Source organism: Callorhinus ursinus, unplaced genomic scaffold, assembly GCF_003265705.2.
Source record: "Callorhinus ursinus isolate GAN/ISIS: 27379988/994484 unplaced genomic scaffold, GSC_fseal_2.0 scaffold16, whole genome shotgun sequence".
NCBI classification, from domain to species: Eukaryota; Metazoa; Chordata; class Mammalia; order Carnivora; family Otariidae; genus Callorhinus; species Callorhinus ursinus.
Window position 1 is genome coordinate 8745826 of NW_027397078.1, and position 64763 is coordinate 8810588.

The window sequence follows — 64763 nt, forward strand, 5'->3', positions numbered from 1 at the left end:
GATGTGTCTAAAAGGGACATGCAAGGGGCGCCTGGGTAACTCAGTCAGTTAGGCATCAACTCTTGATTTTGGCTCAGGTCATGATCTCAGGGTCCTGAGATCGAGCCTTGAGTTGGGCTCCATGCTTAGTGCAGAGTCTGCTTGAGATTCTCTCTCCCTCTTCCCCTCCCCCTGCTTATGCTCTCTAAATAAATAAATAGGTAGATAGATAGATAGATAAATAAATAAAATCTTTTTTAAAAAAGGGGGACATACACAAGGATTTGGTGATGCTGGCCATTTCTTAATGACCTGAATGGTGGTTGTTACACTAGTGCTCATTTCATAATTATCCATATTCTGAACATTGATGTTGTATGTTCGTATGTTATATTTTACAATAAAAGGTTTTAAACATCTAGTTTGCTTTTTTGGATCTTGAGAAAGTGTATCTTCCTTTGACTTGATAAGAATCACTTATATGTGATTTCAATGTATGTTTGGAGATTCTTTTTTTTTTTTAAAGATTTTATTTATTTATTCATGAGAGACAGAGAGAGAGCGAGAGAGAGAGAGAGAGAGGCAGAGGGAGAAGCAGGCTCCCAAGGAGCAGGGAGCCTGATGCGGGACTCGATCCCGGGATCATGACTTGAGCCGAAGGCAGACGCTTAACCATCTGAGCCACCCAGGCGCCCCTGTTTGGAGAATCTTGTGTTTACAACACACGTCTCCAGTGAGTGTGGAAGTTTCCAAAGAAAGGCCAGAGTTAGGTTGGCCTGGTAATGACTGTCTTCCAAGACATTTTAGAGGTATTATCTATCATGGGAATTTACCACAGGACAGTATCTAGGCCTCGGCCTGCCAGCCTGAGAACTCCAGTTCCGTCAGTGTCTCAGAGTGAGTCTGACTGCATGACATTGACCTAAAACAATAAACTCAAAAGATCTTACTGTTGAAAATAGCATTTTGTTCACTCACAATGAGATAGAAGTATGTGGTAGTCTACATATTCATGTCAACCTGGTCAGTGTATTCTCTCCAAAAACGGAAGTGACACAGGAATTCTAGTTACTCAAAATCAACTTGGTGAGCATACAATCAGAGCAAATATTTAATGCATGGTGCTCTGTTGTACCCATCTCCACAGCCGGAATGTACTCCCTGGGCAGGCTGGATATTTGTGTCAGACTGACAGAACACTGTAATAAGCCACCTTTTTGGCATAACTGCACAGACCATACCTTTCCATTCGAGAGAGCTCCCCACCCCCTTCTTTGGTCCCTACCATGTTTGTTTTTCCTGATTAAACCTTGACTGAGACATGGCAATCTTATTTCCAAGCTTTCATGGGCACTTCCTCTCACTGAGCCACTGGACACTGACTACAGTGACTTTGGATAGTTCTCTTCAACTGCCCCTGAAAAACCTGATCAACAGCACTAGGTTCTCTGAATCTATGAGGATAGAAGTCAGAATATTCATTATCTCTGAGGGTGAGGGAGGTAGACCGAGAAAGGGCCCAGGGGAGCTTTCTGGGGTGATGGAAATGTTCTCTATCTTGATCTGGATGGTGGTTACATGGAGGATACACACAGATGAAAATACAACAAGCTGTTCACTTGAGATTCATGCATTTTACATGCAAATTACACCTAAAATATTTTTAGCATATTCTCAGTTTGCACCTAGTGGATGATCATATTTAAACCAACATGAATAGGAGCCATTGTTCGTTTAGTTTGTTCATTCACTCGCTCATTTATTCCTGTATCCAACGTTGTGCCTTTACAATGTGCTCTGTGACCTCTGGGCTCTGCTAACTTGGAGCTGAATCTTGGGGAAATAAGCTGAGAATTTGTATCCCATTTGAGGGGGGAAAGGGGAAAATGCTTCATTTCATATATTTCACCTCCATGTTACCAGGGACCCATGTTCACAGAGCACATTGTAAACATAACATTGGATATATGAATGAATGAATGAATGAATAAGTGAACAAATTAACAAATGATGGCTTCTATTTATCTATGAAGAATGAAATAGAGGGAATCTTCTGCTAATGAAGTGATCACAGTAAATTCAACTTCCAGGTAATTACAAAGGCAAAAACAGGGCAAGACTGGGGTGCCTGGTTGACTCAGTCAGTGGAGCTTGCGACTCTTGATCTCTAGGTAATGAGTTCAAGCCCCATCCATGTTGGGGGTAGAGATTACTTAAAAAACAAACAAACAAACAAACAAGAAACCAGGGCAAGACCATGCCTCAGCCACAAGTGTTTTCAAGACAATCTCTGGAGCTCACAGGAGCTGGTTGGGATGCTTGATCACCTGAACAGACCCTTGATCCTCTGTTTCTCCTATCACCTCCCCTTCTGTCTTTTCTGCCTTTCCCATCCCACTTTGGACCTATGGGCCACCCCTCCTCACTCTTTCTCCTTACCACACCCTGATTCCCTTTCCTCTCTGTCTTCTCTTCAACCTGTAGGACAAAGCCCTGGTCCTGGAACCATGTGGCTGCCTACCTTCTCTTCCCATCATGGGCTGCTGACTGCTGCTGTGGAAACTCCCCTACCCCTAGGACTGGCTCTCAGCTGAGCCCTCCAACCTGCCTGACCATCCTTTCCTCTGACCTAGTCGCCGCCTTCCACCCTTCCTCCCTCACCTCTACAGCTATTTAAGGCTTCCAGCAATGTCTTTAAGCCCCTATCCGCCCTCCAATCCCTTGGGAAACCACACTCCTAGCTCCAGCCAGCTGTTGGGCATCCATCGTCCTGACCATAAGGGGAAAGAGTCTAGACTGAGAAGCGTGAATTGGTCATTACCGATCCATTACTAGCATCAGGAAACCAACTGTGCTCTGTCTCCTCTCATCACCCCTGGCAGCTACTTCCCCTTCTTTATGAATGTGATGACTTATGAATGAAAAATCTCCAGTCTCCAGATACCGTCCTTCACCCTCGGGAGGACCCCACCAAGAACCCTGCACACAGCAGCCTGCGGGGTGCCTTGTACTGACCCAATCTCGGAGGTCATTAGTGAGATTAGTGAGAGTGGAGTGAGAAGCATCTGAGCTTGGCTCTGCACTGTTGTGTGCTCATGCCTGGCCCTGCCTGGCTCTTAGGTTTCCCGTGCTAGGTGCGGTGCCGAGTTTGGGGAGAGAAGTGTGGATCAGACTCAGCCTTATGTTTCTAACTCACTCCGTGTTCGGACATTTGGGTTGACTCTTTCATCCATTGTCAGACTGTCTCTCAGTCCCCGGTTCAGCTATCCAGTTGCAGTTTATTTGCTTCTTTAAGTACATTTTTAAAAAATTTTTAAAGGTTTTATTTGTAAGTACCCTCTATACCCAACATGGGGCTCGAACTCACAACCCCAAGATCAAGAGTCACACGTTCTACTGACTGAGCCAGCCAGGCGCCCCAGTATGTTTCCTATTTTAGAATAGTTTTAGGTTTACAGACCTAACCCTAACCCCCCATGTCCCATATCCAGTTTCCCGGTTGTTAACATCTTATTTTCCCGCGGTATATTTGTCACAACTGACGAACCAATATTAGTACATTATCATTCACTAAAGCCCATACTCCAGATCCCCTCACTTCTTACCTAATCCAGCTAGAACTTTGATTTCTTTCCTTCCATCCTCTTCCCCTGAATTTTTTTTTTTTAAGATTTTATCTATTTATTTGAGAGAGAAAGAGAGAGAGGGAGCATGAGCTGGGCGGAGGGTCAGAGGGAGAAGCAGACTCCTTGCAGAGCAGGGAGCCCAATGTGGGACTCGATCCCAGGACTCCGGGATTATGACCTGAGCCGAAGGCAGCCACTTAACCGGCTAAGTCACCCAGGTGCCCCTCTCTTCTCCTGAATTTGCCTTGACCTAGACCTGATGCTCTGCACCTGAGGCCCCTCTCCTCCCTCACCCCTGTACATCCACGGTTCTCTCCTCCTCAGCCCTACCCCCAGGATTGAGACCACCAGCAGGTGAACCTGAACCCTAGAAGCCCCAGTGACCTGCACTTCTGACTGGTGCTCGTCCCTGGAGCTATCTCAGTGTTTCCTGCAACCATTGTGTTCTTCCCTCTGGAACTCGTGCTAAGTCTAGCCATATCACATTCTACCAAATTGGAATGGTCCTGTACATACTCGGCTTATTCAGAAATCATTTGGTTTCAGGTGACTCATTTACTTACCTTAAGATCTGAACAAAAACGGGGGTCATTTATTGGCAGGTATATAACAGTGTTGGATAAAGAGCTCCTAAGAGCACAGACTCAGTTATTCAACAGCCTGTTGGGGCGTGGGGGGGGGGGTGCGGGGAGCCTGGCTGGCTCAGTCAGAAGAGCATGCAACTCTTGATGGTGGGGGTCGTGAGTTCAAGCCCCATGTTGGATGTAGAGATTACTAAAAAATAAATAAATAAACTTTTAAAAAAGGCATCGTTCAGGGCGCCTGGGTGGCTCAGTCGTTAAGCGTCTGCCTTCGACTTAGGTCATGATCCCAGGGTCCTGGGATCGAGCCCCACATCGGGCTCCCTGCTCAGCGGGAAGCCTGCTTCTCCCTCTTCCACTCCCTCTGCTTGTGTTCCCTCTCCTGCTGTCTCTCTCTCTCTAATAAATAAATAAAGTCTTTTTGAAAAAAAAAGGCATCGTTCAACTGTTTGTTGGACAAGTTAGTTTACCTTTCAGGGCTCAGTTTTCTCGTCTGTAAAATAAGGATAATAGTGGTGTCAACTCCATACATTGGGTGAGGATTAAAGCTAACACGCTGAGCACTTAGAACAGTGTTTGGCACAGTGAGCACTCAGTCGTCCTTAGCTATAATGAAGATGATGATGATGATGATAACGGTATCTCTAGGAAGAACCAAGAGGTAGGAAGAGTATTAGGAGCAGTACAGAAAAATAGGAAAGGAGGTTCTTCTCAAATTTTCTTTTAAGGCTATGGGATCTCCCTCTCTCTTGCTCTTCTCTGAGTGTCTGATTCCTTCTGCTGTCCTCTGCAGGCTGGGACATAAGGTAGAAAATGAAACTAGCGTCCCCAAGCTAGGAGACTTGGTGTCAGTGTTCACATTCCAAATTTCTGGAAGAGAGAAACAGAGAACCCCCATCAGGGTGGGGCGACCTCCAGGGGTCCCGCAACTGTGGGTATGTGTGGGTGCTCCTGTGGAACCAACAGATTCTAAGGTTTCCTCTCCCACGCTGAGCGAGTGGCAGGTTCTCTCAAAAGGGGGTGTAGTAGGGGGCGCCTGAGTGGCTCAGATGGTTAGGCGTCTGCCTTCGGCTCAGGTCATGAACCCAGGGTCCTGGGATGGAGCCCCACATCAGGCTCCCTGCTCAGTTGGAAGCCTGCTTCTCCCTCTCCCTCTGCCCCCTGCCCCACTCGTGCTTTCTCTCTCTCTCTCAAATAAATAAAATCTTTAAAAATAAAAAGGGGGTGTAGTAATCTATTACACCCCACAAGTAACCCCCAAACTCAGTGGCGTCAAACAACAATACTCATTTATTATCTCTCAGGGTTTCTGGGAGCATTTGGGAGCAGCTCAGCTAGGTGGTACTGGCTTAGGGTGTCTCATGCCATTGTAGTCAGATGCTGGCCAGAAGCGGTATCACGTCAAAGACTTCTACGTTCCCATGTCTGGCGCCTGGGCTGGGAAGACTCAAACAGCTGGGGCCTGGAACAGGGCATCTCTCTATTTCTACATGGTCTCCCCAACATGGCAGCTTCAGGGTAACCAGCTGTCCTATATGGGGACTCAGGACTCCAATGGCTCAAGTATGTGTCCCAAGAAGGAGAGAAAGCCAGATGGAAGCCCAATCACCTTCTAGGATCTAGCCTCAGAAGGTCACTGCACATCACTTCTTTGCTTACTTGTTTGGGCAAGGCAGGTAGAAAGATCTGTGCAGGTGTAAAGGGAGGGAACATAGACACGACCCCCTGCCCCCTGCCTGTCAGTGGAGGCCTGTTGAAGTCACATTGGACGAAGAGCCCGTGGGTTGGGATATTTATTGGCTGGCCATCTTTGGAAAATACAACCTGCCACATGGGGTTTGCACACAGATTAGGAGACAATGGTTGTCACATCTAATATAATACCACCTCATGTCTTCTACCCAAGAATATATTATAAACATTTCTCCACATAATTATTCTTCTACAATATCCTTTTAGAAGAAGTATGCATTTTTAAAATTCATGTAATCAACTACATACTCATTGTAAAAAAAAATCAAAATACAGAAATGCATAAAGAAAAAAGTAAATGGTTCCCTCTTCTCTTCCCTCTAATCATACTCCCTAGGGGTAACAATAGGTTTTATATCTTTCTACACTTTCCTCTCTCCCTTACTCTCTCTTTTTTAAAAGGTTTATTTTAGAGAGAGCAAAAGAGAGAGGGGAGCTGGGGCAGAGAGAGAGTGTCTCAAGCAGACTCAGTGCTAAGCGCAGAGCCCAACGTGGGGCTCGATCTCACAACCCTGAGATCATGACCTTAGCCGAATCCAAGAGTCAGTCGCTTAACTGACTGCACCACCCAGGGGCCCCGTATCTCTCTCTCTCTCCCTCTCCTTTAAAGATCTTATTGTTTTAAGTAATCTGTACACCCAACATGGGGCTCAAGCTGACAACATCGAGATCAAGAGTGTGTGCTCTACCAACTGAGCCAGCCAGGTGTCCCTGTAATATACTTTTTTTTTTTAAGATTTTATTTATTTTTTGACAGAGAGAGACACAGTGAGAGAGGGAACACAAGCAGGGGGAGTGGGAGAGGGAGAAGCAGGCTTCCCGCTGAGCAGGGAGCCTGATGCGGGGCTCTATCCCAGGACCCTGGGATCATGACCTGAGGCTAAGGCAGACGCTTAACGACTGAGCCGCCCAGGCACACCTATACTTTAAATATAGGCAGTGTGTTATGAATGTGTGTGTTGTTTAGTTTAAGCTCTGCTTTCCAAAATGGGCTCTTACTGTTGAATTAAGAAGTATTCAAGGTATATGGATCACCTGAACTATTTTAGAGACGCTCCTCATACTTGCACAAACAGGGTAGTTGAATCTAGGCAGGCATGTGGCCTGGGCTCAGTGGCACCTAAGGCTTGATCTCTAAAGGGGCCTTATCCAGCCGTGAATCTGGACATTCTGGTTGCTTGATGCTGCCTCCAAGGCTAATGGGATCCTGCTTCTAGAATACTACAGTCTTCGCCTCCAATGAACCTTGAATGCGAGGACCAAGCTGGGACTCGTTTGCATACACAGAAGAGGTTGGCTGTTATTGCTAGGCCTGGCTGGTTTGGGCCTGAGACCCATTCTCCTTAAAAGCTGGTGGCTGGTGGTAAGGGCCGCCTGAGCGGCTCAGGCGGTGAAGCGTCTGCCATCAGCTCAGGTCATGATCCCGGGGTCCTGGGATCTAGTCCCATGTTGGGCTCCCTGCTCAGTGGGGAACCTGCTTCTCCTTCTGCCTCTACCCCTCCCTCTCCCCTACCCTACACTTTCTCTCTCTCTCTCAATAAATAAATAAAATCTAAAAAAAAACAAACAAACCAAAAACCTGGTGGCAAGGTGAGGCATAAATAGGCCCCACCTGCCTCAGATTAATGGCTGGAGCAAGAGAGCCTCATGTGAGTGCCTTGACCGGATTGGCCTTGGTCAGTTCACAACATTATGGATGTATCATAATTTAATATTCCAAACCTGTCTCAACAGACATTTAAAATGTTTCCAATGTTTTGCCTTTACATGAAAGGCGGCAGGACCATCCCTTTAACAGCGTATCTCTGCACATCTTTTCAGTAATTGTATATTTCATTGTGTGGATGCCCCCTAATTCACTGATCAAATCCCCTATTTTTGTATCTCAGGTTTTGGCAGAATCTAGATCTGAATTCAGGTCTGGTTGATGGAGAGAAGCCCAAGTCTTTCCCAGTACTTCTCGACAGACTTTTCGAGAAGACTGAACCTGGGAGTGAAAGTGCCAGGAACTGATTGTGGATGTTGCTCTTCTCCCAGTTCCTATGTGGGCATTTCATCCCAGACCTCAGTTGACTTTTCACCTCTTGGGATCCGCTTGAAATGATTCTCCACCCTCATTACAGGTATGATTTTCTGAACAAACACAAGAAATCCTGTTGTTACAAATCTAATTCTCAAACCCAGGAAGGTGCAAAGCTCAGATTGTCAGTATATGGAGTTAAATATAACCTCATGCACTGAGCAATATATTTAACGTCCTAATTAATAATTCAGAGCATCAAGTGCAGTGTGGAATGATATTATGTCTGTCTGCACTGCCTGTTTGTGGGAAAATTTGCTACCTTAACTGCATTACAATCACCTTTCACCCATCAACCAAAAGGCAAACCAGAGACATTTGCCAAGAAGGGGCAAGCATATATTAATGACAAAGGGCAGGAATAACATTATTCTAATATACCAGTGATAACGCTACTGAATAGGGAGGGAACTTCTTTAAATTCCATTTTCTGAGACAATGGAGATTTTGATGTGGATTTTTGCCTTCATTATAGTGTTTTATAGTCTGTGTTCCTGAGAACTGGGTCAGATTTTGCATTATGTCTGTAATTTATTTTGGAATGCCTGATATTTACATTCTTAGGCAGTGTATATATAATGCCATGTGAATACTAGAGTTTTTAAGTTAGAGGAGGGTTTGTTGTTTTAATTGAAATAACAACTTGGCCCCTCCTTATCGGACATTCTATACATAGTTCAGTGTAACTTAATTTTTTTTTTCTCAATGAATTCCTCTGTGAATTCCCCTCCTGTAGATTCAATCTTCCTTGCCCCGCACAGCTCTTCTCCATGGTCCCCAGGCAGCTAAGAGTAAGTTCTATCTTCGTGATCCTCCAGAGTATTTTATCATTCTTTATCTTATACAGCAGGGTGCCTACTTAGTTAGAATTTTAATTTGTTTCGAGGCAAGAGAAGTTGCTTGCTAAAAGCTGTCTGGGTCCTGTTTATAAGTTTATTCAGTACGGTGGTATTTGTAATTGAAAAAGATGGCAAACAACCCGAGAACCTACCAAAGAAGGCTTTAGGTTAAACAACTCACAGTATGTTCACACTTTGGAAATCTCTGCAGCTGTAATAGGAACAGAAAGCCCCCCGGATTGATTATCAAGATTACACTGTAAAGTGAAAAAACAAAAATCAAGGAACCAAGCACTGTGTATTGTATGCTATCATTTCTGTAAAAACGAGGGGAATATATGGATATATATATATATATATATATATTGGCTGGTATAGACATAAACTATTTCTGGAGGAAGCACAAGAAGCTGATAAAACTGGTTGTTTTGGGGGAGGGTCTGGGTGACTGAGAGAGAGTTGGGGGTAGACTTTCTCTGCATATCCTTCGGTATCTTTTGAACGTTGAACCATGCAAATGTCTGACCTGTTCAAAACATAAATCCACAACATGGAAATTAAATAAACAAAAGGAAGACACAACGACACAGGGTATGGCCGAGACGGCAGGTCACCTTGGAATTGACTCGAGTCTTAACAGATCCTTAATCCACCTCTCTTAGTTATGTAAATGTGCGGTGACGGCTAGCCCAGGGGGAGGGGTCTAACAAGACCTTTCTTTGCGGCGGGAAGTGGCCCGCCTCTCCCAGCAGAGATCGTCTCAGGGCCGGTTGTGTGCCGCTCAAGGGGTTCCTGACGTTACAGGGAACTGGGTCTCAGTCCTTCACCTCTGAGACATCTCCCTTCTCTGACGGGTTGAAAGGGTCCTGCTGGGGGTCTGTTGGCCAGAGAGGGGACATGGGAACATTTGGGGAAATGTACCAAGAAGGAAGAAGCTTGACCAGGATCAATACCTTTGGTGTCGGCTGTTGTTGGGGAAGATGGTTTCTGGCTAGGGGTGGGGCTGGGCCTGCAAGCTCCAGGTGTGTTGCGGAAAGAGGGGCTGAGTGTTTCAGAGGAAAGTAAAGAGCCAGATACTTGAGATCCCCGCTCTGGGCACCTATCCCAAGGGCTCCGCAGAGGAAGAGGGTCAGCCTTCCTCCGAGAGCCACTGGGGCCCAGACAGGAGCTTGATTAGCAGTGAGGCAGGGTGGTTGGACCGACCAAGATCACTGGTTTCCATCAGCAAAACTCCTGGGTAGCCACGGCAGCAAGTAAAGAGGGTACCTGTTGGGGGATGGCTCAGATTCTCTAGTTCTTTCTCCTCCAGGTGTTTGGAAGCAGGACCACAATGGAATTGGACTGGCATCTTGGATAATTCACCAAAAGAGGAGCCGCAAGAAAGACACTGGGCTTTTTATTAATCTGGGTATGTGGACCCCCAAGCAGTCAATTTGAATGTGTAAGTGACTTGAAGGGGAGCAGAATCTGTCATCCCAAAATATGCTTTGGCAAAAGGGTTACATTAGGCTGATCATTTTTTTTTTTTTTTTAAGAAACAGCGGACAGAAGAAAAACTTTGAAAACCCAGTGAAAGTTACCCTTTTGTAAGAGAAAATTACATGTACAAGGGAACTCTCCATTCGTAAGGGTGTCTCCCTCTCTGTACCAGGATGACTCAATCTCTAGAAACTCTGATCAGTGGAGAAGGCAATGACCTAAAGCTGCACAACGACCATACTCTTGATTACTGTGCTTTGTCTGATAACTCCCCATAACTGACCGTCCCCTCTCCCGACTTTTTTTTTTAAAGATTTTATTTTTAAGTAATCTGTACACTGAAAGTGGAGCTCGAACTCACCACCACGAGGTCAAGAGTTGCATGCTCTACCAACTGAGACAGCCAGGCGCCCCCACCCCAACATCTTCTTTTGTCTTTAGCAGGAGATGGTATTTAAGGTCGTGATTTGGACCATTTTGGGAAGTTACTCAGTTTTCCTGGGTCTCTCCCATGCATATAGGAGGTATACACGTTATTAGACATGCTTATTTTTCTCCTGTTAATCTGTCTTTTATTATTATTTATTATCTGCCACGAACCAGAAGGGTAGAGGGAAAATTATTTTTCCTCCCCTACAGACTGAATGATTATTAAGGTGTCATTGTTAATTATGAGTGGGGGTGAGATATTGGTATTGCTGTTATGGTTACAAGGATTCCTTGTCTTTAAAAGATACATACTGATGTATTTGTGGATAAAAGAATAGGGTGGCTGAGATTTGCTTCAAAAAAATCCAGTAAGGGGGCGCCTGGCTGGCTCAGTTGGTAGAGCATGCAACTCTTGATCTCGGGGTTGTGAGTTTGAGCCCCATACTGAGTGTAGAGACTACTTAAAAAAATAAAAATCTTAAAAAAATTTTTTTAAATCCAGTAGGGAGGGGGTGGGGGAAGGAAAAAGTGGGTGGGGCATAGAGGAGCTGAGATTGGTGGTAAATTGGTAGTACTAGTTACGTTGGGTGGTTGGGTGATGGGTACATGGGGGTTCATTATACTGTTCTCTCTTCTTTTGTGTAATTTTGAACGTGTTAAATGTTAAAAAAAAAATATATATATATATATATATATATATATTTAAAGACAAAGGCCACATGAATTCATTTAACCCCAAACTGGTAAAAACCTGCCCTATCAAGTATGGTCCATGCTATTTGTTCCTTGGCTCGTTTGACCTCTTTGATTTCTTCACCCTTACAGTCGTCTCCCTGGAGTGAAGAACTTGTCTTCAACATCTCTCCATCTCAGCAACCAAGTTTTTTGCCGGGCACATGGAGGCAGCAGAGGACAGTGGTTAAAAGAAAGAGTACTGGACACACCCACTGCTCACACCCGGGTGCGGCCACTTAGTAACTGGGCAAGGTAGCTTCTCTCTGCCTCAGTAACCCCGTGTGTCCTCATCGGGGCAACAGCAATAAAAAAAACCCCAAAAACCATATACTTGAAAGGCTATTAAAAGGATCAGACAAGATGATACCTATAGTGTTACATAGTCTCTGATACATAAAAAGACTCACTGTTTGTTATTATTTATCTTGGGCACTCAGAGTATTTACTGAATATGAGTGCCTGAATGAATAAAGGTGAGTGAGAGCCAGTATTACTACGAAGTCTGTAATTTTGTAATTTGTCTTATTTTGAAAAATGTATTCAACATTTCCTAATGCCCTTAGTTTTAAAGAAAATTGTGAAATTAGTTAAAATGTACCATCTTTTAAAAAAATGATATATTTAATTTGGGGGGTCTCATTTGTAATAATTGTGGGTGTCCAGAAGAATTCATTCTGAAAACTTATTATTTAGCATATATATCTTGGTATTCTATAGTCTCAAACTTCAAGGATTTCTTCAAGAGAAATGTAAAGCTTATACTTTCAGCGAATTTATTTTTGAGATTAGATACTTGTTAAACATAACATAGGGATGTATTTTTGGCCTATGCTTTGTTAATTAAAAAAGAATTAATTCAAGTAAGAGGCAGCTTTGGAAGGAGGGGAAAATGGGGAGTTACTCATCAATGGGTATAAAGTTTCAGTTACACAAGATGAGGAAGTTCTAGAGATCTGCTCTACAACTACAACTCATAACTCTGTATTGTGCACTTAAAAAACTGTTAAAAGGGTAGATGTCATGTTAAGTGTTCTTAACACAATAATAATAATAATAAAGACTCAACTTTAAAGCTTCCAATAGAAGTCTGTCCATTCTTTTTTTTTTTTTTAAGTAGGCTCTACACCCAACGTGGGGCTTGAACTCATGACCCCAAGATCGAGAGTCCCGTGCTCTACCCACTGAGCCAGCCAGGTGTCCCAAAGTCTGTCCATTCTTAAGTTTTTCAGGAAGCACTAAGCACCAAAAAGTGTTGAGCTAATGAAAATACTTTCGCAAACATTAAGCTTTCTTAATCTTGGCCAAAATGTTGCAGCTAAAGAATGCACAACCTCATAGGGGCCACCCCTCTGGTGGAGTCACTGAAGTGGGTTGGGACTCAGCATTAGAGCCTCTAAATGTGATGTTCTCAGTTTACCCAGGGAGAATGTGGCTGTTGTGGATTGAATCATATTAGGTGAACTTGAAGGAGACTGATGGCTATAACAACCCCAATATGGCTCTCAGTATGGAGGATACATTGGTGCTTGGTGCCCAGTAGACTGGTTTCAGAAACCTGTATTATCTTTCCTAGGACCCCCTCCCAACCACACACACACACACACACACACACACACACACACACACGCACACACACGCACACACACGCACGCACATACGCACAAGCTTGGGACCTTATCCTTTCTGAATGACCAGGATAGCATCCCTACTCTGCTCTTTGTGCTAGGAAATTGGCCTTTGAAATAAGGCAGCGGTTTTCAGCGACCTATGGCTGCCTAACAAATCATCTTAGTGGTTTAAAATAACAACAATCATTTTCTTATTATTCCTCATGGTTCTGGGGGTTCACAGGGCTCAGCAAAGAGGGTGAATAGGAGGGTTAGAATACAAGCCTGACTGTAGCCTGTAGCCAGGCAAAATTTCCATGTTGATATGAACTGTTCAGAATAGGCAAATCAATAGAGAGAAAGTAGGGGGCCAGGGAACAAGAGGTGACTGCCAGTGGGTAGTGGGGTTTTTTGCAGGGGGGTTGGTGATGAAACTGTTTGGGAATTGAGTAGTGGTGGTGGTTGCACAACTTTGTAAATATATTTAAAAAACCACTTAATTGCACACTTTTAAAAGGATGAATTGCATGGTATGTGAATTACATTTTTTTTAAAAAAGCATTTGGCTGTCTTCTGGTTTCCACTATTGCTGTTGGCAACGATGCTGACATTCTAATTGTCATTCTTTTCTAGGTAATTGTGTCCCATTCCATCCCCCCATCTCCTGGCTGCTTTTAGAATCTTCTCTTGGTTTTCTGTGTTCAGGGTTTTTTTGTTGTTTGTTGGTTTTTGTTGTTGTTGTTGTTGTTTTGGTTCTACAGTTTCACTGGGATGTGTTTCAATGTGGATTTCTTTTATCCTATATGAATTTGTTGGGCTCTCTGGACCTGAAGATTCATGCCTTTCATTAATGTTGGAAAATTGTCAACCATCACCCCTCAAATATTGCCTTTCTTCCATTTTTCCCTTCCGCGACTTCACTTAAACATTTGTTAGACTGTCTCATTCTCTCCTCCATACCTTGTAACCCTTCTTTGATATTTTTCGTCTTTCTTTGCCCCGTTTTGGATAACGTCTTAGAACTTTATATTAATACGTTTAGCTACTTTCTCCACCTTTCCGCCTGCATGCCCAGTAACATCTCACCTAGAGCACAAAATTAAACTCCTACCTCCCCCAACCTCCACCTCCTCCCTCCTCTCAGTAAGTGGTAATTCTGTTCTTCCCGTTACTCAAACCCAAAGTCCAGTGTTATCTTCACCTTTGCTCTTCCCCCTCATACCCGACATTCAGTCTATCAGCAAATTGTCTCCCCTACCCTTAGATCTTACGTATAGAGGAGAAAATATACCCATTTGTTCCAGAAGGAAGAACATCAGCCAAAATGTGAAAACGGGACCTAATTCCTTAGCAGTAGAGCAGGAAGTAAGAGGAGTGTGTATTTTTTTTAAGATTTTATTTATTTGAGAGAGAGAGAGAGAAAGAGAGAGCACAAGCAGTGGGGAGGAACAGAGGGAGAGGGAGAAGCAGACTCCCCACTGAGCTGGGAGCCTGATGCAGGGCTGGATCCCAGGACCCTAGGATCATGACCCGAGCCAAAGGCAGTTGCTTAACCAACTGAGCCACCAGGTGCCCTAGGAGCATGTATTTTTGACTGGGTATTCCTGTGTGGGTTCTGAATACAACTGTTTGATCTACACAGAACATTCTTCCAGGAGGGTTGATCTCCTCAGCAGACCAAAGTATAGACCAAAAAACTGTTTAGGAAGCAGAGAATTAGAACAAACAAATTTCTTTCAAGCTACGGAGATGCAATAGACTGGTGATCTTCACTCCAGGCCTCTGTCTAAAGGACTCAGGCCAGTCATCCAGAATTAGTCATCATCAGGCTCCCATCCCAACATCTATCCCTTATGCCCCAGAAATTCTGCTTACATCTGGCCTCAGTCCTCACCCCATGCCTTGGTTTGTGCCTCATTATCCCTTCTCAGGACTCATGCAATGGCCTTCTACTTGGTCTGTCCCCAGTCTCTCTCCTGCCACTTCATCTTCTACCCTCCCACTAGAGTTACTCTCCTAGAAAGACTTGATTTTATGCTACTTCTCTGCTGGAAAACCTCCTTTGGTTCCCCAGGTTTCAGCATCTAATCAAAATGCTTTAGCCTGGCTTTTACACTCCACACACCCTGTGTCCCAGCCACTCTGAACCTCTGCACAATGCCTACAACATTTGGTATCTTTAGAGGTGTGGCTTTCTCTGCCTGAAAAGCTCCTCTGCCCCCATCTGCTTAGTAATCACTTACTTGCCTTTAAAAGCTAGCTGATATATCACCCCCTCCAGGAAGCCTCTCTGGACTCCAGACAGCGTTCCCCTCTCTTATAGGGATGGACACATTATATTGCAATTACGTGTTGCACCTACCTCACCTGTGACAAGCGGAACACTTTGAGGGCAATGACCCTGCTCATTCATCTTTTAATCCCCAGAGCCTAACATGGTGCTGGGCTCATGAAGGATACTCAAAAAGGATTTGATGAATGGATGAAAGCTTGAACAAATGAGTGACTATTTGACCATCACAGTACACTACCATTTGGTGATGCCTAATGAACCTCACCCCTCTGTGTTCATGCCCTTGCGTTCTCCCTCCCACATTGAGTCTGGGCCAGGAAGTGATACCTGTCATTTCAGTTCATTACTCAGTGGGCAGAACAAACCACGTGGCCTTGCCAATTGGAAGATGGAGGGGCAGGGGGTGGCGGGAGAGTGTGATACCCGTGCTCAAAGTCAGAACTGGGTAAACACTGACAAATTCTAACCCTTTGGCTCTCCTATTCCTAGATTTCTAACCTTTCTAATAATGAAAAATATTTTTATAGACCTCTGCTTCATATGGAGTCTTCTCACATCTATGATCCTTGCAAGAGTACTCTGAGATAGATAGCATTGTCATCATCATATTTTAAAACCAAGACACAGAAAACTTCTCAATCTCTCAGCTAGTTAATGAGGAGGGTGGGGTTCAAGTATCAAAGCCAAGGGCTCTCCTCAAGCACAGCAGCCTTGGACTTGCCACAGTCCGGGCATGTCATCATGAAGATTTTCCTGAAAGAGCAAATACTGGGAACAGATTGGGCTTGGGCCAATTTTCAGGCAGCCCCGACTTTTCTCTATCCCTCTCTCTCTCTCTCAACTGATTCACTTAAATCATTACAAAATCCAGTAAGAAAGATGGACGGAAAGAATCTGATTGGCCAGCTTGGGTCATGTGTCCATCCCTGTAATGGGAAAATGGGGTCATGTTATTGGCAGCTGCATGGACAGGAAGGATTCATTCTTAAAGGAAGAGGAGTGCTGTTACCAGAAGATTGGCAGGCGTGCCGTGCTGGCAAAAATCGGAGATGCCCCCCCTGAGTCTGGAATCAGTAAGTGTTACGGATTGAATTGTGTCCCCCTACTTAAAAGATATGTTGGCATCCTAACCCCCAGGACTTCCAAATGTGACCTTATTGGAAGTAGGGTCTTCACAGAGGTCATCAAGTTAAAATGAGGTCATGAGGGTGGGCCTTCATCTAATATGATTAGTGACCTTATAAAAAGGGGACATTTGGACATGGGCACACACAGGGAGAAAACACAATGGGAACGTGAAGGTAGAGATCTGGGTGATGCTTCTACAAGCCAGGGGATGCAAAGTCTGCCGTAAAACTACCAGAAGCTAGAGGAGAGGTCTGGAACAGATTTTCCCTCAGGGCTCTCAGAAGAAACCAACCCTACTGGCACCTTGGTCTTGGACTTCTGGCCTCCAGAACGGTGGGACAGTGCATTTCTGTTGTTTAAGTCCCCCAGCATGGGGTACTTTGTGGTACTAATACTCCAGGCTGGACAGAGTAGGATTCTGACAAAGGCTGTTATTGTCCCTCTCTATCTCTGACCCATTTCTGTCTCTTCTCCTGTGTTCTTTGCTCCTCAGCATCTACATCAAGGTTCTTCCCCAGCCCGTCTGTTTCCGTCCAATGTCCAGCCAGCAAGGCCACTGTTTCTAAGCCACTGCTGTGTGTGTGTTTGGATCCCAGAATCCTGTTCCCTCCAAATGAAAGAGTGGCTCCCGCCTAAGGAGGGGCAGGAGGGAGCGTGGGTATGTCTGGGCCTTACCTGTGTGGGTTGTCCTCTGTGTCACTCATCTCCAGATGGGCTGTGGGGCTGAGGGGCTCGCTAAGCCCTGCCTGGTGTGGCTGTGGGGCCTGGGGGAAGGCGGTGAGTAAGAACCTGAGAAGACAAAAGGAGGGTCTCTGAATCAGGATTTCGATTCAGCTTACTGATGCCCAGAAAGCTACTGTAGGATGAGAAAACCATGGTTCCTGAGTATCATTAATGTGCTCGAATGCTCTTTGTTTCCCTTGTAAATCTCCTTAGGTTTTGGTAAGATTCCTTTGGACCTTCACAATCCATCTTTTTTTTTTTAGATTTTATTTATTTATTTGAGAGAAAGAGAGAGAGCATAGGAGCTGGGGGAGGAGCAGAGAGAGAGGGAGAAGCAGACTCCTTGATGAGTGCAGAGCCCGACTCAGGGCTCAATCCCAGGACCCTGAGATCATGACCTGAAGTCAGACGCTTAACCACTAGGCCACCCAAGCGCCCCTGGATCATTACAATCCATCTTAAAAAATGCTAAAGGATATGGTGGGGCTAAAGGTGGTGGTAGGAGCAATCCGTGGTGGTGATGGGCAGAGTGGGGGTCTGAATAGCCCACCTGTGGGCTAGAAAGGAAGTTGCAATGTCTGGCTTGGTTGAGGCAAAAGTGAAAGATCCCACAGCCTTCATGTTGGGAACAGCCGGTCAGGGAGCTCCTATAGTGGGCTCGGGGAGCACCTGGAACAGCCTGGTAATCTAGATTCAGATAGAGGCTCGTTTTTTCCTACATGGTCTAAGAGAGGATCCAGCTTAGGGGGAAGCTCTGGGCTGCTGCAAAACTTGGAGCCCAGAGGAGGCAGCTTAGCTTAGTAGCATGGCAGAAATTGCAGCTATCGGATTGCTCACTTTCCGTGATGGCTCTGTCTCTTATTAGCTGGAAGACCTTGGTGTGGTGGGCACAGCGATGTGAAGAGGCCAAGGTCCCCCTTCAAGAGAAGATGTGTTGCTCTGACCATCAGCAGTGTGGTTGGCGGATAGCCCTCAGCACTCAGCCCCTTCGGGGTCTGTCTGGGCTCCAGAGCGCAACTTGCCAAGGTCATGGCCTTCTGGGGCTGGGCCCCCTCCATTGAGTGACGGCTGCCTGAGTATCAAAATCCGGCCATCTTGGTGCAAAACTCAGGACAACCCAGAAGGGCCTTTCTTGTTCCAGAGCTTCCTGCAGGGGTGACCGAGGCTGTCACCAGGACTGCATCACAGCTGACTTTGCCCTCTGCCCACCCTCCCCTGTTCCTTTCTCCTTTCCGCGGTCCCTAATAAACATCCTGCCTCCTTGCCTCCGCCTCCGAGTCTCCTTCTCTGGGAACCCAACCCTGTGACACTTAGGCCAGTTAATTCGCCTTGCCCAAGCCTGGCTTCCTTTGTCTGTGAAGTGGTTGTGGCAACGCCTTCCCGGAGGCTTGTGATGGAGATTAAACGAGAGACTGTCCCGGCCGTCCTGTTCCAGGCTCCACCGCCAGGACCAGGGATGGATTTGCATTAGTATGTTTAGCGGCCGGAGCCTGCTAGCTGGAGATGACAGCAAGTTGCTGCAAGGGACTGTCGCCTGCTTTATTGTTATTATTTTTTATTTTTTTTTAAGATTTTATTTATTTGAGAGGGAGAGAATGAGAGATAGAGAGGATGAGAAGGAAGAGGGTCAGAGGGAGAAGCAGATTCCCTGCCGAGCAAGGAGCCTGATGCGGGACTCGATCCCGGGACCCCAGGATCATGACCTGAGCCGAAGGCCGTCGCTTAACCAACTGAGTCACCCAGGCACCCTCTCTCCTGCTTTAAACCTGCACCTCACTGAGTGCTGCCAGGCTCCACGTGTTCCTGGCCAGTGTGTCCCGTGTTTGTCAGAGTCCCTCCCGCTGTGCCAAAGGCCGGCGTTTCAGTGGTGCTAGCGGGCTGTGTGGTGTGACAACCTACAGGGTGGCCCAGAAGAGAAGGAGCGGGCAGGCTGGGGGCCCGGGGTGACCAGCCATCCCTGCAGGAGCCCTTTCTAATTTTGTTTGAGCCCCAGGGTGGGGTAGTGGCCTGGAGTGGAGGCAGGCGAGATATCTAGGGGGAGCTGTTGGACTCAGGGGGCCCCAGCAGGACCTTGGTCTTCTGTAAATGCCCTCAATCCCTTTGAATGTAAAGAGAATGTATCCCATGCTTGAAGTAGAACACATCATCCCCCCCCCTTTTTTAAGATTTTATTTATCTGAGAAAGAGAGAGAGAGAGCACAAGCAGGAGGAGGGGCGGGGGGGGGAGAAGCAGGCTCCCCACTGAGCGTGGAGCCCAATGCGGGGCTCGATCCCAAGACCCCAAGATCGGAACCTGAGCCCAAGACAGATGCTTCACCAACTGAGCCCCCCAGGCGCCCCCCAGGTCATACCCTTACGTTCTTTATACACACATGCCAATGTGCAGCAGCATCACCTAAACCCCCTTTCGAGTATGGTTTGGTGCCAAGTATACACGCCACAGAGCAAGAGCAAACAATGTAAATAATAGGGGGCTATTCTGTTCCCCGCCCCCCCTCCCCGTTTACTCAAAAACTGAGCCGGAGGCGGAAGCCACAAATCTTCTAGTTCCTTCGCTGCTTTCCATTCAAATATGTCTCTCCAATCTCGCCAGGTTATACCGGTGTGTAGGGCACACATTTTTTCACAGGGTATGGCTCCTGCGTGCAAGCAAACTACTGACTGCATCAGGAGCTCACCCTGAGAGGCAGTGACCTTGCCGTGGAGGATTTAGTGCCGAGCCTCCGGTAGGGAGGTTGCTGTCCAAGTCATTTTCAAGGGCAATTTTGGCTCTCGGTGATTTCTTCTCACTGCCTGTCTTTAGAAGCCACACCCTCCAGAGGGTGCAGTTTCACTACACATCTGTTGGCAACACTTAGGATCGGTTCAATTTCCCAGCAAGAGCTAAGATGCTGAGATAAACATCCTTGTCCATAACGACTACTACTAATTCTATGCATCAAGCTGACAGGGCCCCCCGGGGGTGCCCAGATATTTGATTCAACAATATTTCTGGGTGTATCTGCGAGGGTGTTTCTGAATGAGATTAACATTTGAATCAGAAGACTGAGTGAAGCGGATTCCCCCCCCCCACCTCCTTGAGGGTGGGCCTCATCCAATTCGTTGAAGCCCACCCCCCCTCCGGAGACCAAGAGAACAAAAAACCAGAGGAAGGGAGGGTTTGCTCTCTGTTTGACTGTTGAGCTGAAACATCGGTTTTCTGCCCTTGGATTGGGACTTACACCGCTGGCTCTCCCGGGTCTCCGGCTTGCAGACAGCAGACCGTGGGACTTCTCAGCCTCCAGAATCACGTCAGCTGATTTCTTATAATAAATCTCTTTTATTGGACCATCTGTGTTCATTCTCCCTATCTGTATCTGCTAGCTTTGAAGGCAGACAGAATCGGTTCCAACTCAAGTCCAACCTCTTACTAGCTGGCCAGCTTCTTAACCTCAGAGCGTTCATTTCTCTGTCGTAAAACAGGGCCCACAGCACATTCCACTTGGAGGTTTTCATGAAGATTAAAAGCAATTAACCCAGTACTGATATAGTAAAAACATTGTGTCATTTAGATGAACATTTAAATGAATATCGATCATGTAATTTATATATATATATATATATATATATCTCCTATTCGTTCTGTTTCTCTGGAGAACCCTGACCAATATAATATAATGTCAGTCCATACACTCAGTACATAAAAGCAATACAAAAGGGTTTATGGTTAAAAGTAAGCTCGCTATGCCCCAGTCCCTTAGTTCTCCTGAGAGGCAACCGCTGTTGACTGTTCCTTGAGCCCCCTTCTGGAACCAGCTTAGGTCTGCGCTGCCTAATATGGTGGCCGCTCTCCGCATGTGACTACTGAGCACTTGAAATGTGGCTATTCTGAATTGCAGTGTAACACACATAAGTCACTGTTCATATGGATTACATGCTGAAGTGATAAGATTTTGATATATTGGGTGAAAGAAAATGTCTCATTAAAATTAGTTTCCTTTAAAAAAAAGGGGGGGGTGGTGCCTGGGTGGCTCAGTCGTTAAGCGTCTGCCTTCGGCTCGGGTCATGATCCCAGGGTCCTGGGATTGAGCCCCGCATCGGGCTCCCTGCTCCGCGGGAAGCCTGCTTCTCCCTCTCCCACTCCCCCTGCTTGTGTTCCCTCTCTCGCTATGTCTCTGTCTGTCAAATAAATAAAATCTTAAAAAAAATAAAAAATAAAATAAAATTAGTTTTACCTGTTTTCTTCGTACTCTTTCCAAAGGTGGTTATTAGAACATTTCGAATTACAACTGCAACTTGCACTGTTTCTATTGGTCAGAGATGCTCCGTGCTTATTGAAATGCTTGTTTATAGGTCTTCCTCCCCCTTTATTTACCCAAATGGTGGCATCTCAGGCACATAGCAGGGGAAACACGTGAGCCAGGCTGTGATTTGTACATTTCTGGGTGCTTCTGGGCAGCCCCCCGGGCCGAAGCTAAATCTCCATGCGCTGGGTAGCAGGCAGAGGTGCCCTGCTGACCTTGGGCCAGGTCCCCAGGGTCATTTGTCCCCTCCCAGGCTGGAGCCTCAGGGCCAAGGTGCCATCTTGGAATATCTGTAGCATTTAGCTGCCCTAACTCAGGCTTTTTCTTTAAAAACTAAATAAATTTTAAATCCACAGTGTCCTCTGGGCCACTAAATTGTCAGCTTGATGCTCAAGGTGGGGCAGGAATGGACCTTCATATTTTCTGTCTCATTCTGAGAGGTTCTGTTAGGCCAAGTCTCCTACATCCAGGGAGGCCAAAGTCGGTTTGGTTTAGGAATATGAGGTGAACTGTATGTCAAGATCAGTGAAATGGAAAAACAAATGATTTTTTTATAATTGTTGGTGATTTGCTTCGAGGTTACATTTTGTCCTAGAAAATACAGGCTATTGATTTTTCCCCCTCTGTATATACAAATCCATTTATAATCCTACTATTTCAGAAAAGTCAAAACTTTAAAAAAAGAAATAAAAAAGATAAAGAAAAAAGAAAAAACCAATTTGGCTACCAGGGAAAAGATACAGGAAGCTGGAGCATGTGAGAATTCCATTAAATTCCACATAGAGGCAGGCAGGTTTGGAGTGTCCATGCAGGAAAGACGGGCAAGGGAAGATCAGTTGAAACCATCTGCTTCTAGAAGAGGGCCGGGTGCCATCCTGACAGATGGGCACGAGTGCTAGCTTGGCATGGGGCCAGCTGACGCTTGGCCTAATGGCAGAGAGCAGAGACTCTCTCAGCATGTGTGGCGACCACCCAAACCTGGTCAAGGCAGGGCCACAGGGGCCTATAACCCCTGTCCAGCTTTCTGAAGTGTAATTCTACGTGGAGGGCCCTACGCGGAGGTTACCAGAAAGAGATAGGCAGGAGGATGCTGTAGGCTACTTGCTTATGTGTTATCTATGAAGGGGTGAACTTGGAAAGGTTCCTGCTTCATACTCTGTCAAAACTGCCCATTAGAACTTAGGCAAACATTTCCCATGGGGCACCTGGGTGGCTCAGTTGGTTAAGCGTCCAACTCGAGTTCGGCTCAGGTCATGATCTCAGGGTCGTGAGATCAAGCCCTGCATCAGGCTCCACGCTGAGCGTGGAGCCTTCTTAAGATTCTCTCTCCCTCTCTCCCTCTCTCGGCCCTCCCCCTCTCCCCCCTCTAAAAATAAATAAATCTTTAAAAAAAAATTTCCTGTGGCCTAGGAACTGTTCCAAGAGGTGGGGTTTGGAAGTGAGTTGGCATTAGCTTGGCGTTGCCAGCTGAGAGCACTTTTTCTCAATCAAAATGGATGCAAACATCAATGATGTTTATTGTTTTTGCCCTTTCTTTCCTTTTCAAGAAAACTATTCTAATCCATTCTCACCTGTGATAGCTCACACAGATGGCCACAATTCTCATCCCTCGTTTCATCGGTGTCCTCAGCCATGTGACTTTGCAGGGCCTTTCCCCAGTGGGTGGGTTGATTTACCACAGCCGTGGACTCTGAGCTCAGCCAGATGACTCATTTTGGCCAATGGACCGTAAGCAAGCATGCCACAGGCTCGAAATGGCTCATTCGTTGGAGTTTGCTCTCTCTTGGGCATCTGCCATCTCCATGTTGATACACCCAGGCTAGCCTGCTGGACCATGAGAGACATGTGGAGTGGAGTAGAGCTGAGGCCAGCGTTGGTCAGCCACCAACCAGCTGTTGGTGAGTCCAGCTGAGATCAGCGGAGCCACCTAGCCAACCATCCGGATGCCTGTGTCCTTATGGTTGTATGCCACCGAGCTTTGAGTTGGTTGTTAGGCAGCACTGTTGTAGCAGAAGCGAACTGATACACCCAAAAGGCTAAGACGGCCTGAATTTGCCTTTGGTATACACAGAAGGAAAAATCCATTTTCCAGCCAATGCTGCCCCACCAATAATATTTATAGAGGAATTGGTGCAAATTTGTCTCTAATTGCTGCAGCCCCAACAGCACAATCCTGGGAGATTTCAGTGACCCAGAGCAGTCATAAATTATGCCGTATTAGAACTATGTATGATTTTATAATCTGATCACCCATAAAACCTTAAGAGCTCCTTTAGAAAAATGTTCAAAAATTACATGTGGGCAAAAAGCTCCACATGTGTAACTAGAGCCAGCTAATGTTTGTTTTAGAAACTTCCATATTTCCTGACTTGCAAAAGTTCACCCTTGCCGACTCAGCAGGGTAATAACATTGGTATCTGCATTAATGTCCTGTGCCTATAACAAGAATCTCTTGCATCCACGTAGAGGTAATTTCAGAAGTTCTCGCAGCAGGGTCGTAATTCTTAAATACTTAAAATATTATGTATGTTGTCTTTCCTGATGAATAGAACATTTTTTCATCTTGCTGTTAACAAACTTAGATTCTCTCAAGTGATTGAAAAGCACTCTGCAAGCCTAAAGTTCTATAAAAACTCTAAGTAATAGCAACAATAAAACCTTATTAGCCATTTCAGGCTCTGAATCAAGATTTCCAATCCTTGGCATCTAATTAAACGTTTTACATTCTAAGGGAACACGTAGCATTATACCTCTCTCCAAACGCTTCCTTCCCTGATTGGGATTAGAATATTGGTCAAGACTTTGCACAAGATGGGGCGCCTGGGTGGCTCAGTCATTAAGCGGCTGCCTTCGGCTCAGGTCATGATCCCGGGGTCCTGGGATCGAGTTCTGCATCGGGCTCCCTGCTCGGCAGGAAGCCTGCTTCTCCCTCTCCCACTCCCCCTGCTTGTGTTCCCTCTCTCACTGTGTCTCTCTCTGTCAAATAAATAAATAAAATCTTCAAAAAAAAAAAAAGACTTTGCACAAGATGCACAAATGTAGCTCGAAATAAAGATGTCTGCGGTATTGCTTTCAAACCTTATGAGCCTCGGTCCCAGCTGATGTTGCTAACTGCTGGTGGAATTTGGGGGGCCGGTAGTAAGAAAGCCACAGGTTTCAGATAACCTACATGCCAGATGCTTTAGGGATGTTACCTTGTTAAAGTCCCCTACCCGCGTTATGAGGCAGGTACAACATTATCTCTAATCTATGGAGAAATGTGCCTGCGCTGTCCAATATGGTCACCATAGTGACCCCACACGCTTGCAGTGTGACTGGTCAAAGTCGAGAGGTGCTGTGCCAAACACACACCAACGTTCAGACTGAGTATGAACAAAAAGAATTTAAAATACCAAATACCTCATGAATGATTTTCCTTTTGATTACCTATTGAGAGGATAGTACTTTGGATGTATTGGGTCAGGTATATTACTGCAATCAATTTCACCTGTGTCTTTTTACCTTTGGGCGTGGCTACTAGAACATTTAAGATGGCATATGTGGCTTTCCCCTGGACAGGGCTGCCCTCTAGGAAGAGAGAGAGTGAAGGGCAACCCTGGACAACCTCCAATGGGAGTGGACAACCTCCCAGGCCTGTCTCTGGAGTTGCAGGGACTGAGTGGGAGAAATGATTCCTCAGAATGAAGCAGCAGATGGGCTTGAAAACCAACCACAGAGGCACTCTTAGAATTTGGGTTGAGAGCCAGAGAGTCTCAGTACTGCTCCCTAGCCTGCCTTCTGCATGTGAGTCTGCCTCTGTGACTGGGTTCTCAGGCTTCTGAAAGTTTGGATTCTTTGCCGAGTCCAGTCTCCAGGAGCTGGTGGGATCTTTAGTGGTCAGCTGTGAAAAATGAGCCCCGAGTGGGTGGCATTAAACATAGCTCCCCGGCTTTGGCCACAGTTCAGACACAGTTCAGAAGGGGTCTTTACCTTTCCCAAGATCACCGTCTTGGGCTGGGTGCCCCAGAGAGCAGACTCTGAGATGGGAGTTTTGCATGCGGAAGGTTTATTAGGGACCCACCCTGAAGGAAGGGAGGGGAGAAAGCAAGAGTGGATGGAGGAATATGTTGAGCTCCAGTCTTCAGCGCAGACTTTGCTGACTCTATGGGGAATGTGAAAGCGAAATGACGCTCGGAGGCACTTGGAGTTGTCAGTCAGTCGGCAGAGGTGGGCTACCCCAGGAAAAGGTGTGGTGTTGGCCAGAGGGTCTCCCCTGCAGCTGGGGGGAGTCCTTCATTCCTGATGGGGGATACTATAGCCACATAGCTGTCATCTGAAGCTAGGTCCCCTAGTCCCTTGTCCAGCACTGCTCTGCTCTTCTGCCCGACCAGAGAACCCGAGGTGCTGTCCAGAGCGGGATATTCATTCAAGACAGAACAAAATAAATCAATGGGAGCTGGAGCCAGAGAGGCACTTTGCAGGGGAAACAGGCCATGATGTTTCTGATTCCTCTACTTGCTTCGAAAAAGCACCCGTTGTCCCGTGGGATATCGCAATGCTGGAGGAGTCAAGGAACGAGGGAGATTTACTAAAGGGTCAGCCAAGAGCTGCTGTGAATGTGGGCCAGTAAGCTTTGGTATGTCCTCTCACACAGATGTAATCTCCAACCTCAGTCATAAGACAAGCTTATGACTCATCAAAGACAAACATTGTAATTCCCACTACTGGAGACGGAGCTCATGCATCCATGTGCTCAGGATAGCCACGTGCCAGCGCTGGGGTTGTGACTTTGCCCTCTTGTCGGCCTGCTTTTCCGGCAAAAGCCCCCAGCAATGAGCCAAATACATGTCTAGGTCAAGGACCCTCGGTGAAGGCAAAGTTCTCAAAAGAGGTCTAGAAGGTGGTCAGTGCTGGTCACTGGCCCACGCTTTCTGCACAGTGCATTCTGAGCTAATGGTGTTGGCCTACAGGTCTGCCACAGTCTCGAGGGGGAGCCGGTGATAGTGTCCAGTGGAAAATGGAAGAATGGATCCAGGAAGTCTGACTCGATTTCTATCATCGTCTTCCGTAGACAAGTCGCTCCATTTGTTTATGGTTAACGTAGGAATAAGTCAACCTTCACAGGGCCCCCGTAAACTAGATGGAACCATATCTCTCTCAGACAGTTGGGAATGGGGCCCGGTGTCCCAGATAGCGCTCTGCACAGAGCCCTGACTGGGGGGGTACGGAGCAATGCGCGCAAAATAGAAGTCAGGTAATGAAAGTTCCAAGTACAGCAGCAAATAATCAGGCAATTATTGAGCTAAGACTATAGCTTTAAGTCCTGAAACTTCTGAGTCAGAAAATTCTTCTAATAATAGTTAATAAGAACATAATCCTTAACCATAAGGAGCAGGAAAAGTTGTCTAGAAGACGAACTGTGGGCTACAGTTGAGTTAACAAACAAAAGCGCAGATTTGTGACGACTTCAACCAAAAAGAATGGAATAGTAAGTGCACTGAGGCTTGGCAAAGGGGAGAAGGCTTGGGCAAGAAACATGAAAAACCCCCTCTACCTTGATTAGCTCTTAATGAGTTTTTTGACTGAGCCGAGGGACCACTCTTCTACCTCCATCTTGTGGTCAAACGCAGAACTGCAGACCACTCTGGGTCTTGGCATCCCCCTCCTCTTTTTCTATTTGCCAAACATTCTTGGGCCTCAATCCCCCAAGTGGGAGCCGGCTGATTGAATTTGCCCCACCGGGTCACCTCTGTGGTTTGCAGGCCCCAGCTCTATTACACGGCAGAACCATCGCCTGTTGTATTTAGCCCTCTCTTCCCTCTGTCAGGAGATACCTTCCAGCGTGGCTGGCTGTGGAGATGTGCGTAGGGCGCAGCCGGTACCAGACCGGAGACAACAGCAAACAGGCAAACTCGAGGAGGAGCCAGGCTTTGTGGGGCCTGAGACGTATACAGTTTTGGGGTCCCTCTTTAAGGAAAAGAATATAAGAGGACCGGTGCAAAATGAGGTATGACAAGAAATCCTGACTTTTTTGAAAGAGTTGACAAATACCTATGCCTCACAAAATCCAGACGATGCAATAGAATATTTTCATTAACTGCCTGACACACCTTGATAGTGCTTTTTATCTTACGATTTTGGGCTGCATACTCGATCTGTGATTCATCTTTGGGTTGATCAATAATTCTGAAAAAAATATCGAAAGTTAATCTGAAATTAGGGCATACAGGAGCAATTCAAATGTCTGCTGAAATTGCCACTACATTGTACCGGGCTACATAATTACGTAATTGAATTACTCTTATGGGATAAAAATGGACTCAGGGGTAAATATGTTTCTTTAGGGTATTTTGCTGTGTCGGTGTCAATTTTGCCTGCCGTTTCGTCTGGAACTGCCAGCCTTCATTGGAACAAGAGGGCATCAGATGCTCGAAGATATGGTCCAATTCACTGCGGTGCGTAAAGCATGTGACTTCCCAGACAGACCTCCTCCCCATTTGTTGTACTGCTATAGGTCTGGGCCCCACAAACCAAGAATTTTGATAAGTTCTATTCTGTATACATCCCATGAGAAAGGAAAAAATATATATGGTGCATTCATAATTGTACACAAGGCATGGCTGAATATATTCCTAGTGGGAGAGAATATCCTTTGTCTAGGCATAAAGAAGAACTAACTCCCTGGGGCACCTGGGTGGCTCAGTCTGTTAAGCATCTGCCTTTGGCTTAGGTCATGATCTCAGGGTGCTGGGATCAAACCCCGAGATGGGCTCCCTGCTCAGCAGAGAGTCTGCTTCACCCTCTGCTTCTGCCCCTCCCCCCAACTCCTACTCTCTCTCTCTCTCATTCTCTCTCAAATAAATAAATAAAATCTTTTTTAAAAAAAAGAACCAAATCCCCTGTTTGCAATTTTTCACATCTGATGATTGGAAGAATTTTCCACAGAGCAGAGTACCATCTGATTCCATACCTCTCAAGCATTGTTTGTCCTTTACTACTCATACGCTTCTGGTTCTGGGCACCATAGGACATGTTCACATTGAGATACAACCCCTGGACCTGAATCTTCATGTTACATCACCTGGGGAGTAAACCCAGTGGGTGCGAGAGTGTTCTTGGAAGCTATTCCTGCACTGGGATGGCTAGCGATATCTTACACACACACACACACACACACACACACGTCCCACTAAACCCAAATTAAATATATCCCCAACTCAGTTTCCCCTTAGCTGGATATAAAGAAATCCCCCTAGCTACTCCCATGCTACCAGATCTGAGGGGAAATATGGCCGACAGGAAGTAGGAGTGGAGACAGTGGTCACAGACAAACAGATAGGTGAATAAGATATAACACTGCCTTCCAGAATCTGGCAGACCAGTATTTAAAGATGGCATGTAAGTGGCTACAGTATACAAGGAAAGTGATGGGAAGGGTAAAAATAAAAAACAAGAACAATAATAATAAAAGAAAAAACGCTGACCATCACTGACTACTTACTATTCGCCATATACTTTGCTAACCGTTTTACGTGAGCAATATCTTTTAAACCTCACAGCAACTCTAAGAGAGTAGGTACTGTTATTAACAGCCTATTTTATAGATACAGAAACTGAGACTAAGAGAGATTCAACGAGCAATTCCAGGTCACACGGCTAGTGGAGGACAGAGCCTGGGAGTGGGCGGTCTGATCAAGGGTGAGGGGTGGGTTTGCACCAAGACAGGAAAGTGCTATGGGGCCAGTGGGGAGATGGGTAGGAGGTTAGGTGACTCCCAGAAAGCTGGCTTTGGGGATAAGAAACTGATGCTGTTGGTTGACAGGGGGAATGTAGGAGAAGTTGGCTTAGAAAAAGTCAATGAGCTCAGTTCTGCCATATTGCTTTGAGGCATCTGTGGGACACCCATGCAGAGATGGCCGGGAGGCAGTTGGCAGTTGGATATCTGAGTCCAGAGCACAAGAGAAGTGATCTGGGCAGGACACAGACAAGGGTGGGTCATCCCCATGTAGTGGCCGTCGACTCCAGGGGAGTGACTGAGATCCCCCGGGATATGTTGCATGTAGAGAAGCCAAGCTGGAATCCAGGGGGTAGGCAGGGGAAGAAGGGTGGGCCAAGGAGTGGGCAGCAAGGGGGCAGGGAACCCAGCAAGTCAGGGGGCAAAGCATGTCGAGACGAGCTCTTGGTCACAGTGGTACCCTGTCACAGATAAAGGCTGGGACTCTGGAGTTAACAAAAATAGTCACAATCATCCTGGTGCCTGAGTTTGGTTGTCCCCAAGGCAAGGACTTGCAAGCAACCAGATTTTAGGAGATTCAGAGAATATGGGGAGTGAGGAAGTGGAACAGGGGAGGGAAGGCAGCCAATAAAGGGAGCATTACCATGTCAGTTCCCACCAGGGGCAACTGGCGCTCAGTTCCACGGAATCTCTGGGAAATGGTGTGGGACACAGCTCAGGGGTATCTGTCGCGGATCAGGTTCTCCGGAGGCAGAAGCCGCAGTGTGGGGCATTGGGCATGCGGGGTAATTATCAGGAACAGCACCTGTGGAAGGAGGGGGGAAGAAGCAAGAATGGGCCGAGAGCTGGCTTGAACTGCAAAGCTGGCGTGGCAAAGCCGGGACCGAACCCCTGAAGACCCCTGTGGCCTCTGATGGCCCATCAGAGTTGTCCCCACAGTAAGTGAAATGACCCATTAGTGGACGTGGGCTACCTCGGGGCAAGGTGGTTTTCAGCAGTTGGAGACTGTCTCCTGACATTGGGGCAACAAGTCCCTCTGTAAAGGGGACCTGGGGGTGCTTCTCTGTGGCCACCGCATGTGCCCTCTCCCGCAAGCCGTGCCCTTTATACACCCCGAGGTCACGGCTGAAGTGAGCTGGAGGTGCGCTCATCTTTCGGCATTGCGGACCTGCCGTATACGCAGGCAGAGCAGAGCTCCCTGGTTTCGGGCTGGAAAAAGCCCGAGCACGTGGAGGTAAGGCCCAAGCCTTGGGGGTGAGGCACCAGCACGTCCAAGCAAGTGCTGTGGGGAAGAAAAAAGCCCGCTGAGGCGCTGGCTCAAGATCCCCCGCTCTGAGCTTTTGTCTCTGCTCTGTCACTTTGCCCCCCTCCCCAACACCGGCTGGTTGATCCCTGGGAAGATACCTGACCCAGGCCAGACCAATCAGAATCCTTCCCTGGGATTTTCAAACCGGCGTGAAGGGGAGCCGCCGGATAGAAGGCTCTGGAGCATGTGGGAATCATGTGGAGGGGGAGAATAACATCATTCCCAAAAGAGCAGCTGGGAGAGAGTGTGGGGGCCACGAGAAAGGAGTCCCAGGGGCTCCAGTGGCCTGGCTGCATCCCTTTCCTTCTTTTCTTCCCACACCCTGTGAGATCCCCTGCCTCCTGCCAATAAAGCCCCCATTGTGCTGAGTGAGGCTGGGCGGCTTCCGGTCTGGGAGCCCAGAGTCCAGCCTTGGGTGGGATGTGAAGAAATACCACGAGAGCCGGCAACTCCTGGAGACCTCACGATGAAGACGAGAGAGAGAGAGAGAGAGAGCGAGAGTGAGCGAATGCCAAAACTCAAAGAGAATGCAGGGTCAAGGAAGGGTTTTTTATTTTATTTTATTTTATTTTTCTAAGCTGTGGAAAACTTAAACGTGTTTATGTGCTGAGGGTAAAGAGCCAGTAAAAGCAGCATAAATCATAACAACAGAATATACTAAAACGAGGCAGTGATACAAAGCTATAAAAACTCTAAAGATAAGGAAAATATGCCCTCAGTAAAAACAAGGGGAGAAGGCAGAAGGAAAATCAGCCTTGCAGTGGACAGCGGCTGTTGGCCTGGGTACCCGCGGTACGTACACAGTCCTGGGCAGCTGCTTCCTCTGCGGTCAGAACAGTCCCACGCCCTTGACCTCCTGCGTCCTTCACCTCTGGGGGCTCGCTCGCCCAGGGCACTGGGCAGGGGCCCTTTAGGAGCTGCGCCCTGGGGATTAGGACCAGACATGTGCACTCCGGCCAGTACACGGGGCCTTGGGTGCTTACTCAGGACCACAGCTGGGAAGGGGCTGCGGCAGAGCAAGAGACAGAAGATGCAAGAGAGAGAGAGAGAGAGAGAGAATGGCTAGGGAGCTCCCTGCAGAGGGGTGGGCCTGGTGTCCAGAGCCCAAGGGAGAGATTAGTCTGAGATCAGATCAAAGGCTCTTGGCTAGGACGTGAGAGGGAAGAGAGAAATCTTGTGTGTCAGGGGGGTGGTGGGCAGGAAGTGGACTCCATTTTTCTCTGCAAGTTGAAGGCGAGGTTGTCTGCTGAGAGTTATCAGGAATGGGCTAGAAGTGGCAAGAAGGCTTTTGACTTCAAGTGGCCCCAAACTCAGCTAATAGTGGCTTAAACCTTAAGGACCTTTACTGCTTAGCTAGCAAGAAGTCTGGAGGTAGGCAGTCCAGGGTTTGTCCACGGTTCATTGACTGCATGGAAAACCCAGCTCTGTCAGCCACTCTGCCCTGCCATCCTTAGCTGGTGGCCTTTCCTTCCCGTTCTCATCACCCTGTGGTGTCAAGATGTCTGCTGTGGCTCCAGCATCCAGTGCCTGTTTTAGGAGAGGAAGTCCTGGGCACTCAGACAATGAGAAAACTGCCCCCCCCCCCGCCCCCGCCCCAACTCTCTCCTCAGGAAGAAAATTTCTCTTCAGAAGCTTCCCAGGAGACTCCTCCTTTATTAGCCAGGGCTGGGTCACAAACCCATCACCAAACATATTACCTAAAATTAAGAGATACTTGCCTAATACCCACACACAAAATTGGGTTCTGTTAGCAGAAAGATGGGAGCTCAAGTAGAGGGGAAAATTTTCAAACAACTGTGAGAGGGAAAGGAGAGAAAGACAGCACTGCCCGACAGCAGTGGGGGTCCAGCTGCCACGTGGGGCCCAGCGTAAGGGGACCAGGTGAAAGTGGGCAGATGGGAAGAATGGCCCCATTTACACAGAAGGCTCCCAGCACAGTCCCGGAAAAGGTCGAAGACACTGACCTCTATCAGCCACCACCAAAACCTCACAAGACGGAATCATCAAATTCTAAAGCATCTGCTGGCCTGACCATCATGTACGACTAACGCTCGGGGTTTAGTTGTAGGAGAAGGAAATCACTCCAGCCATTTTAAGTGGAAAGGAATTCGAGTCAGGGTATTCGAGGTCAGGAATGACTCTCAGGATGGCACCACAGAATGACTGGCCTGCCCGGGGAGCTACTTTACGTCTACCTTAACCAGGAAGGTTGAGAATTAGAAAGTTCTGGGGGGATGGGTTGCTTCAAGAGCATGCTGCTTTAGCTGTGTGTGATCCAGGGATCAGAAAGGCTCTTAGGCTGTTGCCTCAATTGCCAGTGGACACTCCCGAGGCCAGTGTTGGGCACTGGCAAACTGTTCCAGAGACTCACTGGCCCTGAACCCAGCCACACTTGTCAGTGGAAGGTGGCCTCAGCCTCACTCCTGCCCTCTGAGTCACCCACAGGAGCATCTGGTGGATAGAGCGCCATCGCTCACAACCCTAGTTTTCCAGGCTTGGCGGGGCGGACAGACACAGGAGAAGGGCGGTGTGGTTGGTGAGAGCAACATTCTAGGAGCTTCCCCTCATCCCAAGGCTGTTTTGAAGAGCCTTTTCGTACTTTAGATCACAAAAAGATTTCCCGGTTCTTTTTTTCCCCCTCTTTCAATTTATTTCGAACTGTGGTTAAAAAAAAAAACAAACCACATAACCTAAAGTTTATTATCTTAACCATTTTTTAGCGTACAGTTAAGTAGTGTTAAGTATATTCACGTTGTTATGCAACCAACCTCCAGAACTTTCTCATTTTGCAACACCGAAACGCATCGAACAATTCCCCACTCCCTCTCCTCCGAGCCCCTGGCAACCACCGTTCCACTTTCTGCTTCTGTGAATTTGACTCCTCTAGATACTTCAAATAAGTGGAATCATAGAGTATTTGTCTTTTTGTGACTGGTTTATTTCTGGTGAATGATTCTTTTAAGAAATTACAAATCTTTGCTATAATGAGCTGAAGCAGACACATTTCACATTCTCAACAGCAGAGCTATAATGCATCAGCCCAAAGGCATCCCTTTAAGCCAATTTTATAATGATATGTCTTCTCCTTCCTTTTTTTTTTTTTCTAATAACCTGGGAGGGCATGGAAGTCTCAAAATGAGTGGTCAAGGAAGCCCTCCCCACAGCAGGGAAAAGGCTATTCCAGCACACTTCCTGTGGTAGGCAGAATTCTGAGGTGGCCCCTGGGGGTCCAGGCTCTGTAGAATTCCCTCCCCTTCAGTGTGGGAGGGACTTCTGGATATGATAGCATAACACTCCCGTGGTTAGGTGATGCTATATTGCAGTGGACTTTAAGAGAGGGAGATTGTCCTGGGTGGGTCTGACCTAATCAGGTGAGCCTTTAAAACAGACTGGGCTCCTCCGAACGAGAAGGCTCCAGTACCTGCGGGACATTTGGTGTCAGGGAGAGTCTCCATTCCTGGCTTTGAAGGTGTTAGGGCCACATGGCAAGGACCTGAGAGTGGTCTCTAGGAGCTGGCCAATAGCCATCAAGAAAATGGGTCTCTCAATCCTACCACTGCAAGGAACTGAATCCTGCCAACAATCGGAATGAGCCTGAAAGGGGACCCTAAGCTCCAAGCAAATTCACGGCCCTGGCTGACCTTTCACTTTAGCCTTGTGAGAACCTGAGCTGAGGATCCAGCCATGCCAGGCCCCAGCTTCTGACCTACAGAACTATGAGCTAGTTAATAAGTAGCTGTTGTTTTGAGCTGCTAAATTTGTGGTGCTCTGTTACATAGCCAGAGAAAACTAGTACGTCTCCGTTCTGACACTGGTCCTGCCTCCAGTTTACTGTGTGACCAAGGGCATGCCACTCACCTTCTCTGAGCTTCAGCTTCCCAGCCAGTGAAAACAGCAACTCCTGTCCTGCCTGCAGGACGAATGTGAACATCAAATTAGTTAATGTATGTAAAAGCTCTTGGAAAGTTAGAAAGCGGCTCTTAAATTGGCTGTTTACTATTGTCATACTAAAAATAAACCTCTGGGAACCTGGGTGGCTCAGTTGGTGAAGTGTTCGCCTTCGGCTCAGGTCATGATCCTGGGGTCCCGGGATCGAGTCCCACATCGGGCTTCTTGCTCAGTGGGGAGTCTGCTTCTCCCTCTGCCCCCACCCTGTTCTCGTGCTCTCTCCCTCAAATAAATAAAATCTTTAAAAATAAAAATAAAAATAAACAAACCTCCAACTTTGACCACAGGAAATGATTTAGAATCGACCAACCCAGGGCCAATAAGCCCCCATTTTGTTACAGGGCCTCGGCTGGATGTGAGTGTGTTCGGCATTGGATCTGGCAAGCTTGGGGAATGAATGGTGTCTGATGCACTCCTTTTGAACACTGCTACTTGCATGCCATTTTTGTCTCTGCAACAGAAGTGACACAGGCAGAGGCCTTCACATTTGTTTACTTTTTTTTACCTTCCCAAAGTAAAAGATAGAGAAATTTTATTTTTCACTTGCTAGAAAGTTCTATGCTTCTAGAACCTTGCTGCTCTCCCTCTGACAGGGAAACGTTGCCCTGTCCGGATGACTCTGAGCTCCCCTTAAATCTCATGGTTGCTGCCCTCTTAAAATATTATTATCATTGTATCTGTTTTCCACAAGTTAAAATCTTTTTTTTTTAAGATTTTATTTATTCATTTGAGAGAGAGAGAGCGAGAGAGCACAAGCAGGGGAAGGGGCAGAGGGAGACGGAGAAGCAGACTCCCCGCTGAGCAGGGAGCCCAAAGCGGGGCTCAATCCCAGGACCCTGGAATCATGACTTGAGCCGAAGGCAGATGGTTAACCCACTGAGCTACCCAGGCACCCAGGTTAAAATCTTTAATGGACTAAAAATATCTTTCGCTTATGATTATCAAATTAGAGCATAATACTTAATCCATTAATCCATTCTTCTTTTTTAAAAAGTCAACTCTACACCCAACGTGGGGCTTGAACTCATGAACTCAAGGTCAAGAGTCGCACCCTCTACTGACTGAGCCAGCCAGGCGCCCCCATGAATACATTCTTTAAAACATTTTTTCCATTTCTCCTCCTGCCCTTTCCACACACCTGTACCCTTCCCTCCCTCTGCTCCCAATATAGTTACAGTGTACTTTTGATTGGACTGCTAGTCAGTGTTTATCTTCTTAAATGTTTTTTTTAAAGATTTTATTTATTTATTTGAGAGAGAGAATGAGAGATAGAGAGCACGAGAGGGAAGAGGGTCAGAGGGAGAGGCAGACTCCCCGTTGAGCAGGGAGCCCGATGTGGGACTCGATCCCGGGACTCCAGGATCATGACCTGAGCCGAAGGCGGTCGCTTAACCAACTGAGCCACCCAGGCGCCCCTCTTCTTAAATGTTTTGTAAATATTTTATACAACTGATCCATGCAGTGAATTATGGGTTTTTTTTTTCTTGTACAATCCTTTCCCTGGAGTTAATAGTCGTTTGGCTTTTGGTTTTCTTCATTTTCTACATACTTACTAGTAATGCAACTGTACACTTAGCCAGACATTTAAATCTCTGAAGACATCCAGACACATCAAGTATTCAATCGATTTCATCTTGTGGAAACTCTCCCTCCTGGAGTCTCCTGATCTGTCTGCCTCTGAACCGGCGCCCTCCGGACCTGGTACACCCATGACTCTTAGTACTGTATATCGAGCGTTTATTCTTCGCCACGGTGATATTTGAGAATCACAACAACCTTACGAGGTACAGATTTCTATTCTCAGGACACTAAGTCTTAAAGAGATTAAATAACCCAATTCAAAGATGGCTAATAAGTGGCAGAACTAGGATTTTAACCCATGATTGTTTAACTCCAAACCCAGGGTTGGTTGATTCTAAATCATTCCCTGCAGTCAAAGTTGGAGGTTTATTTTTCAGATGACAGTAATAAACTTCACATTTAAGAGCCGCTTTCTGACTTTGCAAGAGCTTTTACATACATTAACTAATTTGATGTTCACGTTCGTCCTGCAGGCAGGACAGGAGTTGCTGTTTTCATTGGCTCGGAAGCTGGAGCTCAGAGAAGGTGAGGGGCATGCCCTTGGTCAAACGGTAAACTGGAGGCAGGACCAGTGTCAGAACCGAGATGTACTAGTTTTCTCTGGCTATGTAGCAGAGCGCCACAAATTTAGCGGCTCAAAACTACAGCCATTTATTTTTTTTTTTTTAAGGATTTTATTTATTTGACAGAGAGAGCGCAAGCACAAGCAAGGGGAGCGGGAGAGGGAGAAGCAGACTCCCCGCTGAGCAGGGAGCCCGATGCGGGGCTCCATCCCAGGACCCTGGGATCATGACCTGAGCCGAAGGCAGATGCTTAACGACTGAGCCACCCAGGCGCCCCAACAACAGCCACTTATTAGCTCATGGCTCTGTAGGTCAGAACTGGGGCTTTTTCCCCCCATTACTATCCTAATGTACAATTCATATGCAGTAAAGAGCCCAGATCTTAAGTGGACACTCGATTACTTTTATGTATGTATATACCCGTACACATATACAATGTGTGTGTGACCAGCACTCAGCTCAAGCTACAGAACATTTCCATCACCCCCAGAGAGTTCTCTTGGGTCCCTTCGCAGTCAATACCATCCCCTCTTTGCCTCCCAGAGGTATCTGCTCTGATGACCTTTATGACCACAGATGACGTTTTGCCTGTTTTTAAGCTTCATATAAATGGAAGCGCGTACTCTTCACTCTTCTGTGTCTGGCTTCTTTTCCACGTTCTCTTCCACTGTGGACAGGCATTTGGGCTGTCTGAAGCCTGTGCTCTTAACCACTAAAGCTAGGTCTAAGGTAAATATCATCCTCCTGCTGATTGACTTAGTTTGGATTGTGCTTACCAAGGCTGGTAGGGTGGCTGGAGCAGATTCATCATCGGGGACCCAGGCGAGGACCTCGGAGCTTCGCAGGGGGCCGGGCTCTGGACCACGCTGGCAAGGGCATGAGGCAAAACACCTTTGCCTACCAGAGGCGGGACGGGCCCGCTGCATCTGAATGCTGGCTCACCCTTCCAGGCCAGCAAGAGCTTTTCCCTGGAGGTGAATTGTTTTGAAATCTCCATGGAGACCGGAGAGAGCCCCCCCCCCACCCAGGTCCCCCGGAAAGTCCCTGAGCTTCCACCCATCAAGTCGGCAGGGTGAGGAGGGGTTGTCTGGCCTCAAAAGCCATTTGTAAAGCTAACAAACAAATCACAAGGCAAATTGAGTCCGGTCTGTTTCTGGGTGAACCCAGAAATAGTTTCATTGTGGGCTTAAGGGTGGGATTGCTAAAGCGCAGGCCTGTGGGGTCACCCGCACAAAGCCTGGGGAAGTTTTATGGGCTCTTGGTGGACTTGCGTGCCTGCTACAATGAACATACCCAACAAAGGGGCCCTTTAAAGAAGAGAAGTTTTATGGCCTTCCACAGCAAGCTGGGGCTTGTTCTCTGGCTTTGGGGAGGAGGCGAGGGGGAGGGTGATTTACAGCAGCTGGGGCACCTCCCCTCCTGTGAACTTCTCTGGGTTAAAACCTGCATCTGGTGGTCTCCAGAAGCCTGCAGGCTGGTCTATGGTGAGCAGCTGGGGGTGACAGCTTACAGCCGCAAAGATGATTAAAAGCCTGGAAAACGGGACTGATGGGCACTCTTTAAAAGAACCTGGATTCTTCAGCCTGGAGAAGTAAAGATTAATACCCACGCTCGACTATATAAGGGGCTCTTACGCTGAACTTGGTGGCTAGCTATTCTCTCTCTCTCTCTCTCTCTCTCTCATTCTCGGAAAAAAGAAAAAAAAATCCTAAGATGATGAAGTGGTTTGAAATTCCAGCAGGAGGGATCGAGGGTTGAGAATAAAAAAGCAAAGGTCTGACAATGAGAATTAAATGTGGGACTGGGTTACCATGGAGGCTGATGGAAGCTTTTCTGCATTGCTGGGCAAACAGACCGGAAGTGCCTAAAGGTCAAGAAGAGACAGGATGACTTCTCAGGCTGCTCATTTCTGCATGGTTATCTTAGTGTGGTTTCCCCAAGGAGCACACCTGAGGCAAGGATGTAGGTGCAGGTAGTTCACATGGGAACAGGTCCCCAGAAGCACAGCGATGGAGCGAGGGAGGTGAGACAGGGCAGGCGGAAGGCTGACGAAAGCTGAGCTACACAGCATGTGACCTCTGTGGGCAACTGGGGCACAGTTGCTCTGGGGACTCTGGGAGATGGTGTGAAGCAGAATTGTTCTCCCAGAGGAGCGAGAAAGCTGGGGTACTTAGTCACTGACTCCCACTGCTAGTTGGTTGAGGCTCATTCCATTTCCAGAGAGTCCCATGGCTATTTACTTGGGCAATGGAGCTGTGGAAAAATGAAACTGAGCAGACTTCTCTAGGATTGTGGGTACAGACATGAATACCAGGGACACAAAACTCTACCATGGGCCCTCTATGGAATGGCAAGCGCATGCGGGCCAGGTAATAAATAGAGGCCAGGCCCAGGTCTGACTAGTGGTGGTTCCGTTGGGTGCATGAACCTACCCAGTGGTTATTTCTCTGCTCCCTGAATGTCTAATTGGAATGGACATATTTAGTGGTTAGCAGAGCTCCCATTGGTACTGGGGTTTTTGGCCTAGGGAGTAAGGGCTCTCACAGTGTAGGAGACAAGGTAGAAGCCCGTGAAATGCACCCCCCACACCCCAAGCCAGGAGAGTGAATCATCAACAGTATCACACCCTGGGGGGATGGCAGAGATTAGGGTCACCCTCAATGATGTCAAGAATGCAGTGTTGATGGTTCCCAACATATCCCCATTTAATTCGTAAGTCTGGTGCCTAAAAGAACCAGATGGAGCATGGTGAATGAGAGTGGATCACTTGATCAAGCAGCCCCAATTGCAGCTGTTTTGCCCAATGTGGCATCTTTGCTTCCAGCACATGGTATATGGCCACGGATCTGGCAAATGCGTTCTTTGCTATCTGGTTAGGGAGTTAAGATGGCAGAGTCGTAGGGGACCCTAAATTTGTCTAGTCCCTGGAACTCAGCTAGATAATTATCAAAACATTCTTTGCTATCTCTGATGGCTTATATTCTTGTGGGATGGACAACAGTAGACATGGATGGTCTTGCTCCAGGGCTATGTCAACTTTCCCACCCTCTCTCAAAACATAATCTGAAGAGCACTGGACCATCTGGACATTTTGCAAAACAGCACAGGGATGTACCATGTTGGTGGTGTCTTGTTATTTGGAACAGATGAGCGACGAGGGCTGAGTATGTTGGAGGTCTTGATAAGACTCATGAACTCCAAAAACTGGGAAATAAACCCTATGACAATTGATACCCTATCACATCCGTGAAGGTTTGAGTGACCCAGTGGGCTGGGGCATGCTGGGACATCCTCTACAAAGTAAAAGGCAACTTACTTCATTGTGTCTCACCACTCAGAAAGGAACGCCATATTTGGTAAGCCTCCCTGGGCTCTTGCAGTGGCATGTTCTACACGTGGGGATACCCATTAACTGGGTGATACAGAAGGCTGCCAACTTTCAGTAGGGCCCAGACCAGGAAAGAACTCTGCAGCGAGTCCAGGCAACAGTGCCAACAGCCTCAGGTCTTGGGCCATATGACCTTCTAGTTGAGGTAAGTGTGGTGGGATAAGATGCTAGATGGAGTTTATGGCAAGCCCCAATAAAAGAATCACAAGCTAGGTGCCTGGTTCTAGCTTCTGGAGCAAGACCATGCTGTGCCATTCAGAAAACAGCTCCCTGCATGCTACTGAGCCCTGACAGAGTCAGAGCACCTAAATATGGGATGTCAGGTGATTATGTAATCAGAATTGCCCATCATAAGCTGGGACTGTAAGACCCACCAAATCATAAGTTTGGGTGGGCCCAGTAGCAATCCACTGTATGATAAGAGTGGTATTCTTGGATTGGGTAAAAGCAGGACCAGAGAGCCCATGTAAGCTGTACAAACAGGTGGCCTAGATGTTCATATCATCCACCACTGTTGCACCAGCATCTCTCCCTCAGCTGACCTCAAACGACCACATTTGGGGGGCCCCTTAAGACCCATAAGGGAGAGGTGCCTGGGTGGCTCAGTCAGTTAAGTGTCTGCCTTTGGCTCAGGTCATGATCCCAGGGTCCTGGGATTGAGCCCTGCATAGGGCTCCCTGCTTGGCAGGGAGCCTGCTTCTCCCTTAGCCTCTCCCCCCGGCTTTTGCTCTCTCTCTCTCACTTTCTCTCTCTCAAATAAATAAATAAATAAATAAACAATATCCTTTAAAAAAAGACCCATAAGGGAAAAGGCTAAGGCTGAGTCACAGATGGGTCAACTTGGTATGCTGGTGTAAGCCTAAAGTGGATTGCTGCCTCACAATGGCCCCACTCAGGGATGGCCCTGAAAGACAGAAGCAAGGAGAAATCCTCTCAGTGGTCAGAGATCTAGGTGATGCACCTGATAATTTACCTTGTGCAGAAAGAGAAGTGGCCTAAAGTAAGAAAATATAGACTCATAGGCAGTGGCAAATGGCCAGGCTGGCTGGTCAGGTCCCAGGAAGGAGAAAGATTAGAAGATGAGGGACAAAGAGGCCTGAGGAAGAGGCATGTGGAGGGATGTATGGGGGTATGCACAAAGTATGATCTCTCTATCACACATAAATAACCACCAGAGAGTGTCTACCACAGAAGAGGCACTAAGCAACCGCGTCAGTTGACATCAGCCATCTTCTGTCTTTGGTCACCCCAGTGCTGGCACAGTGGCATAATAGGTGCATGAATGAAGTAATCGGGATGGCAGTGATAGAAGTTATTCATGGGTCCAACCACATTGGCTCCTTCTCACTAAGGCTGATCTAGCTACTGGCACTGTTGGGCGTCTGACCTGTCATTAACAGAGACCAATGCTAAACTTCCAATATGGCACCATTCCTCAAGGAGACTGGTTGTCCACTTGGTAGCAAGTTCATTTCCATCCTGAAAAGGGCAATGATTCATCTTGACTGGGACCAACATGCAAAATGGGTTTGCCTCTCCTGTCCACTGGGCCTCAGTGGACACCACATTTGGGAGGACCTTTATGACCAGCTGATGAATAAGGGAAAAGGCTGAGGTTGAGTTCGTACCAATCCTGAGGGCTTAGGGAACCTTTGATTTACTAACGTGGATTCTCACATAAGATCACCTCAGACAAAGGAAGAAATGAGGCATGACGGTGGGCACATGACCACAGGATGCTCTGGTTCTATCCCATACTGCACTGCCCAGGAGGCTGTTGGCATGATAAAACAGAAATGGCCTGTTTGGGTGCTGCTGACGCACCGGCTTGGAGGACATATTCTGCAGGGATGGGATGCCATCCTCCGAGACATTGTACCTACTCGGAATCAACATTGATTATATGGTGCTGTAGCCCCAATAGTAGGATATGTGGATCCAGGAACCAAGACGTAGAAATAGGAGTGGCCCAATTAATATCAATCCTGTTGATGCACTCGGGGAATTTATGCTTCTAGTCCCCATCATGTAGATCTACAGGTCTCAGTTCTCAGAAGAGCAATGCGTACCTTAGGGGATACAGTAAGGTTTTTGTTCAGCTTTAAGATTCAGTGGCCTCCCAGTCTCTTGGCCTCTTGCTGAGTGACCAGCAGGCAGAGAAAGGAGTCATCACCCCGGCAGCGGCAGTGAAGCTCCAAACATTAGGAGGAGATAGAGCGACTGCTACGTAACTGGAACAGTGAGGAATCTGGCTTCCGAATGACCCACGGAGGGGTCTCTTGGTGCTCTCATGCCCAATATTAATGATAAATGGACAAGCACGGCAGTCACAGCCTAAGAAGGCCACGGTGACCCAGGGTGCAGACCTTTCAGGCATAAGGGTCTTTATCACCTCACCAGGAAAGGCAACTAAATAAAAGTGGTGCTAGCAGAGGGGAATCTATAGAAGATGGAGGAGGAGGAGGAAGGGAAGGTGGAGAGCAAGGAGGAGGGGGAGGCGGACCTTTTATGGATTCAAAATCAACTGCAGCAGCAGCAGGGACTATAATTCTCCTACCAAGTCTTCTCTTAATTTTCCTAGAAAACAAGACTCCAGAAGCATGGACAAGCTTTCCCCAAGCGGAGTAAACTCATTACAAGCAGCAAGTGAATGCAGTGGTGCAAGGGGTGGACTGTAGTATATACTATTGTGTTCTACCCGGATCCCCCCCTTCAAGGCCAGTCTACCCGGCCCCCAGCTGCCGATGACTCACCAACTGTGTTCTTTCTAGGGAGTTGTCCTCAGGTGCGGTGAACTTCCTTGCCCACGGGAAGCCTGCAGCCAATGGTTGGATGACGAGACCCAGTCTCTGAAACAGAGGCTAAAGAAGGTCCTAGGCCCAAGAACTCCTTACAATTTCTCTCTCTCTCTCTTTTTTTAAAGTCATCTCTACCCCTGCTGCGGGGCTCGAATTCATGACCCCAAGATCAAGAGTTGCACCATCTACCGCCTGAACCCACCAGATGCCCCCTTGGTCTACCTCTTTTTATGTTCTATTGCCAACCACGCAAACAGAGATGGAGGGACTGCTGCAGCAGGATTAAGAAGAAAGTCGGTGTCAGACCTGGAGACCAAAGCCTAACCTCTCTGCCCTAGAAAACTGGGTGAGCAAACTCAGCAGGCAGGGCTGCCGCCGTAATTTGTGGGGCTCAGTGCAAAGTGAAAATACGGGGTCCCTGGTTCGAGAAGCAGGAAAAAGTGCTGTTACAGTTCTTGAAGTATACTGCTTTCTCCTTTAAAAATGTTTTCTTACCTATAAAACACCATCGGAGTAATAGTGATCTGTGAATAACAACGAAAACTTACAAACTGCGAAACAATATTTTTGGCGTCGTAATTTTATGCAATGAAGTCAATAATACTTTATTAATGTGCTATCGTGGTTGATCCTATTTTCTGGCTCACTTTTCTGCAAATTCGTCTATTTAGGTCATCAGAATTTACACTTGTAACTACTTCATTTTCAGTCAAAATAAACCGAACAGGACATCGGTCACCCTTTGCAAATGTGAGGTTGTGGGTAACTTTGGTACTTTTTAATTTTTTTTTCAATACAGAGACTTTAATAGCTAAACACATCTTGTATTGTTATAGTGGAGGCGATACAAAGGGATGGTTGCCAGATGCATTCCCATTCAGTATTCTTCCCCCTTTTCGGCCTCTGCTTCCAGGTAATTTTTAATTTTGAAAAGGATCTTTCTGGGCTGCAACTGTTACCAGACCTGTCTAGAGTCTTTTTATGGGCTGTGATGATGTCGCGATACATTTCTGATGAATTATTTTGAAATACATTACGTTCTGAAATTCAAAAAGTCCAGTATATCTAGAGTTGAGTCTCACGGAACATTTTTTTTCTAAAAAAAAAAAAAAATCAACGATACAAATCAGTTTTGACTAAGTCTGAATTTAATTTTAAATGTAAATTTATACAAAGGCCTTTTCAGTATTTTCTCTGACGTTTCCTGTAACTCGTGGAGGTCACAGAAGAAATTAAAAGTGGCTTCGTGATTTATATATAATTCAAGATGCCTCTTTACGCATTTTATTGTTGTATCTTCAATTACAAGGAAAAATTAATTTTAAAATGGTCTGTTAATAATTAGTTCATCTGAAGCTTCCTGCAAAAAGAGCGTTCTTTTCCGTTGAATTTGATGATCTTTAAATTTAATTTCTACGTCTAAGCCTGTGGATATATGTCACGCAGCGTTGCCGTGGTTTTTCAAAACCCGAGATTCTAAACACGTTGAAAAACTCTAACTCCCTTATATGCTTTATTGCAACATCCATGTGTATGCTTTTATTTTATTTTTTAATATATTGACAAAGTTTACTGAGCTCTGGCAGTTCCTGTGCAGGCGCTCAGGCCGGAGAGCTAATATTTGTGCTGATGCCACAGGCATGGGGTCCGTGCATTGACGGGCTCGCTGGTTTCCCACTAGGGGTCCCGGTGCCAGCTCCACGTGGGGCACCCCCTCCCCCTCCACCGCAGCTGCCATCAGCACCCCCACTCTGGGCCTTGGGGCTCTGCTGCTCCAGGGACTGCCCCAGGCATGCATGCGTGCCCCCCGGGGGTGCTAGGGAATCCCCTGGGTTGTGCTGTCTCAGGGCCCTGCGTTGCCACCCCGCCACCCCGCGTTATCACCCTGCGTGCTCCACTGTCCCATCAGCTGTCACGTGGGAAAGGCAAGTTCAAAGACAAAATTATCACGGATTTCAAGACGGAGCCAGCAGAACCTGAGACCAAGCACGGGGCCCCTCTGAGAGTGGGCTCTGGGCGCCCAAGCCATCCGCAGGCTGCGGGCTCTGCTTCTGACCAGTTCACCCACCAATTGGTGCAAACCCTCCCGTCTTGGTTTGGGCTCCCCCTCAAAGCAGAGGGGCCCGGGTTGTTATTTGCGCAGGAAGCGCAGCGATGGTCGGGTGGGGAAGTGAGAAAGGGAAGTGGGGAAAGCGGGTTAAGGTCTGTTCTTGGGTGGATTACCCCGTGGGCCGCGGAGGCCCTCTGAAGGACCATGTAGAAGACACTGGAATAGCGTCCTTTACGGAGAGGCCAGGCAGCGGGGCTATTTAGCCTTCGGTTCCCATTTCTCATTGGCTGAGGGTGGCTCCTGTTCTCCTGGAGCATTTAACACTCTGCCTGCCCCACCTCCCCAACTCCCCAGCCCAGCCCAAGGATGCCCCCTGGGCCAGAGGGTGCCTTCCGGTGGAGAAACACAGGAAGCCATGGGGCCTGTGGAAACTCTGCAGAGGGCCTCCTGGGTGGAGCTGGGGAGATGGCCCCAGGGCCTTTTCTCTCGCCTCTCCCAGCCCTGCCCCCTCTGCACACGCACACTGACCTGAGGGGGGGGGGCGCTTTTCATTTATCCTTAACGCTGTAATTAGTGCTTAATTTCCTCCTGACATTAGTATTGCAAGTGCCTCCAACAACTTTATTTTCTTGCTTTATTTATACTAGTGAAAAGGCACTTAGAAGCAAATTATGCTTGCCTCCATATATCTCTCTACCTGTTTATCTCTGTGTTTATGGGGTGCCTATCACCATGGTATCTGGGCACTTAGACAGTCCCATTAGATCAAATTCATTACCTGAGAGAGGAAGAAAAACACACTCCTCCTCCAGCCCCTGCAGAAGGCTCTCAGTAGCACACTGAGGGCTGGGGCTCAGGGAGACCGCCAACCGGGGGCCTTTTGTTTTCCAACTCAAGGAGAGGAATCTTTTTGGCAAAGAAGCGAATCCCCTCCTGGAGCTAGGCATGGAGAGCTTGCAATGTAATTTGGAAGATCTATCCGAGGGTGGGTCTCAATATGTTGGGCATTTAAAATTTGAAATGATTTCAATTTCATTGCTCTCCAAATATCAAATTGAGCCCATTTTTCACAAATGCAGCTTCACGCTATGAGCAGTTTCCACTGGAAGAAGGTTCCAGATGTTAACTCCTTCTTTCTCACTCACCCTGGAGTGATAGCTCTCTGTGCCCCGGTCTGTGTGGCTGCTTTAAGAGCCCAGGTCCCCCCTGTGACCGGGGTACCACGGAGACCACTGCTCAAGCCCCCTCTCCTGCCCGGCCCTTCCTTCCAGCCCCTGCCCTCTGCCCTCGGGCCTCCCTCTGAGTTCATGGCCTGGCCTGGCACCTTGGACCCTAGTGACCGCCATGAGTCTCCTCTGCCATTCCTGGGATCTTGTCTCACGGCTGCTGCGGGCCGTCTTGACCAAACACCCTGTCGACCCGGGACTCGCAGGGGCTCCCACTGGGGGCATTTCTCCCCGGGGAGCTCATGCGGGCCCAGAGAGGAGAATCCAAATACCACTAGAGGTGAGGAAATACAGGTAAAGAAACCCTCGCATTTTTTTTTTAAGATTTTATTTATTCATTTGAGAGAGAGGGAGAGAGAGCACATATGAGCCGGGTGGAGGGGAGAGGTAGAGGGAGAGGAAGAAGCAGATTCCCTGCTGAGCAGGGAGCCTGACATGGGCCTCCATCCCAGGACCCTGGGTTAATGACCTAAGCCGAAGGCAGATGCTTAACCGACTGAGCCACCCAGGCGTCCCAGGAAGCCCTTGCCTTTTTTTTTTTTTTTAAGATTTTATTTATTTGACAGAGAGAGACACAGCGAGAGAGGGAACACAAGCAGGGGGAGCAAGAGAGGGAGAAGCAGGCTTCCCGCAGAGCAGGGAGCCCGATGCAGGGCCCACTTGATCCCAGGACCCTGGGATCATGACCTGAGCCGAAGGCAGACGCCTAACGACTGAGCCACCCGGGCACCACTGCCCCATATTTTGTAAATAAATAAATAAACAAAAACCCGCCACAAAGCAACGACGTAAATGAGCCACATGGTGAAAATGGAAATCATCCCAAGTTCCACCTACCCTGAGCTAGCTGTTGTTCATCCACAGTGGTGTACATCTTCTCAAACGTTCGCCTCTGCAGGCATCTCCGTATCAACAGATTTATTTCAACGAAATTAGGAGATGCCATAGGAACTAATTCGTAAACTGCTTTATTCACTTAACGGTGGATCGTGAATATTTTCCTAGGTAAAAATGGATCTACGTTGAGCTAATGGCTACCCAGTGTTCTGTTGTATGAAAACGGTATCATTTATTAAATGTAACTCCTATGGCTCATTTGAAGTCGTGTGCAAGTTTTCACTATTAATATGATGTTTTAAAAGATTTTATTTATTTATTTATTTGAGAGAGAGAGAATGAGAGAGAGAGAGAGCACGTGAGAGGGGGGAGAGTCAGAGGGAGAAGCAGACTCCCCACCGAGCAGGGAGCCCGATGCGGGACTTGATCCCAGGACTCGATCCCGGGACTCGATCCCAGGACCCCAGGATCATGACCTGAGCCGAAGGCAGTCGCTTAACCAACAGAGCCACCCAGGGGCCCCAAGTTTTCACTGTTATAAACTACGTTGTGATAAGCTCACCTGTGTCAGGTATCCTACTTCCTCTTTCTAGAATTGCCGGGTCTTGATCAAGTTTTGACCCATGGCCGAATTGCCCTCCAGAAAGCTTGTGCCGGAGTGAAGGGAAGCAAGTGCAGACAACAGACACCCTTCCAGTCCACCAGTCATTGTGCCCCCTTCCTGAAGACCCCTGTGGCTGGCCCATGAAAACCAGACCAGCCCCAGGCAAAATGAAGATGGCCTGGGTGCTCCCCTCCTCCTGGCCCCCAGCCCTGCCACTCGCCTGTCTGGGCTGCTGGCCTACAGAGGGTCCCTGCTGCCATGGTGGAGCGTGACCTGGGCTTTGGGCCTCTGAGGGCGGGATTGGGCATGGGCTCAGGGCGTTCCCTCTGTGACCAGACACGGGGGAGTTCACCTGGGACAGCTCCTTTCCCGGGCCCTGTAAATTCTTTTCCACCTCTGGCTCTGTTCCTGCGATTCCTCCCCAGAACCACTTACCCCATCCCTGCATTTCCCCACTGCGAATGCTACCTCCTCCACGGAGCCTTCCCTGATTCCAGACAAAAGGAGTCCCTCTGGCCTGTGGCTTGGGAACTCCTTTTCACAGACATTGGGGAGGTTGTGTTATTTCTGCTTCTAGTCCTAGCCATCTCTCAACGGTGATGACTGCATCTCATTTACCAAAGGCAAGCGTCACTGTGACCATGCAGTTTCCAAGCCCCAGCCCACTGAAAAGCCACATGGAAGACATACTGAGCGGGGAGGAGGTGGACGTCTGACCAGACAAGGAGGAAGAAAGAGAAGGGGCCGTTCTGAGGTCCATCTGGAACCTTCTATATTCCCCCCGCCACATCACACACAGGGCTCACTTCAGATGAAGCGCAATTTCTAGGACTCGAGGGAGCTCAAACTTTGCAGTGACCATGCTGCTGTGTTACTGTGATTTATAATAAGAAATACATATTTGGTCTTCAACCTCTGTCGTGGCAGAGAGTTCCTAGAACCCTTGGAATAACCGGAGATGAGAGCCATAAAGGTGTCTTTTGTTATGTTAATGAAGCGACTTTTGGAAAGCACCTCCAGAGGGGGGCTGGTTGCCAGGGGAACCAACCAAGTGATTAGGGGGCCGAAACTTTCAGTCCTACCCCTCCCCCACCCCAGAGAAGGAGACGGGGGGGCTGGAGGCCGAATCCATCACCAAAGCAATGATTTCATCCAACAGGCCCATGTGATGAAGCCTCCATAGAAACCCAAAAGGACAGGGCTGGCAGAGCTTCTGGGTTAGTGAGCTCACAGAAATTTGGGGAGAGGGCATGGAAGCTCCACACCTCTTTCCCCACACCTCACCCTGTGCATCTCTTCCGCCTGGATGTTCCTGAGTTTTATCCTTTTATAAATAAGCTGATCTAGTAAGTGAAATGTTTCTCTGAGTTCTGTGAGCTGCTCTAGCAAATGAATCAAACCCCAGGAAGGAGGGGGTCATGGGAACCTCTGATTTATAGCCCGTTAGTCAGAAGCACAGGTGACAGCCCGGCTTTGGGCTGGCGTGTGAGGTGTAGAGGGGGTGCGATCTTGGAGGACCTGAGCCCTTACCTGCCGGGTCTGACGCCGTCTCTGGGGAGATAGTATCAGAATGGCCTTGAATTGTAGGACCCCAGCTGGTGTCCAGAGCGTTGCTTGTGGTTGGGTGTGGGGACCCCCCCACCCCCCTGCACACAACTAGAATTGGGTTCAGGAGCCCAAAATACCTGCATTCTGAGTGACTCTGGGACAACTAGGACTTCTGAGATGGGAAGCTGAGCCTCCACCAGCACACAGGAGTCCAAGGGCTGGGGCACTGGTGACGTCAGCGCTGGGACGATGGTCATTATTCCTACTAGTACCGCGGCTATCACAGCTGTGACTATTACGACTGAGCCTTTGCGAGGGGGCTGCGGGCGGGGGGATGTGGAAGAGTGACAGTTCAGAGGTCCTCACTGCTGTGGCTCAAGGTATCAGGGAGCTCCTTTGTTCCATTTGGGGCACTGGCTCAGGAATCCCCTTTTCACAGATATCGGTGGTCTCCTCCATGCTTCTAGGCTCTGAGCTCGCTCCAGATCAGAATTGCACTTTGTGCACCCAAGGCCGGGGCTGTGTCTTACTGGATGCTGTATTCCAACAGGTGGAGCCCAGCGCCTGGCTAATAGTAAATGGTAATGAACTCTCAGCACTGCTGCGCTTGACCGCTCAGCCCGGCACATGGGGGCGTGTCGTCCACACGACAGCAGCAGGGAGGCGTGCCAATGACGGTCGTCACTTGAAAACTGAGGGAACCGAGGCTTGGAGGGGTACAGAACTCACCCAAGGTCCACAGCAGTGAGTGGCCGCACCGAGACGTCAACCTACTTAGGCCCAATCCCAACGCTTGTGTTCTTAACCGCTGTTGATGAGGTTACTAGTGCTGCTATGACCGAGTGCCACACGTTTAGTGGTTTAAAACTACACACATTTATCCTCTTACCACTCTGGAGCTCGAAGTCCTAAATAAATCTTGTGGGACTAGAATCAAAGTGTTGGCAGGGCTGCATGCTTTCTGGAGGCTCCACGGGACAATCAGTTCTTTGCTGCTTCCAGCTTCTAGAGGCTGCCGGTTTTCCTTGGCTCAGGGCTGCATCACTCCATCCTCTGCTTCTGTGGCCACATAACCACCTCCTCCTCCTACCTCCTGCCTCCCTCTTCAAAGGATCCTTGTGATCACACTGGGCTCACTTGAATAAGCTGGGATGATGTCCCCATTGCAAGATCCTTCATGTCATCACACCTGCAAAGTCCCTTCTGCCATATAAGGTACCACCTGCAATTTCTGAGAATCGGGATGCGGATGCAAAGGCAGGTCCGTCCTTTGACCCACTATAGCCACTCTCTGCGCCGCCTCCCTTAGAAATGGTGAGGGGATGAATTAATGAAGGACCGAATGGGATGGAACGGTGTGCCCTTAGTTTGGGCGCTCCAAAAGGCAGACAAGGAATTAGGGGCAGGTGGTTCATTTGGAGGTGATCCCAGGAAAGCCCAGTAGGGCAGTGTGGGGGAGTGAGGCAACGAAGGGGAAAAGCCAGGAAAGGTGAACAAATGAGCTGGTTTTCCCTGTGGGCAGCTGGGGCTTGAGCCTGTTGGGGACCCTCTTAAGAACTGCTCTGAACCCATGTCAGAATCATCCCACTGAGGGCAGCTGTATTAGCATCCTAGGGCTGCTGGAATAAAGTAGCACAAACTGGGGGGCTTACAACAGAAATGTGCTGTCTCACAGTTCGGGAGGCTGGAAGTCTGAAACCAAGGTGTCAGCAGGGTCGCTTCCTTCTGGAGACTTGGGGAGAGAAGCTCTTCCATGCCTCTTTCCTAGCTTCTGGTGGCTGCTGTCCATCCCTGGCCTTCCTCGGCTTGTAGATGTGTCCTTCCCATCTCTGCCTCCACCTTCCTGTCACCTTCTCTTCTCCCTTTCTCTTCTAAGGACACTTGACGTTGGATTGAGGGTCCACTTGAATAATCCAGGATGATCTCGAGATCCCTAACTTGACTATGTCTACAAAGACCCTTTGTCCAACAAAGTCGCATTCACAGTTTCAGGGTGGACACATCCTTGGGGGGCCACCATTCGACCCACTACAGAGGTGAAGCTGATGTATTCATCCATAAACTCTCATCCCTCACTGGCAGGGGTTGACCCTGGTGATATCAAACCCTAGCGCTGAGCCTTGCCCTCTACCAAGCTAGCTCCTGCCCATCTCCAGGAGGCCCCAGACAGGGAGGCAGGCACTTGAGGCTCAGGTGCTGTCCACCGCGGCTGGGGGTGGACCCAGAGATGGGCCCAGGGGACGCAGCCAGAGGCATCATAGGGGGATGTGTAGAATCTGTCTCAGAGAGATGGATGACAGAGAACCTTCCTGCATCCCAATATTTCTCCCCTTTCCCCCACCCCTTAGGCACCCTGGCCTTGCCTCAGCCTCCAGAATAGATGAATCAGCAGGAAAAACTCTTGTCTGCCCAGAAAGTCGGAGAACGATCAAGGCCCAGGGTGTCTCACTACCCCTCCCACACAAGCAGGCCCGGGAGTCTGGCTTCGAAGCAGCCTAGCCGATGAGGCTGCACATCTTTCTGAGCAAGCCAAGTGGAAAGAGGGGCGGGGTGGGGGCGGGGGTTGGGGGGAGAAGTAATTAGTTTGATGAATCTTCTTTTTAAGTTGTTCTCTACATGGGGCTCTCACGGTGTTATAGGCTCAGTGATGCATTTCCTAAGTTTTATGAATCCTTAAACATGGGCTATTTTTCAAAAGAGAGAGGTGAAAGTAATCATGGGTTGGCACAAACCCCAGGTGTCCCCCATCTGGAACAAGGACACCCGATGAGGCCCCCAGGTCACAGAGGGCTTTGGAGAGTCCAGATGAGGTTTAAGTGGTCTTGCTGCCCACCTTGCTACCAGAAGCGATGTGTATTCAATGTCCATCCACGCACTCCAGAAGGCTCTTTGGCATGGCTGCCTGGTGCTGAGACCTGGGGCTGGGGGTACAAGTCTGGGGCGCTGCCATCCCGCAGAAGCCTACAGCCTGCTGCGAGGTGGGGCTCGGGACTGCGTCTTCGCAGGAGGTCTGTGCCAATAGACCCTCCCTGATAGGCTGGGCGGGGTGCAAAAAAATTGGCCCCAGATCCTTCCTTGCCCTTTGGTAGTACCCTCCCATGTTGACCTTAGACTTGGTCACTGACCTGCTTTGGCAAGTCAGAAACGTCAGGTAAGCCAAGGGTTAAAAAGTGCTTACTGCTCTTGGGATCTTCAGCCATCCTGTGAACAAGCCCAGGCCAGCCGGCTGGGGGGGTCCAGTTAGCCCTTTGCTCCAGCTTCCAGCCAGCCCTCAGAAGCAGAACTTCCCCGGGTCACCACTGGCTGAGGGCCAGGGATGGGAGGCAGTCAATACAGGAAACGCCGTTGAGCAGATCCCCACTGGGGGATTATCCCCCATCTCCCTTCCGTCTCTGAGGACTTCCTGGAGGGCTGCCAACTTGCCCTGGCCTAACCCAGGTGGGGGCTGGTAGGCTCTGGAGGCCAGAGGAAGCCCGAAGGCTGAGAGTCACTGAGCCTGGCACGTACTCAGGCTGGTGCTCGATAAACACACATTCTCGCTCATCCCTCATTCTGCTTGAGGGCACCTGCTGAGCGCAGCCCAAATTTCCTATCGTAGACACATGAGCAACACAGATGGTGGTGGCTGTGTGTGTGTGTGTGTGTGTTTTTTTTAAGATTGACTTATTTATTCCAAAGACAGAGAGAGGGGGAGGAAGGGAGGGAGCAGGGGGAAAGGCAGAGGGAGAGAATCTCCAAGTAGACTCCCCACCAAGCACGGAGCCTGATATGGGACTCAATCCCACCACCCATGAGATCATGACCTGAGCCGAGATGAAGAGCCAGACACCCAAGCGACTGAGCCACGGCAGATGCCCCACAGACAGACGGTAGTTGTTTTAAGCCACTGTTTTGGGGGTGCTTTGTTCCCCAACAAAAGTTAACTGACACGGTGTCTCAGCTTTTGGTGGTCCCCATGAGGAGCCCTCATCGAGCTCTCCGTGGGGCTACTCGCGATTTATTGTCAGGCTGATTCCCAGCCTAGGCCAGTTCTTGACTTTGATGCTAATGCTCGGCTAGCACAACCAAGTTCCTTTTCCACTCCCCTTGGGGGCTTTTTGATGATGGGACTAACGAACGGAACCCAAAAAGCTTTGATCTCCTTGTTTCTAATTTGAGGTCAGCCTCCAGATTGTAAGTTCGTTTTACTGGATGGGGAGGCCTCCGCGGGGGTTGAGTTTAATGCCCTGGGAGGTGGCTGGGGACTGGGCCAGTGCACAATGGTGGTTTCCCCTCCTGCTGGGCTGATGGACATTATCCCTCAGCTGGCCCAACCTGGCATGTTCTAGATGCCATCTCCAGTCTCCGTCTGCTGCCAGCCTGAGAAACACGGGGCAATCCCCCACTGCAGCCATCCAATAAGAGGAAACCTGGAACAGTAGGATCTAGGGGGAAAAATGACCCTTTCCATCCTCCCTTACGATGAGACACGGGCATCTGGGGTCCTAAAAGCAATGGTTCCTTTGCCTCCCTTTCTCTCAGTGACTACAATCTGTCTCACCTTGACCTCAGGCTGTCCAGAGAACTGCCAGCCCCCAGGATGCCCATCCCTTGGCTGAGGCCAACTTGGCCATAAGGGCCTCAGGTCCTTTCTGAGCAAGGCTGACCTGTCCACTGGATAAGATGGGGTGTGTGCCTGGCACAGTTTGCCTGTGCTGAAGGCGTGGCCGCTATCCAGTGGCAGGGGCAGGGAGTGGCCTTGGCAATGTCTGGTGGGCAGGCACTCTTACCTCCGAGCATCCCATGAGGAAGCACAGACCTGCTTGGCAAGCACCGGCCTGGAGCCCGGAGTACCAGCCCTGCCCGTAAAAGGCCCGGCCCTGAGCCTTGTGCCCCCCCCTTTTCCTTGCACAGGGAGAGCCCCTGACCCAGGGAAGAGGGCCCATCACGGCCACTGGGCTTCCACATCATGTTCCAGGGAGATGCCCCCACTCTGGATTCTTCCCAAGCTGCGTCCTTCTGGGAGAAATGGCAGAAGCCAGAGAGCCAGGCCTACCTCCTTGACTAGCTCTTGGGGGGATGGGAGGGCAGGAAGCAGGAGTAGAAGGGAGGGTACAAAGTTTCACAGAGACAGAGGCTGATTTCTACTAAGAGGTCACCTTGCCAGGCTGCTCTTTAAGACCTTTCCTGCCCAATGGGATCGCAGACAGCAACAAAAAAGGTGAGGTGTATGGGTGAATGAATATGTGCGTGCACGTGCGTTTTTATGCATGCGAGAATGTGTTGTGAATGTGGGTAATTTGTGTGTTGTGTGTTTGCATGTGTCTGCATTTGTGTACACGTGTGCATGCACGCGTGTGCCCACCCATGCTGTGACATCCCTGGTGTCAAGGAAGACGAATCCGGGGCCCCCGTCAGAACTCTCTAGGCCTGGGGAAAATCTGGAGTGTGGAGTCCTGGAGAGTCACTGAGTAATGCCGTTTCCCCCTCGAGTCACAAGCGGGAGCTCCTTCCTTCTGATCCTGTCACCTTGGTCCTCCCCCCCCGGATCTCGGCCACGTCACTGCTGGCCAGGGGCGGGGGAGCCCAAGTGGTAGCATCTTCATGAACATTAATGTCACACCCCCCAAAGCGCTGGGGTGGTGGGGCAGCGGATCTGCCTTCAGAATGAGGGGTGGGCAAGAATGATCATTTACTGAGCACCTAGGGCATGCCAGGCTCTGCGACTCTTGGCCCGTGGCCCCCTGCCCTCCCCCTGTTTCCTGGGGTTCGCCCCAAGTACCCGACTCGCACTCATACCCTTATCTCAGGGGCCACTTTTGGGGGGCCCAGACAAGGCAAGTGACTTATCTGATGAGTTGGGGCAAATCTAGGCCCGGGGGGCTCAGCCCCTCTTGGGCCCCCTTGGAGAGGCGGCCTGCCCAGAAAAAGCACATCATCTCTGCTCGCCGTGGTCTTCAGTTCTGCCTGGAGCCCAGCAGGTCCGATTAACGCCAGAGCGAGTGTCGGCAAGACAATTGTGACAGATCTCGAGCCTTTTCTGTTATAAAGGACAATTTTGAGCCTCACCTTTTGGACTTCCATGTCCATTTCTCAATCGGTCGGAAGGAGAAGCAAAGGGTGTTATTAATGGACCCTCCTGAAACCCCAACATCTACCACCGTATTCCCACAACCAGAAAAGTGCCAGGAACGTAATAGGGACGCATTCATATTTGCCGCATGGAAAAATGTGACCAAGCAAGATTCAAACCCGCGTCTGTCTTCCGCCAAGGCCGCGTCCCTTTCTCTCCATCCCGTCCAAGGGAGGAGGGCTTGGAGAGAGACTGGGGAGGGGGGAGGCCCATGGGAGCAGCGGAATGGCCCTTGACGCCTGGTTCCCCTGCCCTTCTGCAGAAAGAACGTTCTCTGTGGTCAGCAGTCCGGCCCCGGGAAGCCAGGGCTCCGCCAAGTGCAAATCCCCGCGCATCGTGCAGCCAGCCCTTCTCATCACAGCCCCGTGTGTTTTGACTGAGAAGCTCTACCTGCCTCTCGGGATTGATGTGAAGATTAATGCCTGTTTAGCAAATTACAGCTTCCCCATTACCTCCTGCTCCTGGGAGAGAAGGAGCCTTAGAAACAGAAAATAAAAACAAACCTCACCGCTCCATGTCCAGGCTTGGCCGCGGCAATGACCCACGTCAACGGAGCGTGGAGGCTTAGCAAAGCCAGGTGGGGTCTGGGGCCCACCGAGCGAAGGCTGAGGGAAGGCCAAGCCCACCCTCAGGCTCTGGGGCGCACGGGGGGCTGAGGGGGAGCGTGGAATGAAGCAGGGCCATTCTGGAAAGACAGCCAAGGGCAGCTTGCAGCCAGGGCCTGTCTCCTCTGAAGGCCGCAATGGGGGGGAGGGGGTGGGGAGAGGGGGAGTCCTGTCCACGCCCAGGAGGGAACAGTCTGCCCCTCTCTGAGGCTCTTTGTGCCATTGACCTTCCTTCTCAGAAACTCAGAGGGAGAATCCGGGGGATGACGGTGACCTTTGCTGAGTTCGAGGTGCCTGGGACATGGATGTGGATGGACACCGCGGTGAGTGACAGGGACAGGTCTGAAGGGAGGGAAATGGCAGCGGGCACAGGTGTCGCCCTGCCCGGATGTCCCCGGCACTCCCAGTCCGTGTGTGTGTGTGTGTGTGTGCGCGCGCGCTGAGCTTGGGTGACCTCCGGCCGGAGGCCAGGCTGTCAGCGGAGACCACAGGAGTGGGAAGGTCATTACTCAGCTCCCTGCCCGCCCCACCCTCCCCCTGAGGTGGGACACTTTGAGGCAGGTGCCTTGAACCCAGTGGCCCTTGGCGGGGTAGCTTTCTTGATGACGCTTCCTTCCCTTCCCCTGCTCGCCTCCCCAGCTCCACTTGGTTCCTCCAAATTAACCAGTTCTGCTCACATTTCTGAGTCTGCTTCTGAGGGAGCCCAAACTAGGTCAGAATGCAAAGGAAGAACGGTGTGGGGGGGGGCAGTCTGGAAAACACCCGAGGGGGAGAGTACATAGACCATCGATGGCTACCGCTTACACAGAAGAAAAAAAGGTGTTATATTCACGTCCATCACGTTTTCAAAAAACCTCCTGACTCCACCTTTCCTCCCTTAAGAACAGTCTGTTTTTCCAGAACAGTAACAATGTGCTAACAGAACTTAGCAGAACTTAGCCCTCTGCGAGTGAAACGATTTCCCAATGAATGGAGGCCTCCAGGCCAGCCCACCCCACTTGGCCCTGCCCTGCCCTGCCCGGCCTGGAACGTGTCACTGGCTGCCACGTGCAGCTGACTCCCCCTGGGCTGCGCCCGGGGAGGGGTGGGCACCCGTGAGCTGGGGAGATAGAACCTTCTTTGTGGTTCAGGCCTCCCCCCCCCCCCTCCCCCCCCCCCCCCACCCCGCCACCCTCTCACAGACATGTCAGGGATCTGGGATCTCCAGATTCCTTATGCAAGAGGGGCCCTCTGGGATGCGTGGTCCTCGGCCATCTGAAGAACACATTTTAAGGGGCTGCCATCAGGACTGGCTGTGGTTGGTTTGGAGGACTTTTGATCGCTTGACTTTATTTCCTGCTTTAGCCCCATCCCACAGCTCTGTTCCAGAAGTCGCTGGATGGGAGGGGGTGGAGAAATGGAAGACCCAGGGCCGGAACGCAACCTGCTGATCCTGCTAATGAGAAGCCTCTACCCCATGTCTCTCTCTCTTGAAAAGAGGGTGCTTCGAGGGAGTCGGTCTGGGCTAGGGGATGAGCGAGGAGAGGCTAGTGGGCCTCAGGGAGCACTCAGGGTCCAGCCGGGCAACTCAGCCTGCCCCCAGGGGTCTCCAAAGGTGACTTCATTCGAGCTCCTCACCACAAGATGAGGATGAGAGAGGGAGCCTGAGTAGGGGCTCCCTGGCGGGGTTCCTGAGTGCTGAGGTGGGAAGGGCCACGGAGGGAGGGATGGGGCAAGGGTGACTCCTGGCCGTATGCCATGTCATGTAACTCTTACATTAACCTTGTGAACGGGGCTCTGCTGTCCCCATTTCACACATGGGGAAACTGAGTCATCAAACCAAGGCCAACAAAACCAAGAGGTGAAGAAGCCAGGTCTTGAACCCAGGCCTTCCTGGCTTCTGAGCCTGCACCCGAGCTTTTTGCACAAAATCTTAACACCACCTCTCTGGGGGTCTGAGGAGCCGGACACCAGGTCCCGCAGTGGACACCAGAGGATCTGGAAGTTGCCTCACATCCTGGAAGCTCAGTGTCCTCGTCTGTGAAGGAAAGCGAGCAGGTCTCCCCGAAGTCTTCCGCTCCCAACCCTGGATGTGCAGAAAGTTCTGTTGGCTAGCAGGTAAATGGGCCGGTAGTGGGCCAGAGGTGCAGGCCCCAAGTGTGGGCTGAGCATTATTTCTAGAAACTCGAGGTAGTTGGTTTCTGATGGATCAGCCTGTTCTATTTGGGAGTCCAGCTCTCCCCCCCTCCCTAGCCCCCAATCCCAATCCCAGGAGCATCTGTATCAGCCGCCTGCGAGGCTGACTTGATCAGGCCAGGTTCTGGGCACATGACAGTTCCAGTTATCTACTTCTGCATAATAAATGTCTCCAGTCCTGAGTGGCTTAAAACAACTGTTTTATGATACACTATAATTTCATGGGTCAGGAATTCGGGTAGGGTTTGACTGTGCAACTCTTGTCCTCAACGCATTGAGGGAGGTCTCTCTGGTATTTAGCCGGCAGATGGATTGTTCTGGAGTCTTCACTCAGATATACAGAGCTTTGGCAGGGACGGCCTGCAGGCCAGGCTCAGCTCGCACTGTCCACCAGAGTAGTCTTTCCAGCATGGGGTCTCAGCGTACTTGGGCTTTCACATGATGACCCAGGGCTCTAAAAGTGAGTGTTCCGGAGAACCGGGAGGAAGCTGCATGGCCTCTTAGGACTCTGAAGCCTCAGAGGTTACATGGGTGCCTTAGCCACCTTCTCTGGGTTGAAGCAGTCACAGCCCTGCCCGCATTGAAGGGGAGAGGCCATAAATCCCACCTCTCGTTGGAAAGAACGTCAAAGAATTAAGGCCACGATTTAAAAGTGTCATAATGGCCCGGCTGTCCAAGTTTGCCCACGTCCCCACTCCTTCCACCCTCCTTCCCCTCTGCCCGTGGCCACACTCCAACTAGCCAGGCAGCCAACGTGCCCCTCTCTCAGGAATGAGCTGAGACACTCATTCATCATTCATTGTCAGAGTCTTCACGTGTTACTCCCCGGAGGCGCATTTTCACTTGAAAACTGTGGCCTGAGAATGGCGTGGCATAACCAAAGGAATGCATTGCTAATGGTGGAATGTCAGGCATTTACCACAGGCCAGTAGGAGATATATTTTTCAGCCAAGGGACTTTCCTGGTGCAGACAGCTGGCTGTTCAGTCTACCCTGAGTCCATAAACACCAGACTGTGATCACTGGGGCTCTGAAGGCAGCCTGGACAGTAGCTTCCACACTTCCACACAGTGGTTCCCCAGCCTTTACCATGAATCAGCACCCAGATGAAGGAGAAGGGGAGGAGGTGATGTTTCTGGGCCACTCTGGTGGCCAGCTCAGAGCTCCACAGATTTAGTGCTCCACTGTGTAGAGGGGCAAGAAGAAAGAGGGTGGTGTGTGCGGAATTCAGGTTTGTTTGAAAGTTAAAATATTTATGTAGCCTTGGCTCTCTCAGAGCATCCCACCTTCTTTTCCTTGTTATTTTATTTCTTAGCACTAACCTGTATGTTAGAAACAAGTTATATGTCAAAAACAGGTTCTAGAATAATGACTTGATGTAGAATAAGGCTAACTTCAAGCCCAGGGAGGGAGGAAGCTTGCACAACTCCTGCCACACACACACACACACACACACACACACACACACACACACACACACGGTCTCTCTCTTTCTCCATATCACACCAGAACTTTGTTTATCTTACTAGGTTTCTTTGTTGGGTTTGGCCTGATGTCAGGATAAAGTGGGTATGGTCAGTGTATTTTAGTTTTTCAGATAAATTTCAGAAATTTCCACACAGGTTTCTTTTAACATCCTTCCCTTCCTGCCCCCAATCTTTTTAATTTTTTTTAAAGATTTTATTTATTTTAGAGAGAGAGAGAGCAAGGGGAGTGGCAGAGGGAGGAGGGAGAGGGGGAGAATCTCAAGCAGACTCCTTGCTGAGCATGGAGCCTGACACAGGGCTCGATCTCAGGACTCTGAGATCATGAGCGGAGCCAAAACCAAGAGTCAGACGCTTAACTGACTGAGCCCCCCAGGTGCCCCTTCCCCCAACCTTTTAAACCTGAGCTCACAGGACTTAGTTTTGGGGGGAGAGGTAAAGAACAACTGGAAGGTTTCTAAGGGAGGCACCAAAGACATTATGGGTAACTTTAAGCGAGCACTTACTATGTGCAGACACCGTTCTGAGGGTTTTCCATGTTTTGACTCCATTTAACTGTCACAACAGCCCAGAGAAAGGTGCCAGAATGATCCCTACTTGACAAATGAGGACCACATGTTGATTCTGGTCCTCTGCCTTTGGCCTATACTTCTGGGATAAATTTAGATCAAATTTAGGCCAAGGCTGATCTCAAGTAGGTGAGAGGGGGCCTTGTGTTGTCTGGTGAGAAGGAAGTAACTCAGAAAGCTGGTTTGGTGAGTATGGCCAAGGGTGGCTCTGCTTTTGAAGGGTGTGGGGCTGTGGGCTGCTGGAAAAATAAAACCAAAGCCCTATGTTGCAAAACTCGGGAGAGGAGTCTGGATGGGGATGACAGTGACCTCTGCTCAGGCTTCTTTACCCCTTACCCTTTGTGGACCCTGTAGCCACCAGGGGAGTTCCATGGCTTCGTTGTGCAGACCAAATGCTTCCAGGAACATTCCCCGAAGCCACACAAAGGCTGCCCGTGTCATTAACCCTGGAAGGGCCAGGCCCCTGGTACAGGCCCATGCTCTGTGGTTGAGCAGAGCAGAGAGCCTCTGCCTGGACTTCACTGTGTAGACAGCATTGGTATTGGGCTGACTGAGAGCTATGTACAGGAATCCGGGGACCTGAAACTCTCTGAGTTTCTGTTTCTGTTTCTTCATCTAGAAACTTGCATTATTTGACCTCCAAGGTCCCACTAGCCCTGAAATCTTACGATTCTGAGATGAATCATAAAAATGAGTCAACAAAACCTCTCAAATCTCAGGATCCGTTGAAGTCAGAGAGGGTAAGAAAACAGAGAGGGAAGAAGTCGACCTAAGATAGTTTGGGAACAGGACAGGTAGATGAAGTTGTGGTATTTTTCCTCTGTGGAAGCATTGTACACACCAAAAATGCCTCTCGGTTTTACAGGATTATGAATCAAAACTCCTTTGATGGGGACGAATCTCTCACCCCATAACGATTTCCATCCAGAAAGGTTTCAGTGCAAACCCTCCTGGGAGAGAGAATTTTTTCATTGCCTTAAATTTACACTAAGGTGTAAATGACTGACGCGAGATTTTTTCCAAAGAGCCGGTTTCGAAGGATGGGAGCCTGGATCTTGAGGCCTGAAGACAGAGAGAAGAAAGAACACCCCCCAACGGCAGGGGCTATAAAAGTGCGGTAACGTGATTAATCTATGGCCCATGTCGCTTTTTCCACCACTGTCCCCCCCCCACTCCCCCCACCTCTGCTTCCCCCTTCTGACGCGGGAGCCACGTTGGTGAGATTTCTGGTTTCCAGAACCAGAGGACCGGAGAGGCAGATCAAGCTGAGGTGTCGGGGAGGTGCCTGGAGGAGTCTGCCTGTGCCTGTGTCTGCCAAGCCCGCCTTGCGCCCAGGTAACCAGCCAGCCAGACGACCTTGTTCCCTCAAGGGCTGAGGAGGGAGACTCGGTGCCTTGCTGGCTGGGAGCCCGAGGCAGAGAGGCACAGGGACGGAAGCCGGGATGTGCTGAGCTGGCAGGCCGGGCACCACCCGTGCACGGCCCTGCATACATTTTGTGCCTTCAGTGTCCTCACCTTGTAGGAAAGTAGTCGCGTGTGTTCTAACCAGCTGTCCCTGTGTGTGATGTTTCACATGATTTACTAAAGGGGGAGAACATTTGTTTCTTAACACAGACATCCAAGGGAGCCTCCATGATGAATGGCAGAGGCTTCAGCACGGAGGCTGCTGGGAGTGCCGGCCCTGGTGGCGGCCACGGAGCTCTGAGGCTCAGAGAGGGAGGGAAGAAGGGGCCAGAGCCCAGGCGCCCCTGAGGGGACACAGAGCCACGGCTGGAGGAGGGACGGGGCCATCTGTGCCTGTCCCCCTGCTCCATCAGCCCAGACTCCAGCTGCCAGCAGGTCTGAGAGAGAGAGAGAGAGAGAGAGAGCGCTGTGTGGCAAGCCCGTGGCCGTGGTGGCCTGCAGGCATACGCGAGGATCAGGCCGCCTTTCCGACCGGTGGGCAAATCCCTCAGGCTGTGTGTCTTGGTTTCCTCACTTCACGGGCAGGAGTAATTCATGCTGTTGTGGGGCCTGGTGTGAAGATGCATGTCCAGCACTTAGTGCACGGTGAGTGCTCAGCAACCGAGAGCCACGGCGGCTCGTTCTCGTCTCCCACGGGAGGCGACGTCCCTCTGGGTCCGGTGGGGGGTGGGGCGTGTCCCCCCCCGCCCCGCTCCCCTTCTCTCCCCCACCTTCTTCAGCCCCTGCCCCACCCTTTGGCTTCTATTCCATGCCTCTTGATCCTCTGCACTCACTGCACACCCGTGACTTCGCCGCGTCCCCTGGCTGAGACCCCGGGTCACGGTGCTCCCCCAGCCCTGGGTGACGCTCAGGGTGGTGGGATGGTCTCCGGGCAACACTGCCCTTGAGGGAGCACTCTGGTGAGCCGGCAGGGGTTTGAAGGGGTCTGGAGGCTGAGGTTTGATACGAGCCTTCTTCCAAAGCAGCTGTCTGCACGGCCGCTGGGGAAGATCCCGATGGGCCGGACCCCAAGCAGCCGCAAGTGCTGGGAGCGGGACTCGCTGGGTGAGGGTCAGGGGCCCCCAAAGCCTGGCTGACGGAGGGGTGTGCCCCTGGGGATGTAGAAGGGCCCCGGGCCCCAGGAGAGGGACTCCAGAGGCAGGGTTCTGGAAGTAGCCGGGGGACGGAGCCAGCAGCTCAAAAACAGGATTCCCTTCAGGAGCCCAATGTCCAAGGCAGGGGCCTGGTTGTGAAGACTCGTTTCCAGAGAACTGGGCTCAAGGTAGGAGGTGACGGAGCTGGCCTGAGCCACCAGCAGCTTCATGTGCTTCATGTCCCCTTGCTTCGCCCAGTATCGATGGCACCACATAAGGGCAAGAGCTTTCTGAGGGCCCAGATGGAGGTGGACCTCTCAGGAAAGCCAGTAGCTGGAACAGCTCCAGGTGCACAATGCGTGCTTAATAAATAACCATCAGCCCTGGCAGCACGGGGGATTTATCAAGAAGCGCGGTGGTGACGTCACCTTTACCGGCAGACAACTCCATGGTTTCTATTTTGTTCCCCAACACCAAGGCCATTATGGGCTTGGGAGCTCCATGGGCAAAGCAGAAAAACCTGGGCTTCCATGCTGCACAATTTGCCCACGCTGGATTTTGTGGTTATGCTTGCAGCACGGAAGAAGGATTCTTCCATAGCGATATCATTTCAACAGCACAGGGGTAAAAGCAGCAAGAGACCATCTCCAGCCTCCTGTTTATGAAAACAATAGCTCAAGTTTATGGTATTAACAGTAAGCAACGCCGCTTCACCTCTCCCCACACACGTATATAGGCACACACACGCAAATACACAAACATGAATACACACGTATGAACACACGCATGCATATACACATACAAATCTATAAATACACACGTGGATAAACTCACACATAAACACACATAAACAAATACACACACAACACACACATATAAATACACATGCATATAAATACACACACACACATAAATACACACGTATATACACATACATATATAAACACACACATATATAAATACGCACACAAACACAGACGTATAAATACGCATGCATATAAATATACATGCATACATATAAACACATACATAAATACACATGTATATACACATACACATATATAAACACACACATAAATCAAACATATAAACACACATATAAATACACACACATAAAAATACAGACACATATCCAAACATCAAACACAAGTACAAACTCGCGCACGGAAAGGCACACGGAAACAGACACACAGACTCCGAGATGCCCATGTACACATATGATTCGCATCTCTATGAAAGTGTAGAGTCTTGGTTTGGAGAAGAAAAGCAGACTAAGACAACCTGCTCTTTAGGAAGTAAGTGTGGTTGGAGCCTCTCACTGGTGTTGGGATAAATACTCTCAGTCCAGCTCTGGCAGCTTCCAGCTCTTTTCTGGACTCCATGGGGTGAAGGAAAGAGAGATGGGCCTCACTGGACCCTGCCTAGCTCCGCATTCCCAGACTGCGGAGGGAGTGGGCTCTTGGCAGAGCTTGGCAGCTGGGGTGCTGGCGGCAATAATTTTTTAAAATATTATTTATTTATTTATTTATTTGAGAAAGAGAGAGAGAGAGAGCACGAGCAGGGGGAGCAGCAGAGGGAGAGGGAGAAGCAGACTCCCCAACAAGCAGGGAGCCCAACAACATGCGGCTCGATCCCAGGACCCCAGGATCATGACCTGAGCCGAAGGCAGACGGCCCTGGCTGCAATAATTTACAGTAAAAATAAACCCTTGCTATCACAGTGGCAAAAGAGAAGAGCCCATCAGGACCTGTGTTTCTGTTGAACTGGGAGAAAAGCACCTGCCAGTGAGGCTGACAGCAAAACCACAGATGGTACCATTTCCTGAGCCTCAAATCTAAGGCTGTCCCTGGGTCCTACCCGCACTATGCATTCTCAGTCTTGGTCTTGGCTTGCTTGGTCTTCCATTTCCGGGACGGGAGAGGAGTTGTACCACTCAGGGTTCACTGCAAGAAATGGAAACTGCTCCAGGGGCACCTGTTTGGCTCAGTTGGTTGAGCATGCGACTCTTGAGCTTGGGGTTGTGAGTTTGAACCCCATGTTAAGTGTGGAGATGACTTAAAACAAAATAAAACGTTAAAAAAAAGAAAGAAGGAAGGAAGGAAGGAAGAGAAAGAAAGAAAGAAGGAAAGAAGGAAGGATGGAAGAAAGAAAAAGAAGGAAAGAAAAGAAAGAAAGAAAAAGAAAG

The 64763-nt window shown here is 49.0% G+C and overlaps 1 long non-coding RNA gene across 1 annotated transcript; it reads right to left on the minus strand.

The window, feature by feature from the left end:
* Positions 1-17201: 17201 nt before the first annotated feature.
* LOC141374310 (uncharacterized) lies at positions 17202-37541 on the minus strand. The gene is made up of 3 exons (XR_012381088.1): positions 37423-37541; positions 34413-34464; positions 17202-17317 (listed from the first exon to the last, which is right to left on the minus strand). It is a non-coding gene; the product is annotated as an uncharacterized lncRNA (long non-coding RNA).
* Between the last annotated feature and the right edge of the window lie 27222 nt (positions 37542-64763).